We start from the raw sequence: 69,894 nt of genomic DNA, 5'->3' as shown, positions 1-69,894 counted from the left end.
AACGTAAGTTTTAGTTACACAATGCATGAGTACATCCTGTTTGTAAAGAGAGAGAGAGAAATAAACCTTGACTAGTAAGGTTTTGATGACCTCCTCCAATCCAATCTCCATTTCCGGTATCCCTTGAAATTAGTTTGGGGTGTACACCTCTGAAACAGGCTGAGTCCTTGCAAACATATAGACTGGCATTTTCCACCTCTGTGCCATTGCCATTTGGGGCCAGAGCATTCTTTGTCATGGATGGGCTGTCCTGTGCATGTAGGATGTTCAGCACATCACTGACCTTTACCCACTGGATGCAAGTAGCAACTGCCCTCCCCAGTGTGGACAACTAACAATGTTTCCAAATGTCTCCTGATGGTGGGATGCCTGGGTGGTTCAGTGGTTGGGCATCTGCCTTCAGCTCAGGGCATGATCCTGGGGTCCCGGGATCGAGTCCCATATCGGGCTCCTTGCATGGAGCCTGCTTCCCCTGTCTCTGCCTCTCTCTGTGTCTCTCGTGAATAAATAAATAAAATCTTTAAAAAAACAAATTATGAAACTGAGGGCTTCCTAATTAGGAAACAGAGAAGGGTCTTTTCAAAATTAATTTCAAAATTAATTTTAATTTTTAGATAACTTAGCTAAGCAGCTATTAAGGTGTGCAGGTGGGATTTGAATTCAGGCAGGCTGACCTTGACAGAGAAGGAGTGATAGGAGATACAGGAGAAGCTATGTTCTATAAGGGAGAGACCTCCCAGAGCAAGGAAGACAGGGATCTGTCTAACAGAACTTTCTGGAATGATGAGAATGTCCTATTATCTGCATTGTACATGTGGCTGCTGAGCCCTTAAAATGTGGCTAGCAGAACTGAAGAACTGAGATTTAAATTTTACTTAACATTAATTTTTTAAAAGATTTTATTTACTTATGAGAGAGAGAGAGAGAACAAGCAGGAACAGAGGGAGAAGGAGAAGCAGGCTCCCCACAGGACCCCAGGATCATGACCTGAGCTGAAGGCAGATGCTTAACCAACTGAGCCACCCAGGTGCCCCTAAATTTTACTTAATTCTTTTTTTTTTTAATTTTACTTAATTCTAATTGATTGAGGAGGAAATAGCCAGTAGCGGCCAGTGGTCTGGTACTGGCTAGTCCAGGTCCAGAGCATATGAAGTGGGTTTAGCCCAGGGTAGGGGGGCTGCTTCTTGAAAGAGCAGGTAGAAGGTGGAGGGATGACTGCAGCCTAGGCCATCTTATGTGGGGGTGGGGTAGGCGGTGGGTAGGTGCTAATGAGGCTCCCCCCACAGACCTGGGTCCAGGCACCAAGGAGGCTGGGGTGGGCAGACAAGGTGTTGGCTCAGCTGTGCTGGATAAGAAGAGGAAGCAGGCTCAGATCTGAGCCCCAGAACTGCAGGACAACATCTGTTGAGCTTTTGCTATGTGCTGGGCCCTGCTCTAAGCACTTCTCAAATATCATCTCATGTAGTCCCACATCAACCTATGGGGTAGGTACTATTATTACATCCATTGAGCAGATGAGGAAACAGAGGCCAGGAGAGTCAGAGGTCATAAGGATGCAGTGACCAATGCACAGGCTATGGGGATTTCTCCAGCAGTTCAGGGATGTGGGCAGGGGAGGATGACCCAGGGTCAGGTTTTGCCATCAGAAAGGATTTCCAACACCCAAAAGGACTTTGAAGCATCCCCATCTAGATTCAGAGGGAAAGGAGAAAGGCCCAGAGAGGACAGGGACACACACACACACACACACACACACACACACACACACACACACAAACACAGCGAGAAAGAGAGAGATGGCAAGAGAAAGAGAAATCCCAGAAATATGGAGACAGAGAGAGAGAGAGAGAGGGAGGACCATGCCAGCAGAGGGAGCCCCAGGAGAACCATCGCACTGGGAGTGAATTGATCCACAGCCTCCCAGGACAGCTGTGGTCTGTCTCTGATCTCCCTCATGAGTTTCACCTCCTTCCACTGAGCTATCTCCTGATACCTCATGCAACTAAGACTGTCTACAATTCCTTCCTCCTCTGACCCCCAGTCCCACTAGGAAAAGTTCTCAGGAGCCTACTGCAGGTTCTGTGAAAGAAAGGAGCAACATTTCTGGTACAAGTGGCAAAGCTGAGGAAGGAGCGAAGGGCCAAAAGGCGTTGCAAACTCCTGGCCAAAGTACTATGAGCCTTGGTCTTTCCTCTGGGGTGGAGAAGGAGATTCCTAAGTTCCTTCCCTCCTTGATGGTAAATCTGGGCAGGTGGGATTGTGGCAAAATCCCATTCACTGGCATTGACAGGTTTGGCTTTGTGTCCCACTTCTACCAACTTTTGCCCATGTGGCCCCAGGCTAGTCACTTTCCACTCATAGCTCCAATGGCTTCATCTGTGTCAGCTCTCAGCAATCCTAACAGTAATCTATAAAAGCAGCTATCATTCCCAAACACAGGCAGTTTATCAGGCTGTGTCTAGGCATATAACCTCTAGGGTGATGATGATGATGATGATGATGATGATGATGATGATGATGGTAATAATGGTAGGAATGGCTCTCTTTTTTGCATGAGTGCTAACTATATGTGAGGCATTTTACTGCATGCATCACACATAGAAACTGTTCAGTTTCTTACCAAAACTCTACAAAGTAGGTTCTAGTATTATCCTCATTCTATAGATGACAACACAGAGGCATGAGGGTGATTTTCCCTAAGTCACATAGTTAATGGAACAGAACTACTATCAAATCCACGGCTGCCTGGCTCCAGATCCTGTCCTCATTGCTAAACTTTTTGCCTTTTGTGAAAGGCGGAGTATAATAATCTCTGGCCATCAATCTTCCAAACAGTCACCATTATCATTGCTATGTTACAGGAAAGAAAAGTGAACCTCCAAGAAGTGAAATGATATTCCCAAGGACACAGAGTTAGCAAGAGGCAGCTCTAGGTTTTGAAACCAGTTTGATGTGCCCCCACGTCTGTTATCTTTTGGTCATACCCAATAGCTGATGCCCTGAACCTGGTCTGGTAAGAGACATTCTGAGGTAGATAGGGAGAGCTGACATTATATGACACCACAGGCTGTTCCAGTGTCTAGCATGCTGTGTGGGGCCAACATCCTGAGCTTCTAAATTCTATCTCTGTTCAGGATGCACAGATTGTGAAGGGAGTCTGAATTAATGTCAACCATTGATGTCCCCCTGTATTTTTCCAACTTACTCTCAAGCTCTGATGGAATATTTTCTATTTGACTCCTGCATGGGGACCATATAGGAGGACCAAAGGTGAGGGCGAGGGCTTGATGAGGCAAATTTGCCAAACCAGATGTCAGACTATGGTAACTTTTTGCCCTCAAAGACTCTGGCCATGTTACTGAAATGGATCAAAAGCCAAGTCCCGATCGGCACCATGGACAGCAACCACGGAGCCCACCTGATGGGGGTTGGGTCCTGGGATGAAATAAGCAGGATGTCTATACACAGGTCCGGGGGTGTTGGGGACTCCCAAAGGAGACAGTTTTGCAGTAGGCAGAGAAACTCAACATGTAGATGAGGATGAGATTGACCACAGAACGCTGTCATCCAGGGAAACAATTTCTTTTCTACTGTACTCTGTGGCAGGTAGAGAGACAGCAAACATCAAAGCACCCTAGACTTGGTTTGGTCATAATGTGGTCCTTTCTGGATACAAGTGTACAGTCTAAGTGCGATTACAAATGCACCCATAAAATGTCAGGGCTATGCCGCCTGCTTTACAAACAAATATTACATCATTCATTGCTTCCCCCCAACCCATTGTAGTAAAGTTCAGATAATGTAAAAATTGACCATTCACTAATTTATAAGTATACAATTCAATGGCATCTGGCACATTCGCAGTCTTGTGCAACCATCACCTCTAACTAATTCCAGGGTATATTCATCATCCCACAAGGAAAACCTGTGCCCATTGTATCAGTCAGGGTTTGTTCCAGAAACAGAACCAAACAAGATGTGTGAATCTCTATCTCGATCTCTATCTGTATCTTTATCTCTATATCTCTATATCTATCTATCTATCATCTATCTATCTATCTATCTATCTATCTATCTATCTATCTATCATCTATCTATCAAGAGACTTCTTGTAAAGAATTGACTCATGCAATTATGGAGGCTGGCAAGTCCACAATTTGAAGGCTGTGCTGGCAAGCTGGAGACTCAGGGGTGCTGATGCTGCAATTCAAGTCCAAAGGCCATCTTCTGGTAGAATTCCTTGTTGCTCAGAGGAGATCAGTTTTTGTTCTATTCAGGCCTTCAATTGATTGGATGAGACCCACTCACATTATGGAGAACAATCTGCTTTACTCAAAGTTCAATAAATAAATAAATGTTAATCCCATCCAAAACACTCTCACAGAAACATACAGAGCAATGTTTTATGACACATCTGACCGTGGGCCCAGCCAAATTGACACATAAAATTAACCATCATAAGTCCACCTTTGTCAGCCTACCATCCATATGCTTCTTAAACAATATTTAATCTTCAGATAAATATGATGATGAGGTCATACTTCCAACTGACATGATACAATCATCCTGTATAACTGGAAATACACCAACCCTTTCCTCACAAGAGGAGGCAAAGTCCTTAGGTGATGTTCACTCTTTTTCTTGGTATCTCATAACTCATTACTATGGTATAAAGTTAACAATATTTAACTTTTCAAGTAATTTGTTTAATACTTGAACAAACTCAATAATATAAACTGACACATCTATCTTAGATGATAAGACAGGAGAGGGAAGAAAACAAAGATATAGATAGATAGATAGATAGATAGATAGATAGATAGATAGTGATTAGCAACACATTGTTAACAAAATAAAGAGGAAATACTAATGATGATTACAGCCTTCATGTCTCTAACTGGTCACATGGTCACAGCTGGTATTTATAACTACCTTTTTCCCACCCATCATTCCATATTCTCTTTGCCTTCAGTAAGCACTTCAGTTGATTGTGGTTCTTAACCTGGTGTGATGATTCAAATCTACACTGCTGAGGTGTTTGGGTCATTAGTAGTCCTGCCTGGAATGGATTGTTGTGGTTTTTCATTTATCCTAACACAGGGCATGCCAGAGCTGAGAGATGTCCTAGGGGATCTCCTCTGTTGCAGACATGCCCTTCCTCACCTCTGTCACAACATACCGTGTCCAGTCTCCTCCCCTTACCGAATTCCTTGGTAATCAGTAATTCCTTTCTGTGCCTGTGGTTTCCAGGCAGGAGAACCTGAAGTGGCCTGGAGGAGTCAATAGAATCATTGTTCTGTCCCCCAGTAGAAGCATTTGAAATAAGAGCTCTAGGTCAGTAAATCAAAAGGTCACAGGGACAGGAAAAAACATTTTGCTAGTATGTCACTAGGAATATTAGTGAGTGGTGAGCCATCCCCTTTTCCAGCCCTCGATTGGTGGAGTCTTGAGTCCTGGCTATTGGAGGAACAGAACTATATATTAGATGCTGATTCAGAGCATATACAGCCTAGAAAATAATGCCCCAGTCCTATGAGGTATTGACATCTAGCTAATGCTGTAACTTAATCTTCAAAGGCCTTTCCACCATTCTATCAAGTCAAGTGCTTCAGGATGGTGAGGAACATGGAAGACCAGTGCATTCCTTGAGCGTGAGCCTACTGCCACACCTCTTTGCCTGTGCATTGAGTTCTTTGGTCAGATGGAATGTTGTGTGGAACACCATGATAGTAGTCATAGCATTCTGTAAGTGCACCCATGGTAGTTTTGGCAGAAGCATTATGTGCATGGAAGGCAAATTTGTATCCAGAGTAAGTGTCTGCTCAAATAAGGACAAAATGCTGCCCCTTCTATATGGAAGAAGTTCAATGTAATCATCCTGCCACCAGGTGGCTGGCTGATCCCACTGGAGAATGATGCCCTATCAGTGTTGGTCTCGGCTGCTGGCAGATTGGGCACTAGACAGTGACCATAACCAAGTCAGTCTTGTTGAGTGGAAGTCTATGTTCCTGACCCATGCACAACCTCCATTCCTGCCGTTCATGCACCCAATGACAGGAGTGATTGGAATCCACAGAACTGGGCCTCTTATCCACTTGATTATCAAAATTCTCCTTTGTTCAGGTCATCCTTTTGTGAGCATTCACAAACATCTTCATGTTTTTTGCCCATTCAGAGAGGTCTAGCCATATACTTCTTCCCCAGGCTCCTTGTCACCAATTTCCTAATCATGTTTTTTCCAAGTCCCTGACCATCCAGCCAAACCATTGGCCACAGCCCATGAACACCAGTATGATCTCATGTCTGGTCATTTCTCCTTCCAAGCACAGTGAACAACTATGTGCACTGCCCACTGTGAGGATTTCCCTTCACAACGTCCTTCAGGGATGTCCCAGGGAGGGGCTACAGTGTTGCAGTGTGTGCTTTCAGAGGCTGCCTGCATATCTGCAAGACCATCATTTAACATGTCCAAGATTTCCCTTCCTCTATAAACTGATCATATGGAGCACCCCATGAGGCCATCAGGGAAGACTGTGAGAAAGAGGTAGGGTGGCAGGTGTGGTGACTGTGTAAATTTGGGCCACTTCTTCATGTAACTTGCTCCACCTGTGGGGTCTGTTTGACCATCCCTCTCTCTTTTCCCTTTCTCTCTCTCAATCCATCACTATCAATAGCCACTAACAGCTTTCAGTAATTTGAACATTTCGCAAATATTTTTCTGAGATCATGTCGAACTTCCATGGAGACACTATAACTGTATTTACAGATGAAGTGATAATCACTTCCTAGCAAGGAGGTGGCTGTACCAAACCTTTGTCTCAGGGATGAGATGCTCTCATTGCGCACCTTTACAGACTGTGATCATAGGAGCTATTGTCCTGGCAAGAAATCACATTTGGTAAGTGCATTTTCTTTTAGATAGAAAGACATATTCTTAGAGAAATAGAATGTGTCTTTGGAAACTTTACAAAAAAACATGATGTGGATGTACAGTTTCTTCTCTCCCTACATTTGAAACTAAACACAGAGAAATATTTCTCATTTTTTTGTCCTCAGAAATGCTTATCTGTACAATTTTCCTGCTTAGAAAACACATACTGCTTTCTTTAGCTGTTTACCTTGAATATTTAAAATGTTAATGACAGGGGAGGTGGGTGGGGGGATGGGGCAACTGGGTGATGAGCACTAAGAAGGGCACTTGATGGGATGAGCACTGGGTGTTATATTATATGTTGGCAAATTGAATTTAAATTAAAAAAAATTACAGAATGGGTACCTACAGTAGGCCATCTGTTACATTACCAGTTACAAAGCTTTTAAAAAAATTTTTAAAGATTTTCTTTTATTTCTTTTTTTTTAAGATTTTATTTATTTATTCATGAGAGACACACAGAGAGAGAGGCAGAGACACAGGCAGGGGGAGAAACAGGCTCCATGCAGAAAGCCTGATGTGGGACTTGATCCTGGGATTCCAGGATCACGCCCCGGGCCAAAGGCAGGTGTTAAGGCAGGTGAGCTATCCAGGGATCCCCTCAGTTACAAAGCTTTATGTGGCATTTTATTCATAGGACTTATATGTATTTTAATAGCCCATAGTATCAACCCTCATTTTGAAGAAATTCAAATTTTGAACTTTTTGGAATTATTATTCATTCTGAAGACTTGGGAAATGCAGAGTTATATCTACCTTTTAGGTAAAATATACATTTTACAGCAATTTACAAAATTGGCTTTTGTTTATAAGCCTCAATTTGAATGATGTATAAGTAGCCCTTTATATTTATATGACCATAAAATAGTAACTGTAATTTTCCTTTAAATTAGCTCACAGTTTATATGCCTAATGCCAGATTTGCTTCCTTTTTTAAAAAAAAAATTATTGGAGTTCAATTTGCCAACATATAGCATAACACCCAGTGCTCATCTCGCCAAGTGCCCCCCTCAGTGCCCATCACCCAGTCACCCCAACCCCCCGCCCACCTTTCCTTCCACTACCCCTTGTTCATTTCCCAGAGTTAGGTGTCTCTCATGTTTTGTCACCCTCACTGATATTTCCCATTCATTTTCTCTCCTTTCCCTTTATTCCCTTTCACTAATTTTTATATTCCCCAAATGAATGAGACCATGTAATGTTTGTTCTACGATTGACTTACTTCACTCAGCATAATACCCTCCAGTTCCATCCACGTTGAAGCAAATGGTGGGTATTTGTCGTTTCTAATGGCTGAGTAATATTCCATTGTACCAATTCTGTGAGTTAATCAATTTTCATTAGTTCTCTGCATGTCTTTCAAGTATCATGACTATAGCTATTTTCATACCTTTTAAAGGTTTTGTGATATTACTTTGATATATTTCTAGAGTTGTAGTCATGTTAATTGACTCCGAAGAATAGAGGATATCTTCTCTGAACAGTCAAGTTTTGGATTCTTGGTTGGGACCTGAGTCTGCTTTGATTCTCGCAAGGTGATTCAAAATTAAGCTATTGATCTTCAAATTGAGCTTCTTTTTGTATGACTAATTAAATAACTGTACTATAAACGAAGACTAAGTCAACTGAGTCAATCCTTAATATACTATGAAATATAACAAAAACTAAATGGCACAAGAATTGATAGGTTACATATATTTTTATTTTTATTTTTTTAATTTTTTAAAAGATTTTATTTATTTATTCATGAGAGACACACACAGAGAGAGGCAGAGACACAGGCAGAGGGAGAAGCAGGCTCCATGCAGGGAGCCCGATGTGGGACTTGATCCCGGGACTCCAGGATCACGCCCTGGGCTGCAGGCAGCGCTTAACCACTGAGCCACCCAAGGATCCCCTACATATATTTTTAATAAACTAGTATATCATAATAAAACAAAGAAAGTAACAGATTGCAAACAACTAAAACCTATGTCAAAGGTATTAACTTATAAAAAGTATTATTGACATAACAGTGAAATTTTAAAGTGCCAATTTATTGTTATCTGTTGTTCAATAATGGTACTTGTAATTTAAATAGATGACACATTATCAGGTGTCATAGTAAGTTAAAGTGTATTTTTAAAATAGGGGTGTTATTTTGAAAATAACTTCCTAAGCCATTGTTAACACTGTGTTTTTGAGAATTAAAGAGAATTTGGCCTAATGGTTGTTTAAACAAATTCCTGTGCTAATAGCATTCTACCACTGTAAATAGTGCTCATAATATTACATATTTCAGGAAAAGTGAAAAAATTAAAAAATGTTAATGACAATATCCTTTTTAAAATTTCAGTTTATGAAATATTTTCCAGTATTCTGAGCTTATCTTTATATTTTTGTGTCTTTCATGCCCTCCTTCCCCTTTCTGTTCTATCTGGGCCCTCAGGGGATGGAGGATACCCACCCAAATGGGGAGGGTGGATCTCTTCACTCAAGGACTGAATCAAATGCTCATCTTTCAGAAACCTACAGACTGACCCACGAGTTATATTTTCCCAGCTCTCTGGACATGCCTTAGCCCAGTTGGGTTGACCCCTAAAAATAACCATCACCGTCAGAATGGTTGTTTCTCCCTTAAAATCTGGCTTGTTCAACTCTGACCTGAGCCAGATTCCTTTTAATTTTTCTGTATACCTTTTTATTGGAGTTTGATTTGCCAACATATAGTATAACACCCTATGTTCATCCCATCAAGTGTCCCCCTAAATGCTAGAGGAGAACACAGGCAACACCCTTGTTGAACTTGGCCACAGCAACTTCTTGCAAGATAAATCCATGAAGGCAAGGGAAACAAAACCAAAAATGAACTCTTGGGACTTCTTCAAGTTAAAAAGATTCTGCACAGCAAAAGAAACAGTCAACAAACCTAAAAGACAAACTACGGAATGGGAGAAGATATTTGCAAATGACATAACAGATAAAGGGTTAGTATCCAAGATCTATAGAGAATTTATGAAACTCAACAGCAAAGAAACAAACAATCCAATCATGAAATGGGCAAAAGACATGAACAGAAATCTCACAGAGGAAGACATAGACATGGCCAACAAGCATATGAGAAAATGTTCCGCATCAATTACCATCAGGGAAATACAAATCAAAACCACAATTAAAATGGTGAAAATTAACAAGACAGGAAACAACAAATGTTGGAGGGGATGTGGAAAAAGGGGAACCCTCTTGCACTGTTGGTGGGAATGTGAACTGGTACAACCACTCTGGAAAACTGTATGGAGGTTCCTCAGAGTTAAAAATAGAGCTACCCTATGACCCAGCAATTGCACTACTGGAGATTTACCCCAAAGATACAGATGCAGTGAAACGCCGGATAACTTGCACCCCAATGTTTATAGCAGCAATGTCCACAATAGCCAAACTGTGAAAGGAACCTTGATGTTCATCAAAAGATGAATGGGTAAAGAAGATGTGGTGGTCTATATATACAATGGAGTATTACTCAGTGATTAGAAATGATGAATACCCACAATTTGCTTTGAGGTGGATAGAACCGGAGGGTATTATGCTGAGTGAAGTAAGTCAATTGAAGAAGGACAAACATCATATGGTTTCATTCATATGTGGAATATAAAAAATAGTGAAAGGGATTATTGGGGAAAGGAAGGAAACCAAATGGGAAATATCAGAGAGGGTGACAGAACATGAGAGACTCCTGACTCTGGCAGACGGGCACTGAGGCAGATTCTTAGCAAGGTAAGGGTAGAGAGCCTGGTGTTGGGAGACAGAGGACTCCTGAGTAGTCTACTCCTGCCAGAGGAAGAACGGCTGACCATGTCAGGCATCTGCTCTGGTGGAAAGGAGTTCCATGAGTCCAGGCAGTGAGACCACAGCGGGGAGCAGACACAGTTTAGGGGAAACTGGAAAATAAAAGCAAAATGAAGCTCAAGGCTCTTCCATCTTGGGGGCTTGGTAGGAAGAGGAGGAGAGAACCTTTCTGCTAGAAGCTGTGGACTAGTCTTTCCTTCTTGACCCTCCAGCCACGACATGTGGGTCAAGACTCAGGGACATTGGGGTAGGGACAGTCCCACAGGATGGATGTCCCTCATGCTCCGTGGCCTGGAGGGCGAGCCACATTTAGCATTCCTGGTGGGTCAGGGTCCCAGGCAGGGAGGGAGGATGTGTCTTGCCCTGGGACTGCCTCCAATTCCCCTGAGATGTGCGTAGGGAGGTGAACTCCAGGAGGCCCTGGTGAGCCCCTCATAGTGAGAGGAGAGATCCCCTGTGGGCCACATGGGGCAGAAGCAGGTGTCCACACACATCCACTGAACCCCTGGGATAAAAGGGACATTGAGATGACCAGAAGGGTCCCCAGGTCCTTAGGGAGCAGAGAAAGGCTGGACCCTGTGACCCCTGAGCATAGACATCAGCTGGGCCTCCAGCAAACCCCACAGATCCCAGTCAGCTCAGATCCAGAGACCAGCAGGAGGATGCAGAGCATCTCCTGGGACACCATCCTGGGAACAAGCATGGAGGTGGGCAAAAGATATGATATGGGAGTATTTGCAATGATTGGGAGGGACTGTGTGTGAGTGTAAGTGTGTGTGTGTGTGTGTGTGTGTGTGTGTTCCCTGCTTTAGTGAGGGCAGCTCCTGAGAGACCAAATCACTGAGGGACAATGACATTTTATTTTTTTCTGCTGAACTGCATTGCATCCTGCTCTGCCACACACAAACACACACACACATGTGCACACACATATGCAAGCACACAAGTGCACACACACATCCCCTAACACACCCATGGTACGTACACTGACACGCAGTACTCTGTAATTTCTCCAGGTTGGAATTTCCTAACGAACACCCTTGATGGAATAAAGCAGCCTCTGTGCTATTGTTACAAAGTGCTCCACAGTTTTCCGCATATATATCTATTTTTCTTTCCAGCATGGGTAATAATCTAGAGGCCCTCCTCCAACTGCTTTGTCACTTAAACCCAGCAGAGGCATGCTTGCACACGTCAGCTTCCACAGCACCCTCTCATGGCACAGAACACAGCACTGTGACTAAGGGAGGTGCTCCAGAGCCCCATCCCTGATGATGATGCTATGAGTCTGTGTCATGTTTTTTAAATATCTTATTTTTAAGTAATATCCACGCCTAATGTGGGGCCTGAATTATAACCCTGAGATCAGGAGTCACATGTTCTACTGACTGAGGCACCAGGCCGCCTAGAATGGGATGTTTGACAGCAGGAAAGTCCTCCTGTCCTGCATCTTCTTGCTGTCCTGCAGCCCCGTCAGTGCCCCCTAACCAGAGCCTAACCTGACCAGGTGGGAGGCAGGGGTGAGTGTGCAGAGCACAGCCCAGAGGCACAGGATGCAGAGGGGTGCAGAGGCGAGAGCATCGTACCTGAGCAGGAGCCAACAGACTGGAGGGCATGAGGAAGACCTGGCCTGAGTGTTCTTCTGATGTGCCACCTGCTTCTCTGTGCACCCTCTGCCCCCCAGAATGACATGAAGTCATCGGAGAATTTCAGATCCCCTTTTGCATTTGGGAAATGTATAGTTTGAGAATAGTCAGCCTGTTGGGACCAGAAGCAGAGCCGGAAACTTCCACCTTCTGTGTCCCACACCATCTCTGTAATGAGATATCTGTGTCGTATCTGTCATACGTGTGTGCATATCTACCATCATGTGTCCCTAGGTATCCGTTTATGCATCTGCTCATCCCCCGTGGATGCATCTGTCATTCTCCACCGTCCCATCATCTCCCTCTGTGCATTTGCCTATTTGTTACCTGCTACCCATCATCCTTATGTTTGTATCCATATACATGTACGTACGTATGTACCATCCATGACTTTATCATCATCCGTCTATCTCTTCTCTATCTACCTATCATTTCTCTGTCTCTATAATCACCCCTTAATACTAGGTGGGTTCCATGTGGGCACGGGTTCCACCTGGTTATGTAATACCTCACTAGAAATGCCTTTCAGAAACCAAGGCTTCTCTATGATCCAATGGAGGAGGGTACAGTTGAGCCTGAGCCCCTGCCCACTTCCTTCCTGTGAGACCACAGATAGGACCCTCCACTCTCCTTTCCTGCTCACTGCCTGACCCACAGGGCCTGTCCTGCCACCCTAGAACGAGGACAGAACAGACCTGGACAGGCCGGCCATGTCCCTCAATCCCACCTGTGTGCTGGGTCTTGGTGAGGAAGGAAGGTGGGGAACGGTGGGGGGACACTCCAGTGGGGACCAGGCTTCTCTCAGGTAGCCCCTCTGAGGACCTGCGGGTCCCATGGGAGGACTCTCCTTGCAGGTCGTGAGGCTCTGTGCCTGGGGCCTAAGCCAACAGTTACAGGGACCAGAGCCTCTGACGTGTGTCCCAGAGGTTGGGATGGGGTGGGTCAGACATTAACAAGGCCATGAGGGGGGACGGTGACTGCTTGGAGTCACCTGGGAATGGTCCTGAACTGGCTACAGGGGAGGAACTGTGTCAGGGAGTTCACGTGGCTGAGGGGAGGTTTGCAGGCCCTCAGCACACTGACCCCCTGGAAGGAGCTGGGCAGCTTGTTTCTCACTGGGGCTTCTCCTGCAGTGCTCTGCCTGGGCCATGTGATCCCCACCCAGGAGGGTGAGTCCTCTGCACCTGCTTCCTGTCCCTCTCACCCCAGGGCAGCCCTGCACGGGAATCCTGTTTCTTCTGGGAGGGACCCAGACTCTGAGGTCCACAGAGGAGAGCCCCCCAACAGCTCCCGCAAACACCTGCAAATCCCTGAAGAGCTTCCAGCTGCTCAAGTCCCACAGAGACCGTGGACACAGACTCTCATCCCCTTGAACTGACCCCTCACTCCCCTCTCCTGGGAGCCACTGGCCAGGACCAGAGAACACAGTTGTCCTGGATTCTCGGAGCTCAAAGCCCTGTGGGTCCTGCCCTCATGTCTCAGGTCAGCCTGCACCTCCTGTGGGCTCCATCCATGCTAGACTGCTCCACAGTCAAAGTCCTGGTGTCTCTACCGTCCCCCCATCCCCACACTCCCCACACTCCCCACCATCCCCACCGTCCCCACCATCCCACCTGTCCCCACCGTGCCCACCGTCCCACCTGTCCCCACCATCCCCATCATCCCCACTGTCCCTCCTGTCCCCACCATCCTCACTGTCCCACCTGTCCCCACCATCCCCACCGTCCCCATACTCCCCACACTTGCACCGTCACCACCATCCCCACTGTCCCACCTGTCCCCACCATCCTACTTGTCCCCACCATCCCCACCGTCATCACCGTCCCCACACTCCCAACCATCCCCACCTGTCCCCACCATCCACACTGTCCCACCTGTCCCCACCATCCCCACACTCCCCACCATCCCCACACTCCCCACCGTCCCATCTGTCCCCACAGTCCTCAGCGATCCCACCATCCTCACAGTCCCTACCATTCCCACCATCCCACCTGTCCCCACAGTCCCCACCGTTCCACCTGTCCCTGCCTCTCCAGCAGCGTGGGGCACTGCAGGGGCTGCTGCACTTCTACTTCTCTTGTCTCTCCGGCCAGGATCTGCCCATCCTCCACTCTCTCCCTGCAGGTGGGTTTAGAGAACACCCATAGGATGGTTTTACCTCCCAGCCACGCCCCTCCAGACTGAATAAAGGTGCAGGGGATCCCATATCAAAATCTTTCATGACCACATCTATCTCTAATCTGCCCTGCTCTGTCCAACTCTCTTATCTCCAGACCCTTCGTTCTCTTTCTGTCTTTCAGACATGCCACACTCACCCTGCAGACAGTACCCTCTCCCATGCAGGGTCTCCACCTTCAGCACCCGGCTCCCTTGCCTGCCATGAGGTAATTTTTGCTCGTCTTTCAAACATCTTGTCCTCATCTGACACTGAGGAAGGTCTCTTTATAAAGAGTGCAGGGACCTCGCCATAGGTCTGTCTGGCATCCAGGCCTTTTCCCTTACTCCATGTCACCTCCCCAAACTGCTGCACCCAATAGAGAGTATTTTGGTGGTCTGTTTCTGTCTCACAGAAATGTGTTCTCTGTGGAGTCTGGTAGCAGTCTCATGGTGCTGTCAGTGGTCTTGCGGTGGCCCCAGCAGGTCACCAGGCCTGCAGGCTCCCTTCTCTGCTCCATAGCTTTGGTGCAGGGCCACCAGCACCGGGGTTACCTTTTGATGCAAGGTGGCTGCCAGAGCTCCAGCTATTGCATGTGCTTGCAGATTGGAAGGCAGAGAGAGGCAGAAATGAGGAAAAGGCCCTCCAGGCTTAACTGCCACCCTTTAAAGCTGCCTTCTCGGGAATTCCACCAACCAGGCTCCTCTGTGTCATTTCACAGACATGGTCACAGGGCTGCACAGAGCAGATCTGGAGTTCTCAGTATTAACCTGTGATGCTCTGTTGAACAGTGACAGAGAGCCCAGATGTTGAGGGCAGGAGCCGTCTGTATGACCTCCCTCCCACCTCCCAGGGAAGGACAGGCTGTCTTCAGAACGGACCCTGAGAGCCCAGTCGGCTTCCCTCCTAGGGGTCCTGCCCAGACCCTCCATCTGGGCCGAGCCGGGCTCTGAGATTCCCCGGGGGCAGCCGGTGACCATCGTGTGCCAGGGCCCTGCTGGGGCTGAGACACTCCACCTGGAGAAGGAGGGAAGTGCTCTACTTAATCTGTGAGCGACCCAGTGCTCGAGATGCAGGCCGGATTCCCCATCCCCATGGCACCTGCGGGGCTCTATCACTGCCTCTATAAAAAAGACAGCGCCTGGTCTGACCGCAGCAAGGAACTGCAGCTGGTGGTGACCGGGGAGGACATCTCACCTCTGCCCTCAGGTTTGCCCCCAGCTCCCTGGACCCTGTTCCCTGCCGCATCCCCTGTTCACAGGCTCCTCTGCCCTCCTGGCCTCTTCAGGCCCTCTACTCCCTCTCTCCCTCTGCACGCCTGTCCCTCTGCCTTCCACCTGGTGGCGTTAGGTCCCCGGAGCCCTGGTCTCATCTGGACACATGAATGGCCTGGACGCTCAGTCCCAGCATTGGTCGGGGAGGCACAAAGCTTGGCATGGGGGCTGGGTGGGGAATGGGCTTCCAGAGACTGAGCCCTCTCACTAAGGATGGTGTTAAACTGTCCTTTCCTGGACGGGGCCAGGATCTGTGGGGCCCCAGGGCATGTGCCTTGCTTGCAGGCAGCCGTGGTCTGAGTGGGGCAGGGTGGACTTCCCCCAAGTGCATAGTGCCGAGTGCCGGGGCTCCCCATGTCCTCCCAGCTCCCACACCAACGGAGCTGAGGGGACTCTGTGCCAGGCACTGAGGTGGTGTGTCCTCCTGATAGGGACATGCACTGCTCCTCCGCCTTGTGGGGGAAGAAATGAGGTCGTGACTGTGAAAGGCCCCCTGGGCCCCGAGTAGGCAGCCCCAGACTCAGACTGTTGATCACCCATCCCTCCTGTCCCCGCTGAGTCTGCACACTCTGGCCCTAAACCCATGACCTGGGGAGTGAAAGTCAAGGGTGGTGTTGGTCATGAGGAGAAAGCTCAAATGCACCAAGTCAGGCCCAAGCATTCATCATTGCTTTCTGACTCCTAGCAGCCCCCCCACCCACGGAAGGGGGTTCCAGACAGCTGAGTCACCTGGGAATGTGCCCAAGGGCATGCTGGGTGGGGTCAGGTCCTGGCACCCAGTCCCAGTGGTCCTGGGCTGGGTTGGGTCTTACCTACCTGTGAGTGACTCTCCTGCCCTTGTGCTTCCAGCAACCCCCTCCCCAAATTACACAAATTACACGGTGGGGAACTGTGTCCCCCTGAGCCTGGCTGGTATGGTCCTGCTGATCCTGGTGGTGATTCTGGCAGAAGCTTGGTACAGCCAGAGCAGGAGCCAACAGGGAGTACAGGGATGGAGCCAGGAGGTCTCCCACGGGGGCCTCAACCCCAGGGTCTCAGGGGGGACACTCCCAGGGCGCTGAGGTTCAGGCTGGAGTCCAAGGTGACCTGGCACTGCCCTCGGGCCATGCGCCCTCGGAGCCCATCCTGGGTAGTGAGTGCAGCGGTGCAGCGGCCATGCCTCCTGCCTCTCCAGCGTCTGCCCCTCTGTGTGTCCCAGCTCTGTCTCCAGGTCTGACCTGCACCATCAGGCCAGCCCTCCCGCCCACTGCTTCCCGGGCGCCCCTCCTCTCGGGGTTCCTAGGCTCCCTTCCCTCCTGCCCCTGCCTCCTCTTCCTTCTCCTCCCACCTGGTTCAGAGGCTCTGTGATGCTCAGCTCAGGCCAGTCCTCAGTGCTCACCTCTCCCTTGGGTGATACCAGCGTCTGGGGCTTCCCTTTCACATTTCAGTGGAGGGCTCCACGGTGGAATCTCCCTCCCCACCCCTCCTGGAGCCTGGCATCCCGGCTGCCCTCTGGGAACCAGGAACCGGCCACCTCAGACCCCAGGGGCTCACTGACTCCTGACACCTGCCTCACTCAGGGAGGCCCCAACTCTACCTGCCCTGGGGCTCCACACATCCTGTGTCTCCTCCTCCAGGATGGTCTCTGCCTTCTTCCCTCTGCAGGCTGCTCCTGGTGTTGCATCGGGAGTCCAGGGAAGGACATGCAAATCAAAGCCTTGGTGCCATAGCACCACACGCTCATTAGGACGGCTTCTATGTGTTTCACGTAGTCTCAGGGAAAGTCACAAGTGTCTGGAGGAAGTGGAGAGATTGGAACCCCGTGCAGGGGTGGAGGGTGTACTGGGGGGAAGTTCCTCAGAAAGTAGAGAATGTCTGTGTGACCCAGCAGTCCCGGGGCTCGGGGCGCCGGCGGGAGGAAGGGAAGCAGGGACCTGGCAGCCTGTGTGCTCATCCACACCAGGGCCGTGCACTGTCGCCGGGACAGTCACAGCCTCCTGAAATGTGGAAGATGGAAGCTGAACCATCAGGGCCAGCGCCAGGCACCCAGCAAGGACTCCACCGGCCAGTCGGGCGTCGAGGATGGAGGAAAGAGCCCCATGGCCAGGAAGGCGGGTACCCCAGGAACTAGAATCTGCAATGAACTGAGCTCTCCCCTTGAGGCTCCAGGAAGCGGGGGTGACCCCGCAGACGCCCCCTGGCGGCCCCCTGGTGACCCTGCGTCAGGCCTCTGGCCTCTAGAACTGACCTGTTGCTGTGGCTCCAGTTTGAGCTCACCTGTTGTGGCAGATGAGGAGCTCAGACCCCTGTATCTGACACTGTTCTCAGTGACTCCCAACCTTCTGGAGACGGATCCTGTCTGGCCTCATCCCCTGACATTTCATCCCAGACCTCTGAGCACCAGTGCCCGAAGCCCAGCCTGGCCACATTCTGGATGCATGGGCTTCACGTCTGAGGCTCTGCAGTGGCAGGTGGGTTTTTGGCAGCGCCCAGCCCCAGCTGCTCATGTCACACTTGTATCTCTGACATTGCAAACCCTGCTCCTAAGAGTCAATGTGACAGTTTTTCCATCTGCCCCGTGGCTCTGGTGTTAATCAGATGGAAGCTTACCTTGACTTTTATTTGTTTATATTCACACCAAGATGTGCTTTTCCCATATCTCATGGTATAACTGTGTTTCGGAATATGCAGAACACTCGATGGTTTCAAAAGCTACCCCCCCGCCCCTGAAGTGGTGCGTTCGGGAATGATCCACCTCCTTCATCCCCTTCACCGAGTGCTCCCACACAATGCAGGTGACTATGTTTGTCAGATTCTGGTTTTCAGGATGAACAGTGATCCCTGGAAAGATAAGTCAGCAGACATGTCATGTTTCACTCCTTTCTTAGAAGGAAGTTAGCCCATTAATGTGAGTACTGTGCACCGTGCTTTCTACCCTTCCAGATTCCTACTGCTCCTGTAAGAAGCTCCCATACTCTCGGTGCTGGGAACAGTGTGCACTCATGCCCCTGTGGTTCTCTGGATGACTCAGACACAGTCCTGGGGGCTGCATGAAGGTGTCAGCAGGACTGTGTTTCTCACAGCAGCTACAGGGCAAATCGGTTGTCCTGCTTTCTTGGTGTCTACAGGGGGCCCGCCTTCCTCAGCTCCGTTTTCAACTACATGAATGGCAGGCAGGCCTGCGTCCTTCTGAAGCCACATCTCATGGACTCCCGTCTCCATCCACACATGTCTTTCTCTGACCCTTAGTCTTCTGTCTCCCTCTTCTAGTTTTGTGAATCCATTTGGCTTCCTGCATAATTTCAAGGTTCTGATTTACCACATCTGTGTTTTTTCTGCAGCTGAGTAAATGACTCCAAGACTGCAGAGATGGGGACATGGGATCTGAGGTGGGCATGGGTGGGCGAGATCCAGCCCACCACACTGTGCATCCTAGAGGCTATGGCACATCAGTTCATATAAATCCTCTTCACTACATCCATGGCTGCTAGCCCCAGTTGCCCCAGATACCCCCAGAATCTCCTTTCCTTTTTTTTTTTCACAGATAGAGTTTGGTGACAGACAATGCACAGAGGAGGCTCTGTCTCTGCCCCTAAACGTCTTCACCAGATTTCTGAGAGCATTTGCTGGGCTGGACGGAGTCTCACTGGTCATGTGACTCAGTAGATTTTGTGTAGTCAGCATCATCACCTTTCTGGACTCTGCCAGCCAGTATAGGGAAGAGGGTGAGTCTCTGCACAGGCCTTCTGGCCATGTTTGTGGTCAATGTTCAGAAATGCTCAATTTGATGTCTGAGCATGCAGATTTCACTGGACACTCTTATGATGAATTCAGAGAGCATCTGTTTTTATGATTACACATCATGTACATAGACTGGATACACTTCAGGTTAACATCTCAGTTTGCTTCAGATTTTGGTGTTGGTAACAGTTTGTGACATGATTCACACACCATGTAATTCACTCATTTTATTTTATTTTTTAAGATTTTATTTATTTTTCATGAGAGACACAGAGAGACAGAGACATAGGCAGAGAGAGAAGCAAGCTCTCCATGGTGACCCTGATGTGGGACTTGATCCCAGGATTCCAGAATCAAGACCTGAGCCAAGAGAAAAAAAAAAAAAAGACCTGAGCCAAGGACAGACGCTCAACCACTGAGCCACCCAGGTGTCCCACAATTCAATTACTATTTTTTTATTTAAGTTTGATTTGCCAACATATAGTATAACACCCAGTGCTCATCCCATCAAGTGCCCTCCTCAGTGCTTGTCACCCAGTTACCCCATCCCCCACCCGCCTCCCCTTCCACTACCCTTTGTTTGTTTCCCAAAGTTAGGAGTCCCTCACATTTTGTCACCCTCTCTAAGTTTTCCCATTCACTTTCCCTCCTTTATACAATGGAATATTACTCAGTCATTCGAAAGGACGAATACCCCCCATTTGCTTTGATGTGGATGGAACTGGAGGGTATTATGCTGAGTGAAGTAAGTCAATTGGAGAAGGACAATCATCATATGGTTTCACTCATACAGGGAATTCACCCCTTTTAAAGTGTGCAATTCAGTGTGGATTTTTGGGCTATTTCACAGAGTTGAACAAGTACACCACTGTCAATTTTGGAACACTTTCATCACCCCCCAAAAAACTCCATGCCCCCTAGCAATCACTCCTGTCTCCCCAGCCCCAGTCAACAATATTTCTCTCCATAAATTTTTCTATTCTTGCATTTCATTTAAGTGTGAACCATACACCATGTGTCTTTTGTGATTGGCTTCTCTCACTCAGTATGTGAAGTATCACTTGAAACATAATGTCTTATGTTTTACCCGCCTTGTAGCATGAATCAGTACTTTATTCCTTTTTGTTGTCAAATAATATTCCACAGTCTGGATAGACCACATTTTATTTATCCATTCCTGTCTTGTGTCCATTATCTTTTTTTTAAATTTTTATTTATTTATGATAGTCACAGAGAGAGAGAGAGGCAGAGACACAGGCAGAGGGAGAAGCAGGCTCCATGCACCGGGAGCCCGACGTGGGATTCAATCCCAGGTCTCCAGGATCGCGCCCTGGGCCAAAGGCAGGCGCCAAACCACTGTGCCACCCAGGGATCCTTTGTGTCCATTATCTTAAGAGACAATATGTTTTGTCCATTTTTTTTCATTTTTAACTTACTGTATTTGGGAAATTAACACTTTTATGCAATTGCCACTTTTATATAATGTATATGTATGTAGATGCACAAATGAATATATATAAGATATTGTGATTTGCATCATACAATATTATATATGTAGTATATATATTCTTTCTCTCTTTGCCTTGTTTTTCAAATTGGCTTATGAGTATTTTTTTTTTTTTGCCTGCAAAAGTTTTTCTTTTCCTTTCTTTAAAAAATGATTTTATTTATTTAAGAGAGAGAGAGAGAGGGATAAGCAGACTCCTCGCTGAGCAAGGAGACTGATGTGAAACTCGATCCCAGGACTCCAGGATCATGACCTGAGCCGAAGGCACACACCCAACTGACTGAGCCCCCCAGGTGCCCATTTTCCTTTTTTTTTTTTTTAAATAAAAGAAACTCAAATTTATTCAAAGGTTTGCTTCATGGTTTAGAGCCTTTCCTCCTTCTCATTATGAAGAAGTTCTTCAATATTTTGTTCTAGTACTTACTTGATTTCATTTTATATACTTACACCTTTTAATTATTTGCTGTACACAATATGGAAGAGCAATCCAATTCAGTTTTCAGCAAACTATTTATTTTTTTATTTTTCACAAATATCGATAGCACCTTTATTCATAATAGCTCCATTCTTTTTTTTTTTTTTTAAAGATTTTATTTATTTATTCATGATAGTCACAGAGAGAGAGAGAGAGGCAGAGACACAGGCAGAGGGAGAAGCAGGCTCCATGCACCGGGAGCCCGATGTGGGATTCGATCCCGGGTCTCCAGGATCGCGCCCTGGGCCAAAGGCAGGCGCCAAACCGCTGCGCCACCCAGGGATTCCCCTCATAATAGCTCCAAACAGGAAACAGCTCCATAGAACAGATACACAAATTGCAAAAAATTCATACAATGGAAACCTATGCAGCAATGGGAAAAATTAACTTCGATTATGAATAACAACATGGATGAGTCTCATAGGTGTTACGTTGAGGGAAAAGAAACCAGATGCAGAAAGGTACACATTGTGTGGTGCCATTTACATGAAGCTCTAGCATAGATGACTGAAATCAGATGTGTGGTTGTCGGTGTTAGGACTGTGTGTGTGGAAGGGAGCTACTGAACGGAGAATGGAATGAAGGAACTCTCTGGGTGAAGGAAACACTTACTAGCTTTATTTTGATGCTATATACATGTGTATACATACGTACAAAACCTCCTTGAATATACACTTGAGATGTACACATTTCCTTTATGCAAATTACACCTCAATGCCGTGCTGTAAAAACAAGTTGCATTGCTTTATAGTTTATCAAGTACATTCTAACACAACACTGTTTTTCAAATATTCCTAAGCATTATAAGTCATTCTTTAAACAAACAAGCAAAAAAACCAATTAGGGGAGCAAAAGACACCACCAACCTAGTTGTCAGAGTTATTGAAATGACTGCAAAGGATCACCTGTGTACCATTTATTTTTTTAAATTCACCTTCCCCCTGATGATTTGTGATGCCACTTTCTCAATGCACTTTCTTTTTAAAAAAATTTTTTTTATTGGAGTTCAATTTGCCAACATATAGCATAACACCCAGTGCTCCTCCCACCAAGTGCTCCCCCCATTGCCCATCACCCAGTCACCCCAAGCCCCCGCCCACTTCCCCTTCCACACTACCCCTTGTTCATTTCCCAGAGTTAGGTGTCTCTCATGTTTTGTCACCCTCACTGATATTTTCACTCATTTTCTCTCCTTTCCCTTTATTCCCTTTCACTAATTTTTATATTCCCCAAATGAATGAGACCATATAATGTTTGTCCTTTTCCTATAGACTTATTTCAGTCAGCATAATACCCTCCAGGTCCCTCCACGTCAAAGCAAATAGTGGGTATTTGTCGTTTCTAGTGGCTGAGTAATATTCCATTGTATACATAAACCACATCTTCTTTATCCATTCATCTTGCGATGGACACTGAGGCTCCTTCCACAGTTTGGCTAATGTGGACATTGCTGCTATAAACATCGGGGTTCAGGTGTCCTGGCATTTCACTACATCTGTGTCTTTGGGGTAAATCCCCAGCAGAATGCACTAACTTTCTATAAGTAGTTGGATTCATCTCTTAGCTTGGTTGTTCTATTCATGTGCTTGCACTGGATGATTTTGTTAAAAAGTGTTTCTATTGTGTTGTAATATATGATTGATCTAGTCCTCCTTCACCTCTTTTATTTTTAAGTGTATTATTTAGCTACTACTATGATAAGTCTGCATAACAAATTTTACCAACACAGTGGCATAATGCAGTGACTACAGATTCTTACTCACCACTGTCAGTTGATTGGTGTTCAGCTATTCTAGGTTGTGCTTGACTGGGCTTGACTCCAGATCCACTCTGCACGTCATTCATCCTCTCTGGGTCATTGAGCTGGTGAGCATATGATCTCCTCATTGTGACAATGGCAGAAGCATAAGAAGGCATGCCCATCCATGCATGCACATTGCAAATTATTGTCTGCACAGCTGAGGAAAGTGTGAGGCAGCACCACCACTCTGACCCTAACCATGCTTCTCTGTCTCGTTGAACTTCAGAAAGAAGAGGAACAGCCCCAATATCTGGGATGAAGTCCCTCTCTGCATGCCCAGGCCTTTATCTCTGGACTCAGGAGCCCTCAGGAACCTCTGCACCACAGCAGGTAGGTCATAATTTGTCCAGAATCCAGGGTACTCAGGCTTCAAATACACAAGGACTCAAGGTCAAAGTCCAAACATGGAAATTCTCTGTGTCTGTGTGTGGGGAGGAGCAGGCATCTCACAGAGGACTCTCTTTCCAGGCTGTGCCTTGGCAGGAGGGTCCAAGCAAATCAGATGCATTCTTTCTCCAGACTTTCCAGTCTCAGCCTGTTGGATTAATACAAGATTGTCTTCTGGTTCTATTAGTTTCTATTGCTGCTGAAACAAATGATCATCAATATGGCAACCCAGAGTAACAAACATCTATCATCTCACAGTTCTGGAGGGTGGAAGTCCAGGAGGTTGGCAGCCCCCTTGATCTGGGTCTCATAGGACTGTAATCTGGGTTTTGGACATTTGGACTCTTCTCTGGAAGTTTTAGGAAGAATCTGTTTAGGCTCATTGAGGGTATTGGGTGTTGGTGAATTAAGCTCCTTGTGATCATTGTACTAAGGTCCCCATTTCCTTGACGTCCATTAACTGGGAGTCATTCTTGCTTCTACAGGCTGCTTGCACTCCCTGGCTTGTGGACTACTTCATCTTCAAAGCCAGTGATGGTGGAATGAGTCCTTCTCACTCCTTGAATTTCTCTGCTGATTCTCTTCTCCTCCAGACAGAAGAATTTCCTACTTTTAGGGGCTCATGCAATCATATTGGGCCCACCCAGGTAAGCCAGGATAATGCCCCGATTTTAAAGTTTGTGACCTTAATGGCATCCTTAAAATCCCTTTTGCCATGTGATGTAACAGATTCACAGATTCTGGGGGACTGGGGCGTGGACATATTCTGGAAGCTGCTCCACCTAGTGGAGTAGCAGGGTTTGGGGAGGGGGAACAGCAGCTCTGGGAAGATAGACATTCCTCTAGGACACCTGCGATTGTGCAGGATCCCTTGAAATTCCACCTCTGATTCTCCTCCAGGAGTACTTCACAAACCCACATTCTGGACTCGGCCAGGCTCCATGTCTACCTGTGATGAGTACCTAGCATCTCTAGGGCCCTTGCGGGGGGCGGGGGCCGGCGCTGATAAAGGGGATGAAGAGGGTGTTCCTGTGCCTTGGAATGGACAAATCCCAATGGAAACTAGGGAGTGCCAAGCTCTGTACTCAAGTCTGTGACAGCTTAATTTGGTTTTGTTGTTAATTTCCATATGAATATTGGCTATGTGTTATTCTCTTTCTGTGTGAGGTTTGAGCTCTTAAGAGAGAGAGTTGTGTATTATTTCTTTTTTTAAAAAAGATTTTATTTATTTATTTATTTATTTATTTATTTATTTATTTATTTAGAAGAGAGTGCACAGTAGGGGGTGGGGCAGAAGGAGAGAGAAAGAGAATCTCACACAGACTCCCCACTGAGCACAGCATGACCTCATGACCCTAAGATCATGACCTGAGCTGAAATCAAGAGTCTGACACTCAACTGACTGAGCCACTCAAGCATGCCAAGAGAGTTGTGTATTATTTCTCAAAGCGTGTAAAGGGGCTGTTAAGAAGTTTATAATTGGAGGAGGGGCAAGATGGTGGAAGAGTAGAGATCCTCAACTCAACTAGCTCCACAAACTTACCTAGATAACTTACCTAGAAAACATCCTAAACACCTATAAATTCAACCTGAGATGTAAAGAGAGGATGACTGGAATACTACAGAGAGAAATTTTTTTGCTTCTAACAAGGTAGGAAGGTGGAAAAAAAAAAGAAAAAAGAATAAAATGGGGTAGGAGAACTGCAACTAGCAGAGCTAAAGCAGAGGGGCTAGCACCTCCAGGGGAGGAAAGCCCAGCCCTGGCGAACCAGGAACTCAAAAAATCCACACTGGAGTTTTCCCTGACGGAAGAGTGCTTAGCAGGGAAATTGATCAGAATCATAGGAGGAGCAGTGAAGGTTCAAGATTCCTGGAGTCACTATACGAGGAGGGTTGCCCAGGGGAAAGCTCACTGCAAACCATGGCCCAATATCTGTAAAGGTCTGGAGTGCTGCAGCCCTTGGGGCATTTGGGAGAAGACAGGTGGGTCAGCTCCAGAGCTGCCTTTACCCTAGAACCTGGCAACAGACGGAGGTGGTTGTGCCCCATTCCCTTTAGGAGAGGTGGTGCCTGGGAGCACAGGTCCAGTGGTACAGGGCCCAGATCCCAGGGTGCCCAAGTGGACAAAGTCAGAGATCCTCCATTCCCTCTGGGACTGACGGGAGCGGGTGGGGCACTCTCCATCCATTGGGTGCCCCACAAGCTGTGCAGATCAGTGTACCCATGCCTGCCCCCAGGAGCATCTAGGCCAGTGTGGACAGGGAGACTGTGTTTAGTTACTTCCGGGGAGCTGGACTACAGAGAGGGAAATCTGGCCGCCACCATTGTTTTTCCTCTTTGTTTCACCTTGTGCCTGGAAGAGGCGGGGCCTCTAGGGAACAAAGGCTTCACAGGATGAACAGCTCACACTGAGCTGGGCACCTGGCAAGGGGCGGGTCATCTCACCCAGGAGCAGACACCTAAGAATCAGCACAGCAGACCCTTCCCCCAGAAGAACTGCTGGAAGAACAACGGAAGACCAAGTTTATTGACCAAACAGCCCTGGAAAAATCCAGGACTGAGGGAAAATAATATATAGAACTAGAGGGTCTTTTTCTTTTCTTTTCTTTTCTTTTCTTTTCTTTTCTTTTCTTTTCTTTTCTTTTCTTTTTATTGGAGTTCAATTTGCCAACATACAGCATAATACCCAGTGCTCATCCCATCAAGTGCCCCCCTCAGTGCCTGTCACCCAGTCACCCCGACCCCCCGCCCACCTCCCTTTCCACCACCCCCTGTTCATTTCCCAGAGTCTTTTTCTGTTATGACTCATTTGTTTATCAGACTAAAAACTTCCAATATTTTCTCTTTCTCACCTTAACTACAATATTTTACCAGCTCTCCATTTTTAAGTTTTTTCCTTTTTGACTTTCATATTTCTACAATTATATGTCTTAGATATATTTTTCACTTCTGACTTCCCTTCAATGTATTCAATTTAGTTTTGGTTGATATATAAGATATAGGTATTTGTTTTGGTTTTTTTCTGCCTCGTTTTGTTTTACAATGGTGGAAGGTAGTATCTTCTAAAACATGACCAACATACACCCAGAACTAGGTGGAACACCGTGTTGGTTCATTCTGTGAGATTATATTCTTTTTTCCTTCCCACTCTGCCCCCCACTTTTAACTTGTTTTGTTTTTGTGGTCAATCTTGGGGGCTTTATATAAGTATTGCTGGTTTATATAAATTTGGGATTGAGCATCATCTAACATACAGAACAAAGTACACTCAGAACCAAGAGGATCACCCACTAGGACCCCTCAGGGAGGGGGACCCCTCAGGGAGACTACATTCTCTCTCCACTACAACTTTGTAACCACCACCATCCATCTTCCCCTTTTTTCTCTTCTCTTTATCCTTTTTTTTTATAAATTTATTTTTTATTGGTGTTCAATTTGCCAACATACTGAATAACACCCAGTGCTCATCCCATCAAGTGCCCCCCTCAGTGCCTGTCACCCATTCACCCCCACCCCCACCCTCCTCCCCTTCCATCACCCCTAGTTCGTTTCCCAGAGTTAGGAGTCTTTATGTTCTGTCCTCTTTTCTTTAACTTTTCTTTCTTTTTTCTTCTTTCTTTTTGGTTTTTGGATTTTTATTTTTAATACTTCGTTTTAAAATTAGTTTTTCACTTTAGGGGTCCTTTTGTTTTATTTCATTCTGTTCTTGTTTTCTTTTATTTTCTAGTCTCTGGCCTCTTCAGAATCACTAGGATGTATTTTACTTAGGTTGTGGTTGATATTTTTGACTCAGTCCACTCATACAGTCACTTTGCACTGGACTAAATGACTAGAAGGAAGAATTCACCACAAAGGAAGAACTGGAAACATACTCTCTGCCACAGAGTTACAGAATTTAGATTTATGTACGATGTCAGAAATTTAATTCAGAAGTACAATTATAAAGTTACTGGTGGTTCTGGATAAAAGCGTAAAGGATTCTAGAGACTTCGTTACTGCAAAATCGAGATAAAATTAGGCCAAAACTAAAAATAGTTTAACTGAGATGCAATCCAAACTGGATATTCCGACTGCTAGAGTTAATGAGGTGGAAGAGAGACTGAGTGACATAGAAGACAAGGTAATGGTAATGAAGGAAGCTGAGAAAAAAAGAGAAAAACAAGTAAGAGGCCATGAGGAAAGGCTTAGTGAAATAAACCATAGGTTTAGAAGGATGAATACACGTCTAATTGGGGTCCAGAAGAGATTGAAAGAGAGAGAGACAGAGACAGAGACAGAGACACAGAGAGACACAGAGAGACACACACACACAGAGAACCACAAAGTGTATTTGAACAAATCATAGCTGAGAACTTCCCAAATCTGGGGAAGGAAACAGGCATTCAGATCCAATAAATGGTTTTATTGTTTTTCCCCCAAAAAACAATAAAACCATTTAACACCTCGACATTTAATAGTGAAACTTGCAAATTTCAAAGATAAAGATAAAATTCTTTAAGTAGTGCAAGACAAGAGATTCTTAACTAATATGGGGGGAAATATCAGATTAACAGGAGACCTCTTACTCCTTACTCTGGGAAACTAACAAGGGGTGGTGGAAAGGGAGGTGGGCGGGGGGTGGGGGTGACTGGGTGATGGGCACTGAGGGGAGCACTTGATGGGATGAGCACTGGGTGTTATGCTATACGTTGGCAAATTGAACTCCAATAAAAAAATAAATTAATTAAAAAAAAAAACCAGGAGACCTCTTCACAGAGACCTGGCAGGCCAGAAAGGGCTGGCATGATACATTCAGGGTACTAAATGAGAAAAACATGCAGCCAAGAATGCTTTATCCAGCAGGGCTGTCATTTGGAATAGAAGGAGAGATAAAGAGATTCCAGGATAGAGAGAAACTGAAAGAATATTTGACTACCCAACCAGCTCTGCAATAGATATTAAGGGGAACCTTGTGAAAGAAAGAGGGAGCCCAAAGAAACAATACACAAAAACAGGGACTGTATAGGTAATACGATGACTAAAATCATCGTATGATTAGTATGAATACTAAATTCATATCTTTCAATAGTTACTATGAACACAAATGGGCTAAATGATCCCATCAAGAGATGAAGGGTATTTGACTGAATATAAAAGAAAAACCCATCTCTATCTTGCCTACAAGAGACTCATTTTAGACCTTAGGACACCTCCAGCCTGAAAATGAAGGGTTGAAAAACCATTTACAAACAATTACCATTCAAATGGTCCTCAAAAGAAAGCAGGGTAGCAATCCTCATATCAGATAAATTAAAGTTTATCCCAAAGACTGTAGTAAGAGATGAAAAGGGACACTATATCATACTTAAAGGATCTATCCAACAAGAAGACCTAACAATCATGAATATTTATAGCCCTATTGTGGGAGCTGCCAAAGTATATCAATCAATTAATAACCAAAGTAAAGACATACTTAGATAATAATACACTAATGGTAGGAGACTTCAACATGGCACTTTCTGCAAATGACAGATATTCTAAGCACAACATCACCAAAGAAACAAGAGCCTTAAATGATACACTGGACCAGATAGGTTTCACAGATATATACTGAACATTCCATCTGAACGCAACTGAATACACATTCTTCTCAAGTGCACATGGAACTTTCTCCAGAATAGACTACATACTGGGTCACAAATCAGGTCTCAACTGATACCAAAAGATTGCGATTGTATCTTCCATATTTTCAGACCACAATGCTTTGAAACTAGAGCTCAATCATAAGAAGAAATTTGGAAGAAACTCAAACACATGGAGGTTAAAGAGCATCTATTTGAAAGATAAATGGATCAACCAAGAAATTAGAGAAGAATTAAAAAGATTCATGGAGGGGATCCTTGGATGGCGCAGCGGTTTAGCGCCTGCCTTTGGTCCAGGGTGTGATCCTGGAGTCCCAGGATCAAGTCCCGTGTGGGGCTCCCTTCATGGAGTCTGCTTCTCCCTCTGCCTGTGTCTCTGCCTCTCTCTCTCTCATAAATAAATAAAATCTTAAAAAAAAGATTCATGAAAACTAATGAAAATGAAGATACAACCGTTCAAAATCGTTGGGATATGGCAAAAGTGGTCCTGAGAAGGAAATACATCACAATACAAGCCTCCCTCAAAAAATTGGAAAAAACTCAACTACACAAGCTAATCTCGCACCTAAAGGAATTGGAGAAAGAACAGCAAGTAAAGCCTACACCAAGCAGAAGAGAGATAATAAAAATTAGAGCAGAATTCAATGAAATAGAGATAAGAGGAACTGTAGAACAGTTTAACAAAACCAGGAATTGGTTCTTTGAAAGAATTAATAAGATAGATAAACCACTAGCCAGCCTTAGTTTTTTAAAGATTTTTATTTATTTATTCATGAGAGTACAGAGTACAGAGAGAGAGAGAGAGAGAGAGAGAGAGAAAGAGATTGGCAGAGACACAGGCAGAGGGAGAAGCAGGCTCCACGCAGGGAACCTGATGCAGGACTCAATCCCAGGTCTCCAGGATCAGGCCCTGGGCTGAAGGCAGCGTTAAACTGCTGAGCCACTTGGGCTGCCCCACTAGCCAGCCTTATTAAAAAGAAAAGACTCAAATTAATAATATAATGAGTGAAAGAGGAGAGATCACAACCAATACCAAGGAAATGCAAACGATTTTAAAATACCCACTATTTCCTTTGACGTGGAAATACCCCCTAGAGGGTATTGTGCTGAGTGAAATAAGTCAATCAGAAAAGGACAAACATTATATGGTCTCATTTATTTGGGGAATATAAAAATTAGTGAAAGGGAATAAAGGGAAACGAGAGAAAATGAGTGAAAATATCAGCGAGTGTGACAAAACATGAGAGACACCTAGCTCTGGGAAATGAACAAGGGGTAGTGGAAGGGGAAGTGGGCAGGGGGTGGGGTGACTGGGTGATGGGCACTGAGGGGGGCACTTGGCGGGATGAGCACTGGGTGTTATGCTATATGTTGGCAAATTTAGTTCCAATTTAAAAAATTTTAAAAATCTTAATCTGAAAAAATATATTATGTTTTTAATATAAGTTAAGAGCAGCAATATGCCAACAAGTTAGGCAATCTGGAAGAAATGGATGCATTTCTGGAAAGCCACAAATTACCAAAACTGAAACAGGAAGAAATAGAAAGCCTGAACAGGCCAATAACCACGGAGGAAATTGAAGCAATCATCAAAAACCTCCCAAGGCACAAAAGTCCAGGGCCAGATGGCTTCTCAAGGGAATTCTATCAAACGTTTAAAGAAGAAACAATACCCTTTTTTTGCAGTGGGTTTGCCGCCAGAACACAGGTGTCATGAAAACCACCACTAAACCTACACCAAAATGGGAAAGACTCACATCAACATCATCGTCATTGGACACATAGATTCGGGCAAGTCTACCACTACTGGCCATCTGATCTACAAATGTGGTGGAATCGACAAAAGAACTATCAAAAAATTTGAGGAGGCTGTTGAGATGGGAAAAGACCCTTTCAAGTATGCCTGGGTCTTGGATAAACTGAAAGCTGAATGTGAACATGGTATCACCATTGATATCTCCCTGTGGAAATTCGAGACCAGCAAGTATTATGTGACCATCTCTGATGCCCCAGGACACAGAGACTTTATCAAAAACATGATTACAGGCACATCTCAGGCTTACTGTGCTGTCCTGATCGTTGTTGCTGGTGTTGGTGAATTTGAAGCAGGTATCTCCAAGAATGTGCAGACCCGTGAGCATGCCCTTCTGGCTTACACACTGGGTGTAAAACAACTAATTGTTGGTGTTAACAAATTGGATTCCACTGAACCACCCTACAGCCAGAAGAGATACAAGGAAATCATTAAGGAAGTCAGCACCTACATTAAGAAAATTGGCTACAACCCCGACACAGTAGTATTTGTGCCAGTTTCTGGTTGGAATGGTGACAACATGCTGGAGCCAAGTGCTAACATGCCTTGGTTCAAGGGATGGAAAGTCACCCGTAAAGATGGGAATGCCACTGGAACCACACTGTTTGAAGCTCTGGATTGCATTCTGCCACCAACTCATCCAACTAATAAGACCTTGCATCTGCCTCTCCAGGACGTCTACAAAATTGGTGGTATTGGTGCTGTCCCAGTGGGTCGAGTGGAGACTGGTGTTCTTAAGCCTGGCATGGTGGTCACCTTTGCTCTGGTCAATGTTACAACTGAAGTAAAGTCTGTTGAAATGCACCATGAAGCTTTGAGTGAGGCTCTTTCTGGGGACAATGTGGGCTTCAATGTCAAGAAGGTATCTGTCAAAGATGTTCGTTGTGACAATGTGGCTGGTGACAGCAAAAATGACGCACCAATGGAAGCAGCTGGCTTCATGGCTCAGGTGATATCCTGAACCATCCAGGCCAAATCAGTGCTGGATATGCATCTGTGCTGGATTGTCACACAGCTCACATTGCTTGCAAGTTTGCTGAGCTGAAGGAGAAGATAGATCATCGTTCTGGAAAAAAGCTGGAAGATGGTCCCAAGTTCTTGAAATCTGGGGATGCTGCCATTGTTGATATGGTTCCTGGCAAACCTATGTGCGTTGAGAGCTTCTCTGACTATCCTCCTCATGGCTGTTTTGCTGTTTGTGACAGGAGACAGACAGTTGCTGTGGGTGTCATCAAGGCAGTGGACAGGAAGGCAGCTGGAGCTGGCAAAGTTACCAAGTCTTCCCAGAAAGCTCAGAAGGCTAAATGAATATTATCCCCAATACCTGCTACCCCAGTCTTAATCGGTGGCGGAAGAATGGTCTCAGAACTGTTTGTGTCAATTGGCCATTTAAGTTTAATAGTAAAAGAGTGGTTAATGATAACAAAGCATCATAAAACCTTCAGAAGGAAAGGAGAATGTTTTGTGGATCATTTGTTTTTTGTGTGTGCATGTGTGGCAGTTTTAAGTTATTAGTTTTTAAAATCAGTACTTTTTAATGGAAATAACTTGACCAAAAATCTGTCACAGAATTTTGAGACCCATTAAAACAAAAGTTTAATGAGAAAAAAAGAAGAAACAATACTTAGTCTACTAAAGCTGTTTTGAAGGATAGAAAGGGAGGGAATACTTCCAAACTCATTTTATGAGTTAAGCATTACCTTGATCCCAAAACCAAACACTCCAACAAAAAGGAGAATTATCAACCAATATCCCTGATGAACACGGATGCAATAATTTTCAACAAGATGCTAGCCAATAGGATCCAGCAGCACATTAAGAAGATTATTCACCATGACTGAGTAGGATTTATCCCTGGGTGGTTCAACGCTCGTAAAATAATCAACGTGATAGATCACATCAACAAGAGAAAAAACAAGAAACATATGATCCTCTCAGTAGATGCAGAGAAAGCACTTGACAAAATACAGAATCCATTCCTGATTAAAACTCTTCGAAGTGTAGGTTTAGAGGGAACATTCCTTAACATCTTAAAGCCATTTATGAAAAACCCACAGCGAATATCATTCTCAATGGGAAAACACTCAGAACCTTCCCCCTAAGATCAGGAATACCACAAGGATGTCCACTCTCACCACTGCTATTCAACATAGTATTAGAAGTCCTAGCCTCAGCAATCAGACAACAAAAAGAAATCAAAGGCATTCAAATTGGCAAAGAAGAAGTCAAACTCTCCCTCTTCACAGATGGCATGATACTACATAGAAAACCCAAAAGACTCCACCCCAAGATTGCTATATCTCATATAGCAATTCGGCAATGTGGCAGGATACAAAATCAATGCCCAGAAATCGGTGGCATTTCTCTACACTAACAATGAGATTGAGGAAAGAGGAGTTAAGGAGTCAATCCCATTTACAATTGCACCCAAAAGCATAAGATAGATCCCTAGGAATAAACCTAACCAAAGAGATAAAGGATCTATACCCTAAAAACTACAGAACACTTCTGAAAGAAAATGAGGAAGATGTAAAGAGATGGAAAAACATTCCATACTCATGGATTGGAACAGTTAATATTGTGAAAATGACAATGCTACCCAGGGCAATTTACACGTTTAATGCAATCCCTATCAAAATACCATGGACTTTCTTCAGAGAGTTGGAACAAATCATCTTAAGATTTGTGTGGAACCACTGCTGGTGGGAATGTGAACTGGTGCAGCCACTCTGGAAAACTGAGTGGAGGTTCCTCAAAGAGTTAAAAATATGCTCAATGAGTTAAAAACTGAGTGGAGGTTCCTCAAAGAGTTAAAAATTGCTCAATGACCCAGCAATTGCTCTGCTGGGGATTTACCCCAAAGATACAGATGTAATGAAACGCTGGAACACCTGCACCCCAATGTTTATAGCAGCAACGTCCACAATAGCCAAACTGTGGAAGGAGCCTCGATGTCCATCGAAAGATGAATGGATAAAGATGTGGTTTATGTATACAATGGAATATTCCTCAGCCATTAGAAACGACAAATACCCACCATTTGCTTCGATGTGGATGGAACTGGAGGGTATTATGCTGAGTGAAATAAGTCAATCGGAGGACAAACATTATATGGTTTCATTCATTTCGGGAATATAAAAAATAGTGAAAGGGAATAAAGGGGAAAGGAGAAAAAATGAGTGGGACATATCAGAAAGGGAGACAGAACATGAGAGACTCCTAACTCTGGGAAACGAACAAGGGGTGGTGGAAAGGGAGGTGGGGGGGGGGTGGGGGTGACTGGGTGATGGGCACCGAGGGGGGCACTTGGCGGGATGAGCACTGGGTGTTATGCAAATGGAACTCCAATAAAAAATTTAAACAAAGAAATAACTCAGTTATCTGCTAATTATACCTCAATAAAGCTGGGGGAAAATATAAAAAATAAATGTTTCTCTTAATATAATTAGAGGGGCACCTGGGTGGCTCAGTTGGTGAAAGTGAAGCATCTGCTTTCAGTTCAGGTTATGATCCCAGAGTCCTGGGATCAACAGGAAAAAATTTTTAAAGATTTATTTATTTATTTATGATAGACAGATTGAGAGGGAGAGAGAGAGAGAGGCAGAGACACAGGTAGAGGAAGAAGCAGGCTCCATGTCGGGAACCCGACGCGGGACTCGACAAGGGACTCGATCCCCGGTCTCCAGGATCGTGCACTGGGCCAAAGGCAGGCCCTAAACCGCTGAGCCACCCAGGGATACCTTCAATAGGAAATTTTTAAAAAGATTAAAATGACACTTGTGAAGATCATGTCACTGTATTGTGCTGTGTACAATATTGTACACCTGCAACCAATATAACACTATGTTGACAATTATAAAATGTTTTTTAAAAACCTAAAACATAAAAACATAAAAAATTAAAAATGATCAAAAAATAAATATCCAGAATATTTTTACCCTACAATTACAAAAGGAATAATCCAATACATGTTTTTCACAATATGCTCTATTTTTTCCAAACTAATTTTAATATTTTCCAATAAAAAAATAGAATGGCACTTTAACGCGTGAAAATCCGTTCAGATTTACTTCTACTTAAGTAAATGCAAATTTAAACTAAACTGAAATGTTATTTTTTCTATTTGGCAAAAAAAAAAAGAAGCTTTCCAACTTGCTCTTACAAATTTGAGAATAAACAGAAATGCTCTTATATTGTTGATAGGAATGCAAAATTGGAACATGGTCACATGAAAAGCTGGCGTATGTCAAAAGCACTGTTGCATTTTAGATAGTAAATTAAAATTTCTAGTCTAATTCTAGTATTTATCAAAATACATAGCCACCCAGACCCTCAAAGTTCTATACCTTTGGGAAATACCAATTTCCTTAAAATAAAAGACTTGCTCTTTTGTGTAAAAAAAAAAATTGGACAATTCACATTTAGGAGAATTATCATTATTTACCAAACAACATGTGGAAATTATGCTTTTGCCTCAGGAAATTCCTGCCAAAAATGTGAAAAGATATATCTCAAGGCTACTAATTGAAGTATTATTTGTACTTGTGAAATATTGGGAAATTGGGCTAAGCAAACTCAAGTTCATCTCAACATGGAGCTGTTTACCACTGTACAGAACAAGAGACATTTATATTCTTTTTTATTTTTTTAAAGATTTTATTTATTTATTCATAGAGTCAGAGAGAGAGAAAGAGGCAGAGACATAGGCAGAGGGAGAAGCAGGCATCATACAGAGAGCCCGATGTGGGACTCGATCCAGGGTCTCCAGGATCACGCCCTGGGCTGTAGGCGGCGCTACACCGCTGCGCTACCGGGGCTGCCCTATATTCTTTTTTTAATTGGAGTATAGCTGACATACAATATTACATTAATGTCAGGTGCACAACAAAGCGATTCAACTTCTCTGTACGTTAGGCTGTGCTCACCCTAAGTGTAGCTACCATCTGTCATCACACAACGTTATCACAGTATCATTAACCATATTCCCTGTACTAAGCCTTTAATTTTAATGACTTACTAATTTCATAACTGGAAGCCTGTACCTCCCCCCACTCCCTTTCACCCTTTCAGCCCATCCCCCTGCATTCAGCTCCCCTCTGGCAACCATCTATTTGTTCTCTGTATTTAAAGATATGATTCTGCTTTTTGTTTGTTTATTAATTTGTTTTGGTTTTTAGATTCTGCATATGAGTGAAATCGTGACATTTGTCTTTCTCTATCTGACTTATTTTACTTAGCGTGATACCCTCTAGGTCCATCCATGCTGTCACAAATGGCAAGATCTCATCCTTTTCAAGCCTGGGTAATATTCCATTATGTGTATATGTACATGTACATCACATTTTCTTCATCCACACTTGAGTTCCTTCCATATCTTGACTATTGTAAATAATGCTGCTGTAAACATATGGGTGAATATGTTTTTTTAAGATTTATTTTATGTATTTTAGAGAAGGAGAGTGAGAACAAGCAGGCAGAGAGAGGGGCAGAAGGAGAGGGAGAGAGAAAGAATCTCAAGCAGAAACCTCACTGAGCTTGGAGCCTGAACTGTGGCTTGATCTCATGACTCCAAGATCATGCCCTGAACTGAAATCCAGAGTTGGCCACTTAATGAACTGAGCCACTCAGATGCCCCAGGAATGAATATGTCTCTTCAAATTAGTGTTTTTGTTTTCTTTGGGTAAATACTCAGTAGTGGAATTATTGGATCCTATGGTATTATATTTTAATTTTTTGAGAAACCTCCTTACTGTTTTCCAGAGTGGCTGCACCAGTTTGCAATCACACCAGCAGTGTAGGAGGGTTCCTTTTTCTCCACATTCCTCAGCAACTCTTGTTGTTTCTTGTCTTTTTCACTCTAGCCATTCTGGCAGATGTAAAGTGATATTTCACTGTGGTTTTGATTGACATTTCCCTAATGATGAGTGATGTTGCACATATATTCATATGTCTGGTGGCCTCCTGGTTGTCTTTGTTTGTTTTTAAGATTTTGTTTATTTGGGGATCCCTGGGTGGCTCAGCAGTTTAGTGCCTGCCTTCCGTCCAGGGTGTGGTCCTGAAATCCTGGGATTGAGTCCCACATTGGGCTCCCTGCACAGGGAGCCTGCTTCTCCTTCTGCCTGTGTCTCTGCCTCTCTCTCTCTGTGTGTGTGTGTTGCTCATGAATAATATTTATTTATTTATTTATTTATTTATTTATTTATTTATTTGAGAGAGAACAAGCAGGGGGAATAGCACAAGGAGAAGGAGAAGCAGGCTCCCCGCTAAGGAGGGGACCTGATATGAGACTCAATCCCAGAAGCCTGGGATCATGACCTGAACCGAAGGCAGATACTTAACTTACTAAGCCACCCTAGAGCCCCTGGATGTCTTCTTTGAAAAAGCCTATTCAGGTTCTCTGCCCATTTTAATTGGATTATTTGTAATTTTTTTTTTGGTGTTGAGTTGTAGAAGTTCTTTATATATTTTGGATATTAACCCCTTATCAAATATGCCATTTGCAAATATTGTTTCCCATCTCATAAGTTGCCTTTTTATTTCATTTTATTTATTTTTTGTTATTTACTTATTTATTTTAAAAGATTTCATTTATTTATTCATAAGAGACACACAGAGAGAGGCAGAGACATTGACAGAGGGAGAAAGGCTCCCTGGGGGTATCATGATGAAGGACTCGATCCCAGGACCCCAGGATCATGACCTGAGTCACAGGCAGATGCTCAACCACTGAGCCACCCAGGTGCCCCTGCCTTTTTATTTTTGATGATTTTCTTTGCTATGCACAAAGTTTTTATTTTGATGTAGTCCCAGTAGTTTAATTTTGCTTTTGTTTCTCTTGCCTGAGGACACATATCTAGAAAAATGTTGCTACGTCCAATTTCAGAATAATTACTGCCTGTGTTGTCTTCTAGGATTTTTATGGTTTCAGGTCTCACATCAAGGTCTTTAATCAATTTTAGGTGTATTTTTGTGTATGGTGTTAAACAGGGGTCTAGTTTCTTTTCTTTTTCTTTTTTTTTTTTTTTTGCAAAAAAGCTATCTTTATATACAGTGAATTTTAGGGTGGAATTTTAAATGAAAAGAGGAAATAGTAAACGGAAGAAAAAATGGTGCTGGAAGAACACCAGATGTCAATATGGAGACGTAGGGAAATCAGAAAGCTTAGATGGTTTCGCATATTATGGGAGAAATACAAGAAGCATCAGCCATGTTTCCCAAGTACGTAAAAGCAGTGAGATGCCATTAACGGTATTATTTTTATAGCAAATAATTCACTTGGGGGAAAGAGAAGGTGTTTGCTTTAGCATAATGGTCAGTGGCTGATAGAATTATCTAAGTGGAAGTTTAATGGGCAGCATGATATGTACACACTCAAAGTATCTCTCCATGAATCGATTATCAATTACAAAAGACAAATGGAAACTTTATTGTGAAGAAACGTGAGGAATGGAAAATTAACCAAGTTATGAAAGCAAAAATCACCCATAAGGAAAAATATGGACAATGTCGCTGGAGAGGTATTCCACCCCAAAACACACAGCCTGAATCTAAGCGTGAGGTATCCTTGGACAAAGCTCTTCTGTATGCATCATGGTTTCTTTCTCTGCCGAGACTCCCCCTTTCCAGCCCTGGGTCATCTCCACTCACCACTCTAGCCATAACCAACAGCTGTAAGAAAGGCACCCAAGGTGCACTTGTGTTAAACTTCATTAATACAGATTGGATTCCATGCTCTGGTGATGCACACAAACCACACAAGTGTGGGGAGAAGTGGTGACCTGGGCATGACCCACAAATCTTCTGAATGTCCAGCTCTGAAACAGGCACTGGTCACTTTTCTTTCACTCAATGGCACATTTGGACATTTCCTGAAATGCAGAACTGTGCACTTATGACAGGTAGAAATGGTTTTCTGAAAAAGGAGAAGTCCACATCTTATTTGGGACCAGTACAGAGTTGACAAATGAGGAAGTAGCTGTTCTGCTTCTGGTAAAGTGTCAGTGTTGAAATGTGGCTGGGCTGAGAGATTAATGGATGCCTACTCATGCATCCTGTTGCTCAGTGTGGTCTTCCAGGCTCTGTCTCCCCCCACCCCCCACCTCTCCGTACAGTTGGGACAGGCAGGAAAGTCACTGAGGTTGCAAAACTCACCACCCTGCTCTGCTTTACATTGCAGGGAAGGAAAGTTAGTCATGTCTTTATGATATCATTTTGTACTTTTAGAATGAGCCTTGAATTCCTCTTTAAAATTCCCCTCAAATTATCTTCTCAATGGTATGTTATCAATTTACTCTTCATTAATAAATACTCTTAAATTAAGCACTGGTGATCAATTAAGCAATTATTAAAACCAATCATTAATAATGTAGTTATTTGCTTGTAAATGTTCATTTATTGTGTTTTACATGCTGGAGCACAGTGTGAAGTGTGCTCATGATTCAGCAATGAGAAGATGTGGCTTAGAATTCCATGGGAATTATTGCTTAAGTTATTGCCTAACTCCTGCTTGTCTACGGAATCATTATAACAAATTCTCAGATACACCCCTTACCCTATCAGGGATAATTATTTATGAGGCAGGGAGAGACAGTGAATGTGTAACTAGCATAAAATCAGTTTGAAATGCAAAGGTAGTCACTTCCATGAAGGTCCTAGACACCAGCTGAGATTATGTTGGATGTGTAGGTGAAGGGGAGCCTTGGGTGGCAATTCAGGAGAGATGGGAGTGCAGATAACAAGAAAGGCAGATTCAGATCTGGTATCCACTCTAAAATGGGAAGTCATAGAGTATGAACTTCTGAGTAGGAGAAATGGCCATAAGGAGTTCTTTCCAATAGAGTCTGTTTCTCCAGAGAGGAAGATGTATGAGCTGTGCCTCATGCACATTCCACATTCAGTTTTTGGAAAGTGTGTAGGAAGTTGAAAGTGGGCAGAGCCACTGTTCCCTGCACACAGGCTTTTCAGCACTTTGCTCCCCTCATTTAAAACCAATGCCAAAAATAAATAAATAAATAAATAAATAAATAAATAAATAAATAAATAAATAAAACCAATGCCATTGCCTTCTTTATTAGTGAAATAGTAATCTATTGTCTCCTATGGATTTTTCTTTTCTTTTCTTTTTTAACTAAAATGTGCATTGTTGATCTTACCATTTTGTTAAATATTCAATTATTTCTGGAGACCCCCAAACCACTGATGTCTGAGCAGGCCAGTGAGAGTTGAGGCATAAGGAGGAGGTGTGGTTAGTGGCTCCTTGGACCTTTCCTGTAGTCATTTCTCTAGTTTTGGGATCCTTAGACCATACAAACATCCTCAACAGCGAGCACTGGTTTTCTAACCTGTGATGTAAGAGATTCAGTGAAGGAAAGGCCAGGTGGAAAGTGCTGGAAATGCCTCTTACCAAAATAGTGAAACAAAAGTAATTCTCACCCTTGCAGATATTGCACAGATTCATACCACCAACAATAACTCAGAACTGAGTGTTATATACTATATGTTGGAAAATCGAACTCCAATAAAAAATATAAATAAATAAATAAATAAATAAATAAATAAATAAATAAATAAATAAAAATAACTCAGATCACAATAGCCAAACTGTGGAAGGAGCCTCGGTGTCCATCGAAAGATGAATGGATAAAGAAGATGTGGTTTATGTATACAATGGAATATTACTCAGCCATTAGAAACGACAAATACCCACCATTTGCTTCAACATGGATGGAAATGAGGGTATTATGCTAAGTGAAGTAAGTCAATCGGAGAAGGAAAAACATTATATGTTCTCATTCATTTGGGGAATATAAATAATAGTGAAAGGGAATATAAGGAAAGGGAGAAGAAATGTGTGGGAAATATCAGAAAGGGATACAGAACATAAAGACTCCTAACTCTGGGAAATGAACTAGGGGTGGTGGAAGGGGAGGAGGGCGGGGAGTAGGGGTGAATGGGTGATGGGCACTGAGGGGGGGCACTTGACGGGATGAGCACTGGGTGTTATTCTGTATGTTGGTAAATTGAACACCAATAAAAAATAAATTTATTAAAAAAATAAAAATAAAAAAATAAAAATAAATAACTCCAATCAATACAGAGGCAATGATGTTTTCCACTCTCCATTCAACTTGCCTACTTCGTTTGCACAGAAGACAGAAGGACCTTGGAGAATTGGATTCTTGTGCACCAGGTGATTCCAATGTCCATTTCTGCTCCAGCTGAAGACCCACAGAGAAACCCATCTTTCTCCTGGCACCTGGTATGCAACTGTTGATTAATGGGTTTATTTTCCTGAGTCTGTAAATGCCATTAGGTTTGGTCTATAGTTAGTTCTCAGGCTCAGCTATACACTGTCACTGTCCACATTTGTTCAGGTCTGTGGCATGTCTCCAGCCCTGCCCACGTCTCCAGTCCTGCACACATCTCCAGCCCTGAGCATGTCTTCAGCTCTGAGCATGTCTTCAGCCCTGTGTCACATCTCAAGCCCTGACCACATCGCCAGCCCTGTACCACATCTCTAGCTCTGTGTCACATCTCCAGCCCTGTGTTATCCAGGCTGTGTGGACCATGACTGTCCTTCCATTGAATAGGACATCACACAGATCCAGTACACACCATGTGGATTATATCTGTGAAACAAGAAGTAGCAACTATTCTAGGTGATTTGTAAGACTATGGGAAATAAATCTCTCCAAACTTCAGTTTCTTGCTACCTCTGTGAAATTTCTAGGCATCCAGCTGCCTGAGGCATGTTGAGATACCCCATCCTAGCTTAACACTCATGGCTCCATCTAATCCTCCTACTAATGAGACAAAAGTTCAATTCCTAGTGAGGCAGCTTTGGAACATGGAGACAATATAGAGCTCCCTGTGCATGCTACCTCTACCCACTTACTGAGTGAGTTGAGGAGCTGTTGGTTTTGAGCCCAGAACAAGAGAAGTCTTTGCAATGGGCCCAAACTTCAGAAAGCCTGATTTGTATGACCTAAAAACTCCAATGGTGTTTGGAGTTTCTGTGGCAGATGAGCTCAACGTCCTTTGGCAGGGAACCATATAGATGACGTACAATGTAGATATTAAAGATTTTGAAGCCACACTATGCCATTTCTGCAGAGAACTACTCTCCTTTTGTGAAGCAGCTCTGGGTTGCTCCTAGGCTCTAGTAGAGACAGAATGCTTGGCAATGAGTCATCACAAAGGTCCTCATGAGTGAAGGAGTGGGCCAGAGGGGCAGGGTCAGAACCAAAGAAGAGACTCCAGAGCAGCTGGAGCAACGTGATGCTGGCCCTGGAGATGGAAGGGGACCCCAAGGCATATGGGCAGGAGTAGCAGCTTGCAAAGGCAAGGGAATGGATTCATCCCCAGGAACTCTAGAACAGCTAGATTACACCTTGACTTTAACTCAGGGATGTCCATGTTGCAATTCTGTCCTCAAAAAGGTAAGATAATAAATCTGTGCTGCTTTAACCCACTAGCTTGTAGTGATTGATTATAGCAGCAACACAACAGGAAAATTATACACCAGATACACCTACTTTTAATTGTGTGCCTTTTTCTTTAGTTTTTTGTTTTGTGAATTTGAGCTTTACAAAGTAGTTTGAATCAGTCTAGTTCAGAGATGTATTTCTGGGACAGAGACATTGCAAACACTCAATAATACATATTGAAGTTTGTGTCACAAGGGGGTATCAGGCCAGGGAGACAGCAGTTTCTGGGTCAGGTGAGGCCTCAATTGTGATCAGAAACAACTGCAAAGCCTGCTGCCTGCCTGAGCCTCAGCCCTTGGGAAATGACAGCTAGGCTGTTCCCCTTCCTGTGGGGTGGCTGACGTGAAAACCCCGTGACAAGGAGGACTGGTCTCCGAGTGCCTGTGCTCCGTGCATCTGTCTGATCTATGGACACCAAGGTCCCTCCATCCGTATAGCTGGGACAGAGACAGGAGACATCATGACCCCCATCCTCACGGCCTTGCTCTGTCTAGGTGAGATCTGAGGAGGGGAGGAGACACCATAGTCTGAGTGGGACCCACCCCACAGTCAGGCCCTGGTCTGTCAGAGACCCCAGGGTCAGGAGGCTCACTGGGAGGGCCTCAGCTCAGAATTCAGGGCAAACCTCTCATAGGGACTCTCTTCCAGGGCTGAGTGTGAGCTCCAGGACCCAAGTGCAGGCAGGTGAGTCTGTCCCCAGGGGTCCCAGTACCACCTCCTCACTGGGGACAGGGAATACCCACCAGGCAGGGGGGATGGAGATCAGCAGCTCTGGGTTGACAGAGGGGGGACATCTGGGTGTTTGGGGCTGAGTTGGGAACTGAGGGTGGAGAGGATCTTGTGACCCAGCCTCTGTTTCCTTCCAGGGACCCTCCCCAAACCCACCATCTGGGCTGAGCCAGGCTCTGTGATCCCCATGGAGACATCAGTGACCCTCTGGTGTAAGGGGAGCCTGAAAGCCCAGAAGTACATCCTGTATAAAGATGGATACCCAAGGATCTGGGAGGCGCAGAAGCCACTGGAGCCGAAGGACAAGGCCAAGTTCCCCATCACAGACATGACAAGTGTATATGCAGGACGGTATCGCTGTTACTATGAAAGCCCCACTGGCTGGTCGGAGCCCAGTGACCAGCTGGAGCTGGTGGTGACAGGTGCGAAGCCTACTCAGGTCTTGCCCTCAGGAAGAAGGTCTGCTCTCAGGGTGTCACCCTTTTACAGCCCATCCCTAGGGATCATGTGGGGGAATCTGAGCCCCATTTAACACAGCCCCTCCCCTCTCCTAGGGATGCACAGCAAACCCAGCCTCTCAGTTCTGCCCAGCCCTATCGTGCCCTCAGGAGGGAACGTGACCCTCCAGTGTGGTTCATGGAGAGGATTTAACAGGTTTATTCTGATGAGGGAAGTAGAAGGCCAGCCCTCCTGGACCCGGGACTCCCAGCGAGCCCCCAGTGGAGAGTTCCAGGCCCTGTTCCCTGTGGGCCCCGTGATCCCCAGCCTCATGTGGACGTTCAGATGCCATGGTTTTTACAGCAACACCCCCCAGGTGTGGTCACTCCCCAGTGACCCTCTGGAGCTGCTGGTCTCAGGTGAGAAAGTCTGATTTTTGCCTCATCTGTGGTTTGAGGCACCAGACAAGTTATTGCAGATCTGCTCCCAGGAGACCTTCAGACATAACAGTGGGGTGAGGGGACCATGGGGTCACAGGTCAGAAACTGAGAGGGTGAGGGACAGTGAGACCCAGGAGTCAGGATGGGAGAAGGGAGGATTGGGGAGAATCAGCCTACAATCCATGGCTGGTCTTCTCCCAGGTGTGTTGGGGAAGCCCTCCCTCTTGACCCAGCAGGGCCCTGTTGTGACCTCTGGACAGAACCTGACCCTCCAGTGTCTCTCTGATGTCAGCTACGACAGATTCGCTCTGTTCAAGGAAGGGACAAGTGACCTCCTTCAGCTTCATGGCCGGCAGACTCAGGCTGGGTTCTCTGGGGCAGACTTCTCCCTGAGCCCAGTGAAATCCTCCCACGGGGGCCAGTACACATGCTACGGTGGACACAGCCTCTCCTCCCAGTGGTCAGCCCCCAGTGACCCCCTAGACATCCTGGTCACAGGTGAGGAGCCATGGGTACAGTCAGGACCCAGACTGCACAGGTCCCTGAGGGGAACCCCAGGTAGTGGCCGCCAGGACCAAGGGTGTGGGGTCCACAGGGAGGGAGAGAGACAGAGAAACCGGGGATAAAGATGGGAGAGACTCAGAGGACACAGACTCAGGTCAAGACAAGGCTGGACCAACCCTTACCTACCCTTCCTCTCTCTAGGACAGCTCTCCTATACACCCTCCTTATGGGTGCATCCAGGACCCACGGTGGCCCCAGGAGAGAATGTGACCCTGCTGTGTCAGTCACTGAGCAATGTGGACACATTCCTTCTGTCCAAGGATGGGGCAGCTGATGCCTCCTTGCGTCTTAGATCGAAGTACCGAGCTGGGAAGTACGAGGCTGAATTCTCCATGAGTCCTGTGACCCCAGCCCATGGGGGGACCTACAGGTGCTACGGCTCTATCAAAACCTTCCCCTACCTGTTGTCATACCCCAGTGTCCTCGTGGAGATCCTGGTCTCAGGTGAGTAGCCCTTGCCCCTGTCCCCTCCATGTGCTAACATTGTTCTCAGGGCCCTGTGCCCACAAAAGCACAGGGCTGGGATGGGAGAGGGGGGCTCTGAGGGGTCCACCCCTCACACTGCCCTCCTACCCCTGGTTCTTCTCTCGACCCCGTCACCAGAATTCTCCAGGTGGAGGAGGAGGAGTACCTGGGGACCTCAGGGTAAATAAGGAGGAGGAGTGTGAGCATAGGCAGGGTCTCTGTGGGAAGCTCTAGCCTCCTCTCCTGACTTTTTTCCCAGGATCCTTTGGACACCATGGCCCCCCACCCACAATGTCCAGCCCAACAGCTGGTGAGTCACAGGGGCGTCCATCCAGGGCCTTTGGTTCCAGTCTCTCAGAGATGACAGGGGGCCGACGGGCACCAGGGATCTTGGCTGGTGGAGGAGGCTGGGTGTTCATGGGATAGGGAGGGGTGGGGACCCATCTGGGGGAGGGGCAGCAGGTGCAGTGGAAGCACACAGGCCCTCCCCTGACCCTCTACTGACCCCAGGAGGCTCTGAGGGTAAGTGAGGGTCTCTGTCAGGAGGTGATGGGTGGGTCGTGGGGAGCAGAGGCTGAGTTACACCCTCACTTCATGACCCCTTCATTCCCTATCTTGGACATGCCCCTCCCCTGTGTGGGCCTCAGTTTACCCAAGTGTAAAGGAGAGAGTCATGGCCCAGATTAGATTTGTCCTCGGTTCTGACCATGGCTCTGACCTCCTGGGTGAGGAGGGCTCATGGGGAGGTTCCCCAAGTCATGATTCTAGGGGGGTGCCTGTCCCTCTGCAGCAGTGACAGTGACATTGTAGGGGGAGGGGAGGGAAGTTGATGGCTGGGGGTGTTGAGGTCTGGAAGGACCCTCAGCTCAGGATGAAGATGCTGGGACAGATCCTGCCCCAAATGAGGAGCCCAGAGCCTCGGAGTGGTGACCTCACAGGGGAGGCATGAGTAGAGCACAGGGAACCTGCATCCCAACTTCCTGTCCCAGCCCTGCCACCTCCATGCTGAGCAACCTGAGACACATGATTGATTGCTCTGTGCCTCAGTTTCCAGTCTGTGGAGCAGGTGGGAGGGACGACAATCCCCTGCTGCATGATCGTTGTCAGAGTCACAGGTGTAAGCACGGAGCCCAACAGGTGCCTGGCACACAGTAGGCGCTCAGTAAAATGGAATCACTCTCTCATTCATGGTATCGCTCCTGCCCAAGGTCCTAGCTGGTACCTGTATGTCCTCATTGGGGCCTCGGTGGCCTTCATCCTGATGCTCTGCCTCCTTATCCTCCTCCTGGTCCGACAGCAACGTCGGGGCAAATGCAGGAAGTCGAGTAAGAAGGGGCTGAGGCACCCCAGGGGTGGTGGTGCTCTGTGGGCTGACCCAGGGTGGGCTCAGGGCAGCGGCCAGAGGGAACCCAGAGAGGTGGGAAAGGCCGATGTAGGACACTTCCACAGAATCTCAAGTCAGAGAGTCTAGACAGAAAACACCCAGGTTGGCTCCCATGTGCCAATAGAAGGTGCTCCCCTCTTTTCAATCTTGGGAGATGGAGAAACACACAGGCAATGCGGGTGAAGGGCTCCTTTCCCTGGAATCACATGGAGTGGGGAGGTTGTAACCTTCCATCCCAGAGGAATGATGATTCCTAATGTCCAGCAGGGGATGCAGACCCAGAGCCCAAGGACAGAGGCCTTCAGGACAGGTAACTCCTGCCCACAGACCCCCACACTCCCACCCGCTCGCCCCCTGCATGCCCTCTGACACCATGTCTCCTCCCCAGCTCCAGGCCAGCTGCTGTCGCCCAGGAGGAAACCCTCTGTGAGAGGAAGGGGCCACCCTGGGGGTGGGCTGGGAAGGTTTGGGAAAGGGTGAGGACCCAATTCCCCCATGCATGACCTCAGCACCTCACCCCTGGATCCCCTGGGTCACAGCCGCCCCATCTGGGAGCAGGTCAGGGTCTGCAGCCCTGAGGGAGCTCAGGGGACTTTGCCACGACATACACCTCGTTCTACTCCACAGATGCTGCTGTGCAAGACTCATGGCCTGAGGATGGGGTCAAGCTGGACCATTGGGTGAGACCCCCACTCCCATCCAGACCCCAGGGCCCTCTTGGTGCCAAACTTAATCCAATGCATGATTCTCTGTCTTCACACCACCCAGTCTCAGCTCTGTTCCACTGATGACCTCTCCACCCTTGGGCACCTGGGACATCCCGCTGTGACCTCTTGGCCCCTCCTCCAGGCTCTCCTTGCCTGGCTCCCCATCCATTGTCTGACTTAGGGTTGTTGGAGTGCATACCCAGATCTCAACAGGGTGCATGAAGAAGTGAATCACCCAAAGGTCTCTGGACCTCCTTCATTCATTCACTCAGCAAAGATAACTGGGAGTCCAATATTTACCTAATCCCACTTAGTGTTCCAGGTTTAGCAGTGAACATAATTGACCCCCACTGAACGAGCTCTCCTTTTGGGTGTCAGACAATATGCAAGGAAGTCACAGCGTCCTCGGGTGCAAAGTGTGGCTAAGGAAATAAAACAAGATATGAGAGTAGCAACTGCAAAGGTCCTGAGGCAGCAACATGGTACTTCAGGAACACGGGTCATGTGGCTGGAGCCAAATGGGCAAGAAACAGTGTCAGGAATAGAATCAGAGCTGTTTTAAGACAGCATCACATGCTCCAAGGCTCAGGAAGTCCCTGCAGAGTCCAGCAGGAAAGTGACCTAATCTACCTGAAAGTTTGAAAGCATTACTCTGGCCACAGTGTGATAAATTGACTGGGGGGATTGAGTGGGTTCAAGGAGATAAATATCCCTCTCACTGTCTGTCTGCAGCAGAACACACAGGATGAAGATCCCCAGGGAGTGACGTACGCCCAGGTGAGCCACTCAGTGTCAAGTCTCAAGTGGGTCCTGGCCACTCCTCTATCCTCCCTTTCAGGAGGATTACAGGACTCAGAGGACAGACAAGCAGAGGAAGATAGGTGGATGGACAGTCAGGTGGGCCCTGTCTTCTCTGATCACCCTGGCTTCCCCCCACCCCAACACCAACCTCCCCTCTCACTCTCCCCTGCTGCAGGCTACTGCATCTGACGCCCCCCCAGATGTGACCTACGCTCAGCTGAACCACTTGACCCTCAGACAGAAGACAAGTGCATCCTCTCCCTCCCAGTCAGGGGAGCCCCCAGCAGAGCCCAGTGTGTATGCTGCTCTGGCCATTCACTAGCCCAGAAAGGACCCAGACCCCATACTCCAGGGAGAGGGACCCCACGGACCCTAGGAAGGCACAGGACCTGCCCACAGTGGGTGCTACCTGGTTGTGGACTTCTCATAGAGACCAGTTGGAACTCCTGGGGTCCTCTCAGAGTCACTCGATTCTTCCCTCAAAGATACTCCCGCACTTTGGAAATTAAAGCAATGGACTTCTCAATAATCCAGGAGTGAAATGAGAAAACCAAAATGGAAATGAGAGAATGTTTACACTGAAGGATTATGTAAAACGTTACACATAAAACCTGAAATGGGAAATTAAGAACCAAGAACAAAATGTTTAGGAAGGAAAAAGCCTAAAAAAAATGAATGACATATTCTATCATATCAAGAATTTAGAGAAAGAATAGCAAAAGATTCCAAATGAAGGTAAAGGAGGAAAATAATGAGAAGAGTAGCTAAGAATAAGGACAAAAAATTTTTTTAAATCAATAAAGCCAAAAATGTTCATTTTTGTGAACATTGTTTAATTTTATAAATCTTAGCAACAACCACTAAGAAAAGAGATAGAAAAGGGCGGGCACATGTCGCCATTATCAGGACACCATCACATCCTACAGACTATAAATTGATAACAGAATATTAGAACAGTTTTATTCTGATATATGAAAAAATGTAGATGAAACCGTCAAAATCCTCAAAACAGAAGCTACCAAAATGATGGAGAGGTAGAAAATGTGTGTCACCTTATGTGTATATAAAATGCAATGACATGTGATCAAAAACTGCTCCCCAACTGAAGTATGTGGAGAGTGAGAGAAACAGCAGAGTGGTGACTGCCAGGGCTGGGGTTGTGGAAATGGAGAGGCCCTGGTCAGGGTGATAGGTAGTTGATGAACAAGCTCTACATGGTTACAAGAGCACAAGTTCGAGGGATCTGATGTACAGCATGGTGACCACAGCTCATAACACTTTATCATATTTTTGAATGTTGCAATGGAAGGAGATCTTAAATGTTCTCATCACATACAAGAAAGGTAACTATGTTGTGGGATGGAAGTGTGAGCTAACTTCAAGGGGATAATCATTTTGTAATATATAAATGTGTCTGTTGAGGAGGCAACTTCCTCCACTTATGCATTTAGGATACACACGCACACACACACACATGCAATGCATACACACATGCATATACACATGCCCACACACACTCTCACACATGTGTACACACTTGCATAGTCTCAAGCACACAGGCATGCACACATACACACTCATGCACACCCATACATACACACACACAAAAATTACACAAACCTTTCCTGAGTAGAGAAAAAGAAGTAAGATTGTATCAGGCCAAGAAAACATTGACACCAAAACCTGGCAAGGAAATTACAGAATAGAAAGGCCCAGAAAGATCTCTCACATAAATTTAGATGTCAATCTCTAAAAATTGTTCACAAATAAGAATCAGTAATGCATAAAAAGAACACTACATCATAACCACACTGGATTTTGAAGGGAGAGGAAGAACAAGTAGCTTCAAATTTTAAAACTCAATCAATATAATCTGATACACTTAGAGAAAAATGACCATCTCACAAACCAGAGGGGAGGGGAGGCGGAGAGGGGTGAAACAGGTGAAAGGGATTAAGAGAGACAAACTTCCACTTAATAGGGCAGCCCCTGGTGGCTTACGCAGTTTAGCGCTGCCTTTGGCTCAGGGTGTGATTCTGGGGACCTGGGATCGAGTCCCGCTTTGGGCTCCCTGCATGGAGCTTGCTTCTCCCTCTGCCTGTGTCTCTGCCTCTCTCTCTGTATGTCTGTCATGAATAAATAAATAAAATCTTTAAAAAAACGTTCCACTTAATAGTAAATGAGCCTCAGGGATGAAATATATAGTTCAAGGAATATAATCGATAGTATTGTGATAATTTTTTTGTGTGACACATGATAGCTGCACTTCATATGGTAAGCATTACATAATGTATATAATTGTTGACTTATTATGTTAAATAATATACTATTACATATCAGCTGTACTTTAAAGTTTTTTAATGAAAAAATATAAGAAATAGTGAAAGGGATTATAGGAGAAAGGAGGGAAAATGAGTGGGAAAAATTAGAGAAGGAGACAAAACATGAGAGACTCCTAACTCTGGGAAACAAACAAGGGGTAGTGGAAGGGGAGGTAGGTGGGGTCTGGGGTGACTGGGTGATGGGCACCTAGGAAGGCACTTGACCGGATGAGCACTGGGTGTCATACTATATGTTGGAAAATCAAACTTCAATAAAAAATATAAAAAATAATGAAGAAATAGCAATCTCAACAAATATCGAAAAGCTTTTGATAAAACATACCAATAATTCATAATGAAAATAAAATCTTTATGGAGTACACATCACCCTGGATCCACACACAGCCAATCCGTGGCTCATCTTTTCAGAGGATCGGAGACAAGTGAGGCTTGGAGACAGCCTGCAGGAAGTGCCTGAAAATGAAAGCAGATTTGACATGTATCCCATGGTCCTGGGTGCCCAGTGCTTTGACTCTTACTGGCTTACTGGAGGTAGATGTGAGAGGAAAGGAGGCCTGGGACCTAGGTGTTTGTACAGACTCTGTACAGAGGAAGGGACACTTTTTGCTCATCCCTGGGAAAGGCTTCTGGACAATTTGGCTGTGGAACAAACACAAATACGAAGCTGGCACCTGCCCCCAGACTCCCCTCCACCTTCAGGTGCCTCCATGCCAAGTTGGGATCTTTTTGGTCTGTGAGGCCCACACAGCCTCCTTCTACAACATCACTGACCATGGCTCCCTCATCTATACCTTCTCTGAATGTGCCTTTGCTGGACCTCTGTGGCCTTTCTTTGGTACTGGTTTTAATGATGCAGGAAGAAATGCAGCACCTCTTGTGCTCTGTCTGCTGGAGGTGGGATCGTAGGGATCCATGGAGCAGTGGTGGCACTGTCTGAACACCGATACTGCCACTGTTGGTGTCCTTCTCAGCCACTGACTCTCTGCCTCATTTCCCCAGGGGCTCTGAACCACTTTGTTTCTGTAGAGGTGTCAGGATACCAGCACGCAGATTGCAGCAGGGAATTCACTGAAAATCTACATAAAATGACTTTCAACATCAAACAAACAAACGAAAACAGAAATAAAGGATATTTCCTACAATTGGTGAAGGCATGGTAGTAATCAGCACCTAGACATCATCTTTCAAGGCGAGAACTTGAAGTAATGCTCTCTGTGATGGGGAATGATCCAAGTATGTTTCCTCTGACCATGTTTGTTCAGCACATCATTCTATTCATTTAATTGGAGGTGCCACCAATTCAATGAAGCAAAAAAAAAAAGTGATAAGTACTCAATTACTTAATATTGTATTGCTCCCAGATTACACAGTTATGTGGATAGAAAATGAAAAAATAATATAAAGATGTATTACCAGGGTTTTCCAGATTTACTGGATATATGGCCAATATTTACAAGTTCATTGCATCAGACTTCTGGTTCTGGATGCAGATGAACTAGGTGAATGTCTTCCCATTCCTTGAGTTTATACTCATGACACTGATTTTGTGTTTCTGACATCCATAGTTGTAAGAGAATAAATTTATGTTGTTTGAAGACCCCAAGTTTGTGGTCATTTGAGACAGCAACTATTGGAAGCTCATTCAACCATGTCAATCTTTTTGATTAGTTTCTTTTTATTTAATTAAGAAAATTTTAAAGATTTTATTTATTTATTCATGAGAGAGAGAAAGAGAGAGAGAGAGAGGCAGAGACACAGGCAGAGGGAGAAGCAGGCTCCATGCCGGGAGCCCGACGCGGGACTCGATCCCGGGACTCCAGGATCAAGCCCCCGTCCAATGGCAGGCGTGAAACCGCTGAGCCACCCAGGCATCCCTTGATTAGTTCTTTTTTAAAAATTTTTCTTATTGGACTTCAATTTGCCAACAAATAGTATAAGACCCAGTGCTCATCCCGCCAAGTGCCCCCTCAGTGCCCATCACCTAGTCATCCCGTCCCCCCGCCCACCTCCCCTTCCACTACCCCTTGTTTGTTTCCCAGAGTTAGGTGTCTCTCATGTTTTGCCATCCTCACTGATATTTTCACTCATTTTCTCTCCTTTCTCCTTTATTCCCTTTCTTTTTAAAAATTTATTTATTTTTATTTTTTATTGGAGTTCAATTTGCCAACATATAGCATAACACCCAGTGCTCATCCCATCAAGTGCCCCCCTCAGTGCCCATCACCCAGTCACTCCCACCCCCCCCAGCTCCCTTTCTACCACCCCTTGTTCGTTTCCCAGAGTTAGGAGTCTCTCATGTTCTGTCTCCCTTTCTGATATTTCCCACTCATTTTTTCTTCACTAGTTTTCACTAGTTTTTATATTCCCAAATGAATGAGACCATATAAAGTTTGTCTTTTTCCGATTGACTTATTTCACTCAGCATAATACCTTCCAGTTTCATTCACGTTGAAGCAAATGGTGGGTATTTGTCGTTTCTAATGGCTGAGTAATATTCCATCGTATACATAGACCACATCTTCTTTATCCATTCATCTTTCGATGGACACCGAGGCTCCATCCACAGTTTAGCTATTGTGGATATTGCTACTATAAACATTGGGATGCAAGTGTCCCGGCATTTCATTGCATCTGTATCTTTGGGGTAAATCCCCAGCAGTGCAATTGCTGGGTCGTAGGGCAGGTCTATTTTTAATTCTTTGAGGACCCTCCACACAGTTCTCCAGAGTGGCTGCACCAGTTCACATTCCCACCAACAGTGCAAGAGGGTTCCCCTTTCTCCGCATCCTCTCCAACATTTGTTGTTTCCTGCCTTGTTAATTTTCCCCATTCTCACTGGTGTGAGGTGGTATCTCAGTGTGGTTTTGATTTGTATTTCCCTGATTACCAGTGATGCGGAGCATTTTCTCATGTACTTGTTGGCCAGTCTATGTCTTCCGTCTTTTGCCCATTTTATTGCACAATTTTCTTCTACTTTTTCAATGTGGTTGAATATACATTTCATAAAATTACCGCATTAACCATTCATTACTAAGGTATGTAATTCAGCAGTATGAAGTACATGTACCATGTTAGATAATCATCATCACTCTCCATTTCCAGAATATTCTTGTTACCCCAAAGGATAGTCCCTGCTCATTACATAACCACTCCTGTGTGCCTTTGCCACCAGCCCCTGGCAATCTCTGTTCCAATACCTGTCTCCTGAATTTGCATTTTTGGTTCCTATTAGTGGAATCACACAATATTGACCTTTGAGTCTGGATTTCTTTACTTAGCACAGTGTTTTCAAGGCTCAGTCACATTGTTCATTCTTTTACTTTTAACCTACTTACGTGATTATGTTTGAAGTGAATTTCTTATAGAATGCAAATAGATTCTTTTTTATACTTGTTTTTCTTCAACTCATCTTACCATCTTTGTCTTTTAAGTGTTGTGTTTACATCATATATATATATATATATATATATATATAATATGATTGGTGATGAGATTTTTAAAAAAAATATTTTATTTATTTATTCATGAGAGACACAGGCAGAGGGAGAAGCAGGCTCCATGCAGGGAGCCGGACGTGGGACTCGATCTCGGGTCTCTAGGATCAGGCCTTGGACTGAAGGTGGCGCTAAACCGTTGAGCCACCAGGGCTGCCCGGTGATGAGATTGTTATTAGATATATTTTATTTTTGCTCATCCTCTCTTTTGCTTGTTCTTCTATTTCCATTTTCTGCCTTTTCTTGGCTTTAAGAAATATTTTTAGTATTCCAATTTATTGTCTCTAGTGGGATTTTAACTATACATCTTGGGTGCTCTTTGAGTGTCTGTCTAGACATTATCATAGCATACCTAACTTAACAGTCAGGTTAGAATTAGCATTTTACATCTTCCTGTGAAATGTGGGAAAACTATGAACATCTAAATGATGTGCCCTCACATCAACAACGTTGTACTTGTTATATGTATCGTAATTTAGACACATCCAGGTCAGTGTTAGGGGCAAGAGATGGAGGACAGGCAGGTAAGTCCTCCTCAGACCTCCTGCTTCCACTCAACAGGCGCTCTGGACAGCTGGGAGGCAGAGAGGGTCAGAGAGGGTCAGGGCTGCTGGTGACCAGTGTTGTAGGGGCCTTGGATGGACAGTTGGGAAAATGAGGGGAGAAGGGTACCTTTGCAACTCTCCATCTGATTCCTTTCCAGGGACCCTCCCCAAACCCTCCATTTGGGCTGACTCAGACCTCATGGTCAGTGAGGGGAGCCCTGTGACCATCTGGTGTCAGGTTTCTCTGCAGGCTGACATCTACTCTCTGTACAAAGAGAAGGACTCTGGATCCTTGTCCATGAAGATCTCACAGGATTTCAGCAACAATGCCAGTTACTACATTGAATCCGTGAGCCCACACTATGCAGTGAATACCAGTGTGCATATCAGAGCAGGAATGGTTGGTCACAGTGGAGTGATCTCCTGACCCTGAAGGTTAGAGGTAAGGGCAGGAGCTGGACTCTCCCCTGGGGCCCCTTCTCCAGGCAGAAAGGAATGTAGTGTGGTCTCAGGGGACCCCTCCTCATAGTTCATAGTACATGGGGTACCTGAGGTGATTGAGATGGCATTAGCTAGTTTCAGAAACTTCTAGGACATGAGAGATGGGATTATTTAAGCATTCCTATATCTCCTCAACCACAGACTCTATTTTTGATTCTCAGGAATAGCTAATACCCTCAGACCATCACAGAAGAAGTTAGAGTACAAGAGGAATGGTTATGGAGAAATTCTAAGTTATGTGATGGACTACAGGGTTGCATTTTCTCAATAAATGCAGAAGGATGGAGGTGCAGGGATCCCAGGGTGAATTCATATTACCCTGATCTCCACAACCTCTTTATCCACAAACTCTAGCCTCCCAAAGTCATGATTACACAGTGGAGAATCTCATTGGGTTGTCAGGTCTGCCTGGATCTTGATGGTTCTCGGGGTACAGCTCTTTCAACCTCGACAAGTCAGAGAAGACCCCGAGGTGCAGTCAGGGAATGTAAATAAACGTAAGAGAGAGAAGCCAACCATTCATCAAGGTAGGTCCTCATTATGAATAAGAGAAATTCTGGAAGAAGATCTGGAGCTTACCCTGAGGAAAGTGTGTTGAGAAGGTCCAGAGGAGTAAAAGTGGTTCGCATGTAGGAAATGTATGGAGAGAACATTTCTTGCCTGGAGAGGACTTTTGTGCAGTGAAGCTGATAATTTGAATATTGATTATCCCTGACAGGCTCTTGCCTTTAACTCCTATGACATGAGACTGCATTCATGTCCCAGGTGTGGACCCACACCTACACACACCTTCATGGGCTGGCCCACTTTTGGATATATACACATATCCTTTGTTTTTAGTAACCACATTCTTGGAAGTATACTTCTATTTTACTAGGAACACAGAATCTGTTTTTGAATAACTAAATGGATCGGATGAAAATAGGGTCTACCTGGAAACAGGTGATGGAATACCATCTCCTAAGCCCTTTCTAAACTCATATTGCTCTTCTCTACTCATCCAAAGGAACCTGTTTTTAAGAGTTTTTGAGAAATACTTTCAGTTTGAGTGACTCAGAGGTGTTTGAAGTGACAGCCTGGTTGTGAGCTGCTACACAGGCTCTAAGAATTAATTGTTTTTAAACAACTGTCATTCATGACATTAGCCCATTTCTTTGGTATAAACACTTCTATCATGTCCAACATCAAGTAGTCATGTGAGTGCACCATATGCAGAGGTGGGAGTCACCGTCTTCCACAATTGAGTTGGATCCAGCTGTGGGCACAACTCACTGCTGGCCATGTATGCCTCCTTCTATTCTATTTATTAATTTTTTTCTTACTTTTCTAAGGAGGCCAGCATGGAGCCCAACACAGAGCCTAAAATCACAACTATGACATTAAGGCCTTAGCTGAGATCAAGAATCAGATGCTATATGACTGAGCACCCAGGTGACCCTCCTTCTATTATAAATATTTATTTTATTTATTTGAGAGATAAAGAGACAGAGTACAGGGAGGGCAGGGGCAGAGGAACCCTCTAGTGCAGAGGCAGAGGAACCCTCATACTCACACATGCACAGACCTTCATGGGAAGATCCAGTGGATGGAAACTTTCCACACACACACACACACACACACACACACACACACACGGAGACAAGGCTCTGTTTTGACCTCTCGGCTTGGTCAGTGGGCAGACACATGCCAGTGCCCTCCCAACACATGATGTCAGGGTCTGATGACTTCCAGAGTCACCCAGAGACTTGATGCCCTTCCCGTCTATGAGGACCTGGCTGCCTGTTCTGGCAACACAGGGGCAGAAGTCAAATTTCACCACTCCAGGCCACACCCCAGGCACTGATGTTCACTCAGCTTTGACCTGTGTTTCTGTTGTGGTTCCTCTCAGTTCCAGAGAATTTCAATTCCCTTTCCTCCATTGGCTTTTGCAAACAATTTCAGAATCAGTATAAATAGTATTTCTCAGCTTTAGGGGCACATGGGGTCATTCAAGAGTGTGCATCACTGACCCTCCCTCACTGTGGGGTCTGACACTTATACTTCTTGTGTCCTGAACACAATAATTTCAATCAGGTTAGGAAACTAACATGATTGATCCCACTCATGGTCCAGGTCCCAGCCCCCCACAGAACCACCCTGAGGAGTGGGGTTCAGACAACACAGTACTACACCAGATCACTCTGCTAAAAGTCTTGGGGCAGTGGATGCTGGAGGAGGATCGACCTGAACATCAGCTTTGTTCCTCAAATCAGAGCACTCACCCACATATGATCTCCTACAATTTGGAGTCAGGATGCCTCTGTAGGATGTTCAGCTCCGCCATAGGAACAAGGGGGCACTGATGACCCAGGAAGGACTCACAGGAGTGTTCCCAAGAAGGGTGAGTAAATAACATCAAAGGAAAATAGAGAAGTCCATAGAGGCTCTGATAGAAAGAAAGCCCACACTGCAAGGCCAGGAGACGGGTTGTTTCCTTCCTTATTTGCCTGTATTTCTCCTCTGGGCTTATTGCCACAGTGACCTCGACCTGAGCTAAGCAGAGATGACAAGGTCTGTCTGTGCTGACATGAGCTCCACAGAATAGCAAGAACCTGAGTTCCCTTCAGCATCTGGGTCCTGGGAACCTCATCCATGGTGAGGACCCCAGGGATGTGCTGAGACTGAAGAGACCCCATGGGGGAGGCTCTGGAAAGGAAGGACATGTCCTGGTGTCTGACCTGGACATGACATCTCAGTAGCCTTAGGGTCCATTTGCTGCATTGCCTTGGACACGAAAGCCAGGCTAGTATCCTGGGAACAAGATGTTCCTTTAGGGCTACTGACATGACAACCCTGTGACAGGCAGCACTGGCCTCCCAGTGGTCACACCCTGTGTGTCTATCTATCCTGTGGGCACTGAGGTCCCTTAATTTGCACAGCCACAGCAACAAAGAAGATGCCAAGACCCCCACCCTCATGGCCTTGCTCTGTCTAGGTGAGATCTGAGGAGAGGAAGGGACACCCTAGTCTGGGAGGGACCAACCCCACAGCCAGGCCCTGGTCTGTCAGATATTGCAGGCTCAGGAGGCTCACAGAGAGGAGGGGCTCTGCTCAAGATTCAGGGCAAACCTCTCACAGGGACTCTCTTCCAGGACTGAGTGTGGGCTCCAGGACCTGAGTATAGACAGGTGATTCTGTCCCCAGGGGTCCCCATCTCACCTCCTCACTGGGATCAGGACCACCCACCAGGCAGGAGGCATGGAGATCAGCAGCTGTTTTTTGTCCCATCCATGGTTTCAGGAACTAGACAGGTTACTGGGGTCTTGCTCCCAGGGGACCCACAGATGAGAGGATAGGATGAGGGGACCGTGGGGGCTCACAGGTCAGAGACACAGAGGGTGAGGGACATGAGACCCAGAAATCAGAATGGGAGAAGGGAAGTTTGGGGAGAATCAGCCCTTGGAATCTGGGCTGGTCTTCTCCCAGGTTTAGCACGAAAGCCCTACCTGCTGACCCAGCAGGGCCCTATTGTGACCTCTGGACAGAACCTGACTCTCCAGTGTCTCTCCGATGTCAGCTATGACAGATTCACTCTGTCCAAGAGAGGGGCACAGAACCTTCTCCAGTGTCATGGCTGACAGCCACAGGCTGGGCTTTCTAGGGCAGATATCCCCCCGGGCCCTGTGACACCCTCCATGGAGGCTGGTACACATGCTATGGTGGACACACCTCTCCTCCCAGTGGTCAGCCCTCAGTGAACCTCAGGTCATCCTGGTCACAGGTTAGGGGCCATGGGTGCAGGCAGAACCCCAGATTCTGCACAGGTCCCTGATAGGGGACCTTAGAAGGTGATGGCCAACCAAGACTAGGGAGAGAGACAGGGGATGGGGATGGGAGAGACTCAGAGGACACAGACAGACTCAGGTCAGATCAAGGGCTGGATCACCCCACACCAACCCTTCCTCTTTCTAGGACAGCTCCTCACATACCCTCCCTCTGGATGCAGCCAGGACCCTCAGTGGCCCCAGGAGAGAATGTGACCCTGCTGTGTCAGTCATGGATTTCTGTGCACACTATCCTTTTGTCCAAGGAGGGAGCAGCCGATACCCCCCATCCGTGTCTTACATTAAAGTAATGCGCTGGGCAGTACCAGGCTGAATTCTCCCCAAGTCCTGTGACTTCAGCCCAGAGAGGGACCTACAGGTGTTATGGCTCATCCAACACCTCCCCCTACCTCTTGTCACACTCCAGTGACCCCCTGGAGCTCCTAGTCTCAGGTGAGGAGCCCTGACCCTGTCCTGTCTGAGCTCCACCAGCTCAGGTCCCACATCTCAGGAAAGCCTGAGACAGTAAAAAATGTAGTGGCATTGGGGGGCTCCACAGAGAAGGGTCCAGCCCAAGAGAGGATGGAACGAGCCACAGCCTCCACCTGGGGTCCCCCATCCTGCAGTCTCAACAGAGGTAAGGAGTAGGGGGCTACTTGAGGGGTGGGTAGGTGAGGACAACCATGAATAGGTAGAGACCTCCCACTCCTCTCCTGCTGCCTCTATATCAGAGCCTAACCTGTGGGTGTAGCCCCATAGGACACTCTCCTGGAGAGAAGCCTCCCCACCTGTGTACACTGCTCTGCTGCCCCCTGTGCCCCCTGGGGCCCCCATGCTCCTTGGTGCCTACCTGAGCCTGAGGAGGGGCCGTGCCTGGCTCACGGGAGTCTCCAGGGTTGCTGTACCCTGAGTCCCTGTGAACTTGGTGTGCACTCTGCATTGTGTGTGGAAGCTTGTCCAGCATCCCTGTGCCTGCTTCTCACACCTTCTAGAGTGACACCTGCACACACATCTGATGACAGATGTAACTCATGTGACAGGGACACCAGGTTCAGAAACATTCATCCTCCTCCTGTGTTAGTTGGTTAACATACAGATAGTGCTATATTTGCTTCTGGTATAAAATTCAGTGATTCATCACTTCTGTGAACTTCAAAGCCTTTAACTTTATTCATAAAAGTGATGTCAATTCTTAGCCTGTCTGAAGAACTGCTTCACCTACTTTAAAAGCATATTCAAAAGTGTCTGGGACTTCCAATACTATGTTGAATAGCAGTGGTGAGAGTGGACATCCCTGTCTTGTTCCCGATCTTAGGGGAAAAGCTCCCAGTGCTTCCCCATTGAGAATGATATTTGCTGTGGGCTTTTCGTAGATGGCTTTTAAGATGTCGAGGAAAGTTCCCTCTATCCCTACACTCTGAAGAGTTTTGATCAGGAATGGATGCTGTATTTTGTCAAATGCTTTCTCTGCATCCAATGAGAGGATCATATGGTTCTTGGTTTTTCTCTTGCTGATATGATGAATCACATTGATTGTTTTACGAGTGTTGAACCAGCCTTGTGCCCCGGGGATAAATCCTACTTGGTCGTGGTGAATACTTTTCTTAATGTGCTGTTGAATCCTATTGGCTAGTATCTTGTTGAGAATTTTTGCATCCATGTTCATCAGGGATATTGGTCTATGATTCTCCTTTTTGGTGGGGTCTTTGTCTGGTTTTGGAATTAAGGTGATGCTGGCCTCATAGAACGAATTTGGAAGTACTCCATCTCTTTCTATCTTTCCAAACAGCTTTAGGAGAATAGGTATGATTTCTTCTTTAAACGTTTGATAGAATTCCCCTGGAAAACCATCTGGCCCTGGACTTTTGTGTCTTGGGAGGTTTTTGATGACTGCTTCAATTTCCTCCCTGGTTATTGGCCTGTTCAGGTTTTCTATTTCTTCCTGTTCCAGTTTTGGTAGTTTGTGGCTTTCCAGGAATGCGTCCATTTCTTCTAGATTGCCTAATTTATTGGCGTATAGCTGTTCATAATATGTTTTTAAAATCGTTTGTATTTCCTTGGTGTTGGTAGTGATCTCTCCTTTCTCATTCATGATTTTATTAATTTGAGTCTCCTCTCTCTTCTTTTTAATAAGGTTGGCTAATGGTTTATCTATCTTATTAATTCTTTCAAAGAACCAACTCCTGGTTCTGTTGATCTGTTCCACAGTTCTTCTGGTCTCGATTTCGTTGAGTTCTGCTCGAATTTTAATTAACTCTCTTCTTCTGCTGGGTGTGGGGTCAATCTGCTGTTTTTTCTCTAGCTCCTTTATGTGTAAGGTTAGCTTTTGTATTTGAGTTCTTTCCAGTTTTTGAATGGATGCTTGTATTGCGATGTATTTCCCCCTTAGGACTGCTTTTGCTGTGTCTGAATAAGAGTCAATATGCCTAAGAGAGCTCTCAGCTGGGCATAGTTTATGTGCTGTGAACTCACTATACACTCTCCCTTTCAACTGTTTCTCATATGCTACTACATATTATCATAACCATGAACACACATAAATTTCTGTTTATTTCCCAGATGCACACCTATTTTTAACATCAAAGGACACAGGAAAATATCCTCATGCTTCACCTCAGGGAAACAGCTTGATTTACACCCAAAAACTATTTTATTTTTAAGCAAGCTCATCAAAAATCTCCTTTTTTTAAATAAAGATTTTATTTATTTATTCTTTTTTTTAAATTTTTATTTATTTATGATAGTCACAGAGAGAGAAAGAGAGAGAGGCAGAGACATAGGCAGAGGGAGAAGCAGGCTCCATGCACCGGAAGCCCGATGTGGGATTCGATCCCGGGTCTCCAGGATCGCGCCCTGGGCCAAAGGCAGGCGCCAAACCGCTGCGCCACCCAGGGATCCCATATTTATTTATTCTTGAGAGAGAGACAGAGACAGAGACAGAGACACAGACAGAGGGAGAAGCAGACTCCATGCTGGGAGCCTGACATGGGACTCATCCCGGGTCTCCAGGATCACAACCTGGGCTGAAGGCAGCGCTAAACCGCCTTTTTTTTTTTTTTAATTTTATTTATTTGTGATAGTCACACACAGAGAGAGAGAGAGAGAGGCAGAGACATAGACAGAGGGAGAAGCAGGCTCCACGCAGGGAGCCTGACGTGGGACTCGATCCTGGGTCTTCAGGATCGCGCCCTGGGCCAAAGGCAGGCACCAAACCGCTGCACCACCCAGGGATCCCTAAACCGCCTTTTTTATATTCCCCATATAAGTGAAACCATTTATCTATCCATTTCAATCCATTTTCATGTTTCATTAGGTTTTATTAAAAATGTGTTCTTTTCTGGGAAGATGTATGTCTCTTGACAACCTTTTTTTTTTCTCTCTCTCTTTGATTTATAACCATGTGAGGCTCTTCACAAAGACTTCCTATTTCAAACATTTGGATGCAAGGGACGCCTGGGTGGCTCAGTGGTTGAGTATCTGCCTTTAGCCCAGAGTGTGATACTGGAGTCCCAGGATTCAGTCCCACATCAGGCTCCTGCATGTAATATAAAAAATAGTGAAAGGGATTGTAGGGTAAAGAAGAAAAAAGAGTGGGAAAAATCAGAGATGGTGACAAAACATGAGAGACTCCTAACCCTGGGAAAAGAACAATGGGTAGTGGAAGGGGAGGTGGACGGGGGATGGGGTGACTGGGTGACGGGCACTGACGGGGGCACTTGATGTATGAGCACTGGGTGTTAAACTAGATGTTGGCAAATCGAACTCCAATAAAAAAATACAAAAAAAAAAAAAAACCCAAAAAACAAAAAAGAAAAAAAAACCTGAAACATTTGGATGCTAACCCAACAGCATAATATGCACTGTTCATTCGTATTTTCAGAATTGTAGAAGCTAAAATTACTTAGACTATTTGTATGAATGCTTAAAGTTAGGTTTGGTTCATATTTTGTTTTTTCATTTACTTTTTTTGTTTTTGCTATTTTGATTTTTTCAATTTATATTTTTTACTTCTTTTTTTTTGTTTTTTTTTTTCTAAATTTATTTTTTTATTGGTGTTCAATTTGCCAACATATAGAACAACACCCAGTGCTCATCCTGTCAAGTGCCCACCTCAGTGCCCATCACCCAGTCACCCCCACCCCCCGCCCACCTCCCCTTCCACCACCCCTAGTTCGTTTCCCAGAGTTAGGAGTCTTTCATGTTCTGTCTCCCTTTCTGATATTTCCCACTCATTTTTTCTCCTTTCCCCTTTATTTCCTTTCACTATTTTTTATATTCCCCAAATGAATGAGACCATATAATGTTTGTCCTTCTCTGATTGACTTATTTCACTCAGCATAATACCCTCCAGTTCCATCCATGTCGAAGCAAATGGTGGGTATTTGTCGTTTCTAATGGCTGAGTAATATTCCATTGTATACATAAACCACATCTTCTTTATCCATTCATCTTTCGATGGACACCGAGGCTCCTTCCACAGTTTGGCTATTGTGGACATTGCTGCTATAAATATTAGGGTGCAGGTGTCACTGCATCTGTATCTTTGGGGTAAATCCCCAGCAGTGCATTTGCTGGGTTGAAGGGCAGATCTACCTTTAACTCTTTGAGGAACCTCCACATAGATTTCCAGAGTGGCTGCACCAGTTCACATTCCCACCAACAGTGCAAGAGGGTTCCCCTTTCTCCACAGCCTCCCCAACATTTGCTGTTTCCTGTCTTTTTTATTATTATTATTTTTATTGGAGTTCGATTTGCCAACATATACTTTAACACCCAGTGCTCATCCTGTTGTTTCCTGTCTTGTTAATTTTCCCCATTCTCACCGGTGTGAGGTGGTATCGCATTGTGGTTTTGATTTGTATTTCCCTGATGGCAAGTGATGCAGAGCATTTTCTCATGCGCATGTTGGCCATGTCTATGTCTTCCTCTGTGGGATTTCTGTTCATGTCTTTTGCCCATTTCATGATTGGATTGTTTGTTTCTTTGCTGTTGAGTTTAATAAGTTCTTTATAGATCTTGGAAACTAGCCCATTGTCTGATATGTCATTTGCAAATATCTTCTCCCATTCTGTAGGTTGTCTTTTAGTTTTGTTGACTGTATCCTTTGCTCTGCAAAAGCTTCTTATCTTGATGAAGTCCCAATAGTTCATTTTTGCTTTTGTTTCTTTTGCCTTCGTGGATGTATCTTGCAAGAAGTTACTGTGGCCGAGTTCAAAAGGGTTGTTGCCTGTGTTCTCCTCTAGGGTTTTGATGGAATCTTGTCTCACATTTAGATCTTTCATCCATTTTGAGTTTATCTTTGTGTATGGTGAAAGAGAGTGGTCTAGTTTCATTTTTCTGCATGTGGATGTCCAATTTTCCCAGCACCATTTATTGAAGAGACTGTCTTTCTTCCAATGGATAGTCTTTCCTCCTTTATCGAATATTAGTTGACCATAAAGTTCAGGGTCCACTTCTGGGTTCTCTATTCTGTTCCATTGATCTATGTGTCTGTTTTTGTGCCAGTACCACAGTGTCTTGATGACCACAGCTTTGTAGTACAACCTGAAATCTGGCATTGTGATGCCCCCAGATATGGTTTTCTTTTTTAAAACTCCCCTGGCTATTCGGGGTCTTTTCTGATTCCACACAAATCTTAAGATGATTTGTTCCAACTGTCTGAAGAAAGTCCATGATATTTTGATAGGTATTGCATTAAATATGTAAATTGTCCTGGGTAGCATTGACATTTTCACAACATTAATTCTTCCAGTCCATGAGCATGGAATATTTCTCCATCTCTTTGTGTCTTCCTCAATTTCTTTCAGAAGTGTTCTGTAGTTTTTAGGGTATAGATCCTTTACCTCTTTGGTTAGGTTTATTCCTAGGTATCTTATGCTTTTGGGTGCAATTGTGAATGGGATTGACTCCTTAATTTCTCTTTTTTCAGTCTCATTGTTAGTGTATAGAAATGCCACCGATTTCTGGGCATTGATTTTGTATCCTGCCACATTGCTGAATTGCTGTATGAGTTCTAGCAATTTTGGGGTGGAGTCTTTTGGGTTTTCTAGGTACAGTATCATGTCATCTGTGAAGAGGGAGAGTTTGGTTTCTTTGCCAATTTGAATGCCTTTTATTTCTTTATGTTGTCTGATTGCTGAGGCTAGGACTTCCAGTACTATGTTGAATAGCAGTGGTGAGAGTGGACATCCCTGTCATGTTTCTGATCTTAGGGGAAAGGCTCTCCGTATTTTCCCATTAAGAATGATATTTTCTGCTCAGCACTGTATTCCAATTTCATGTTCTACTCTTCAGTTGCATCTTCTCATGGACGGAGGGATGAATTTCCTTCTGTTCCATCATGTTTTTATTCTTTACCTCCAGAGTTTGTGAATAATTCATGTTAAGATTTTTATTTTCTTCCATAACTTATCTTCTGTTGTGGCTTCAAACATTTAATTTCTTCTCCACCTTTTCAGATATTTCACATGCTAACATAAGATGACTTTCCCATATTCCTGCTGTTCCATGCTCTGGGCTATGATTGATGATTCTGCACAGTCTTCCACAGCACTCCTTATCATTTTGTGGTCAGTCTCTGATGTCCATTCCTTTTGAACCCTCACCTCCCACATACCTGGGTTCCAGAGACAGTTGCTCCCAGGGCTGTGTTGAAGCTCAGGATGGGAGAGGTGGATGGTCCCAGTCACACTGTCCCATGACAACTACTCTCTCAACTTAGCATAGGAGCAGGGATGGCCTCCATAGGAGTCCCACACTCACACATGCAGAGACCCCCATGGGAACATCCACTGGATTGAAACTTTCCACATACACACAGAGGGGACAAGGCTCAGTTCTGCCTTCTGGGCTGGGTCAGTGGGCAGAGACATGCCAGTGCCCATACCACACATGTTGGTGGGGTCTCACAGCTTCCAGAGTCACCCAGAGTCTGGATGCCCTTCCTGCCCATGAGGACCTGGCCACTTCTCCTGGCCAAGCAGAGCAGAAATCAAATTTGACTATCCCAGGCTTGAACCCAGGCACTGATGTTCACTTAGGTTGACCTCTGTTTCTGTTGTGGTCCCTCTCAATTCTATAAAGGTTCCTTTCACTTTCCTGCATTGGCTTTTGCCAACAATTTCAGAAATAGTATAAATAGCATTTTTCACCTTTAGGGGCACATGGGGTCTCTCAAGGGGGTGCATCACTGGATCAGACCCAGGGACCTCTCTTGTCCCAACCACAACCCTCTTAATCAGGTCAGGAGACTAACAATGCTTAATTACACTCATGTTCTACCCCCCCCCCCCGAGGAGTGGGATACAGAAAGCACACTACAGACCAGATCACTCTGCTCAAGGTCTCCAGGTAGTGGACGCTGGTATAGTATTTACCTGAGCATCAGCTTTCTTCCCCAAATCAGAGCAGTCACCCACATATTGCCCCCTACAACTTTCAGGAAGAACCCCAGGATGGCAAGGATGGCTTTACCCCAGGAACCTAAGTCACCAATGAGCTGGGAAGAACTCACTGGTGTGTTCTCAGGAAAGGGGTGTGCACAGCATCAGAAGAAAATAGAGAAGTCCAAGGAGGCTGTGACAGAAAGAAAGCCCATGCTCCTGAGCCAGGAGAGGGGCTGTGTTTCCCTTCCTCTTTGCCTGTATTTATCCTCAAGTCTTATTGCTATGGTGACCTCTATCTGAGGTGAACAGAGATGTCACACATCTATCTGAACTGACATGAGCTCCACAGCACAGCTGGAACCCACGTCCCCTTCAGCATATCTGGATCCCCTGGGGATCCCGTCTATGGTGAGGACCCCAGGGTTGTGCTGAGGATGAAGAAGACCCCATAGGGGAGGTTCTGGGTCATGAGACCCATGAGGGGAACTCATAGGACCCATGAGGGGACATGCTGTGGTCTCCTCGCCTGGACAGGACATCTAAAACTCCTTGGGGACCACCTCCTGCACCAACATGGACACCAGAGCAAGAGCTCTGGGGGAGATTGTTACCCTTCCTGTTGTCACATCCTGCTGACAGAACAACCACATGAAAGGAGGAACAGCTTCCAAGAGGCCACACCCTGTGAGTAGGCCTGTCCTGTGGGTTTTAAAATCCTACCATTGGCACAGTTGATCCAGAGACAGGAAACACCATGACTGCACCCTCACAGCCCAGTTCTGTCTAGGTGGGATTTGATGAGAGAAGGGGATGCCCTAGTCTGGGAAGGACCCACCCCACAGCCAGGCCCTGGTCTGTCAGAGATCCCAGGCCTAGGAGGCTCACAGGCAGAAGGGGTTCCACTCAGGATACAGGGTAAACCTCTCACAGAGACCTTCTTCCAGGACTGAGTGTGGGCTCCAGGACCTGAGTATAGATAGGTGAGTCTGTCCCCATGGTCCCACTCCCACCTCCTTACTGGGGACAGGGACCACCCACCGGCAGGGGCTGAAGATCAACAGCTCTGGGCTGACAGAGGCGGGGCACCTGGGGGTTTGGGGCTGAGCTGGGAACTGAAGGTGGGGAGGGTCTTGTGACCCAGCCTGTTTCCTTCCAGGGACCCTCCCCACACCCACCATCTGGACTAAGCCAGGCTCTGTGATCCCCTTGAAGACACCTGCAACCATCTGTTGTAAGGGGAGCCTGAAGGCCCAGGAGTGCCACCTCCATAAAGAGGGACACTCAGGAACCTGGGACAGACAGAAGGCACTGGAGTCCAAGGACAAGGACAAGTTCTCCATCACACACATTACAGGTGTATATGCAGGACGGTATCACTGTTACTATGAAAGCACCACTGACTGGTCAGAGCCCAGTGACCCCCTGGAGCTGGTGGTGACAGGTGCGAGCCCACACAGGGCCCAGCCCCAGGCTCTGCCCTCAGGAAGAGGGTCTGGTTCCCGGGTGTCTCCCTCACAGCCCAGTTCTGGGGATCATGTGGAGCAATCTGAATCCCATTTAACACAGCCCCTCCCCCTCATCTAGGATTGCATGGCAAACCCAGCCTCTCAGCCCTGCCCAGCCCTGTCGTGCCCTCAGGAGGGGACATGACTCTCCAGTGTGGTAATGGACAGGATTCCACAGGTTCATCCTGATAAAGGAAGTAGAAGGCCAGCCCTCCTGGACCCTAGACTCCCAGGGAGCCCCCATTGGGGGGGGTCCAGGCCCTATTACCTGTGGTTCAGGTAGCCCCCAGCCTCACCTGGAAGTTCAGATGCTATGGTTATTACAGCCACACACCCCACGTGTGGTCAGTCTCCAGTGGCCCCCTGGAGCTGCTTGTCTCAGGTGAGAAAGTCTGATTTTTTACCATCCATAGTTTGAAGCAAAAGACAGGTAAAGGGATCTCTGCTCCTAGGGGATCATCAGATGAGAGGGTTGGGAGAGGGGACCACCAGGACTCACAGGTCCCCAGGGTCAGAGAGAGTGAGAGAGAGTGAGACCTGGGGTCAGGACAGGCAAATGGAAGTTTGGGAAGAATCAGCCCCTACAACCCATGGCTGATCTTCTCCCCAGTGTGTCATGGAAGCCCTTGCTCCTGACCCAGGAGGGCCCTTTTGTGACCTCTGGACAGAGATTGACCCTCCAGTGTCTTTCTGATGTCCAGTATGACAGATTTGCTCTATCCAAGGAAGGGCACGTGACCTTCTTCAGCATCATGGCCGGCAGCTTCAGGCTGGGATATCTGGGGCAGATGTCCCTCTGGGCCCAGTGAGATCCTTCCATGGGGGCCGGTACACATGCTAAGGTGGACACAACCTCTCCTCCCAGTGATGGGCCCCAATAACCCCTTGGACATCCTAATCACAGGCGAAGGGTCACGGGTGCAGGCAGGACCCCAGACTTTCACAGGGCCCTGACAGGGGAGCCCCAGGTGATGGTGTCAACCAGGGATGTGGGGTCCCCAGGGAAGGAGAGACAGAGAGAGAGAGAGAGACAGGGGATGGGGATGGGAAAGACTCAGAGGACACAGACAGACTCAGATCAGAACAAGGGCCCTTCCTCTCTCTAGGACAGCTCCCCTACACACCCTCCCTCTGGGTGCAGCCAGGACCTATGGTGGCCCCAGGAGAGAATGTGACCCTTTTGTCACTGAGCTCTGTGGACACTTTCCTACTGTCCAAGGAGGGGGGCAGCTGATCCCCCTCTGCATCTTAGATCAAAGTACCGAGCTGGGCTGTATGGCTGAATTCTCCTTGAGTCCTGTGACCTCATCCCATGGGGGGACCTACAGGTGCTATGGCTCACTCAACACCTCCCTGTACCTGTTGTCATAGCCCAGTGTCCCTGTGAAGTTCCTGGTCCCCTGTCCCTGTCCCTTCCTTGTGCCAACTTTGTCCTCAGGGCCCTGTGCCCACAAGAACGCCAGGCTGGGATGGTAGAGGAATTCTGAGGGAGCTTCACCAGAGGGGTCCACCCCTCATACTGCCCTCCCACCCATGCCCCTTTCCTTGCCTCCATCACCAGGTTTCTCCAGGTGGAGGAGGAGGAGGGCCTTGGGGATCCAAGGAAGAGAAAGAAGAGGAAGAGAAAGGTGAGGTCATAGGGAAGATCTATTTTTAACTCTTTGAGGAAACTCCACAGTTTTCCAGTGGCTGTACCAGGTCACATGAGGAAGAGGAGTGTAAGCAAAGATAGGGTCTAAGGAAGGTCCAGCATCCTCTGGAGACCCCAGACCTCTACCCACAATGTCCAGCCCAACAGCTGGTGAGTCACAGGGGTATCTGTCCAGGGGCTCTTCTTCAAGTCTCTCAGAGATGATACGGGGATAACGGCTCCAGAGGCACTGGGTTGGTGGAGGAGGCTGGGCTGTCATGGCAGAGGGACGGGTGGAGACCCAGCTGGGAGTGGGGGAGCTGGTACAGTGGTGAGACCTGCAGGCCCTCCTCTCACCCTCTCCTGATCCCAGGAGACACTGAGGGTAAGTGAGGGTCTCTGTCAGGAGGTGGTGGGTGGGTCATGGGGAGCAGAGGCTGGGTTACACTCTTACTTCATGCACCCCTACATGACCTTGCTTGGATATGCCACTCTCCTGTGTGGGCCTCAGTTTTCCCAA

General features: G+C 45.8%; 1 protein-coding gene, 2 long non-coding RNA genes and 3 pseudogenes across 10 annotated transcripts; all 6 read left to right on the top strand.

The window, feature by feature from the left end:
* Positions 1-6,253: 6,253 nt before the first annotated feature.
* Positions 6,254-8,466, top strand: LOC119870907. The gene is made up of 3 exons (XR_005354469.1): positions 6,254-6,544; positions 6,767-6,898; positions 8,362-8,466. It is a non-coding gene; the product is annotated as an uncharacterized LOC119870907 (long non-coding RNA).
* A 9,143-nt stretch (positions 8,467-17,609) lies between these two features.
* On the top strand, positions 17,610-24,957 carry LOC119870903. 2 transcript variants are annotated; one of them, XR_005354461.1, is made up of 6 exons: positions 17,610-18,281; positions 19,355-19,535; positions 23,330-23,399; positions 23,561-23,664; positions 24,207-24,368; positions 24,622-24,957. It is a non-coding gene; the product is annotated as an uncharacterized LOC119870903 (long non-coding RNA). The 2 variants fall into 2 exon arrangements; XR_005354462.1 differs by lacking the exon at positions 23,330-23,399 and having other exon boundaries at positions 17,613-18,281.
* Positions 24,958-30,941: 5,984 nt separating this feature from the next.
* On the top strand, positions 30,942-32,628 carry LOC106559604 (annotated as a pseudogene).
* Positions 32,629-42,822: 10,194 nt separating this feature from the next.
* Positions 42,823-48,987, top strand: LOC484306 (leukocyte immunoglobulin-like receptor subfamily B member 3). 7 transcript variants are annotated; one of them, XM_038527810.1, is made up of 14 exons: positions 42,844-43,135; positions 43,290-43,325; positions 43,508-43,792; positions 43,925-44,227; positions 44,450-44,746; positions 44,954-45,256; positions 45,537-45,586; positions 46,473-46,602; positions 46,926-46,971; positions 47,050-47,087; positions 47,289-47,341; positions 48,101-48,127; positions 48,207-48,265; positions 48,345-48,987. In XM_038527810.1, the coding sequence occupies exons 1-14, from the start codon at positions 43,102-43,104 to the stop codon at positions 48,373-48,375; spliced, it is 1,692 nt and encodes a 563-aa protein (XP_038383738.1). In that variant the 5' UTR covers positions 42,844-43,101; the 3' UTR covers positions 48,376-48,987. The 7 variants fall into 7 exon arrangements, with proteins under 7 accessions (XP_038383739.1, XP_038383735.1, XP_038383734.1 ...); XM_038527806.1 differs by having other exon boundaries at positions 42,836-43,135; positions 46,929-46,971; positions 48,101-48,265; XM_038527805.1 differs by having other exon boundaries at positions 42,838-43,135; positions 48,101-48,265.
* A 1,874-nt stretch (positions 48,988-50,861) lies between these two features.
* Positions 50,862-51,489, top strand: LOC119870273 (annotated as a pseudogene).
* Positions 51,490-54,514: 3,025 nt separating this feature from the next.
* On the top strand, positions 54,515-68,698 carry LOC119875915 (annotated as a pseudogene).
* Positions 68,699-69,894: the final 1,196 nt, after the last annotated feature.

Source organism: Canis lupus, chromosome 1 (genome assembly GCF_011100685.1).
Source record: "Canis lupus familiaris isolate Mischka breed German Shepherd chromosome 1, alternate assembly UU_Cfam_GSD_1.0, whole genome shotgun sequence".
NCBI classification, from domain to species: domain Eukaryota; kingdom Metazoa; phylum Chordata; class Mammalia; order Carnivora; family Canidae; genus Canis; species Canis lupus.
Note: the sequence above shows the minus strand (reverse complement) of the source record. Positions and strands in the feature narration are given on the sequence as shown.

What these genes read in the sequence shown, in the direction of transcription:
- LOC484306 (XM_038527805.1), top strand. Translation starts at nt 43,102, where the DNA reads ATGACCCCCATCCTCACGGCCTTGCTCTGTCTAG. An exon ending in CAGGACCCAAGTGCAGGCAG is followed by an intron (nt 43,326 to 43,507) that starts GTGAGTCTGTCC and finishes GTTTCCTTCCAG; the next exon opens with GGACCCTCCCCAAACCCACC. An exon ending in CCTAGACATCCTGGTCACAG is followed by an intron (nt 44,747 to 44,953) that starts GTGAGGAGCCAT and finishes TCCTCTCTCTAG; the next exon opens with GACAGCTCTCCTATACACCC.